Source organism: Pogona vitticeps, chromosome 4, assembly GCF_051106095.1.
Source record: "Pogona vitticeps strain Pit_001003342236 chromosome 4, PviZW2.1, whole genome shotgun sequence".
NCBI classification, from domain to species: Eukaryota; Metazoa; Chordata; class Lepidosauria; order Squamata; family Agamidae; genus Pogona; species Pogona vitticeps.
Window position 1 is genome coordinate 135,125,516 of NC_135786.1, and position 71,645 is coordinate 135,197,160.

Genomic DNA, 71,645 nt, shown 5'->3' on the forward strand with positions numbered 1-71,645 from the left:
ATTTGCTTTTGCCTCAATTTTAATTTTATAATGCAAGAAAGTCCCAATGCAGCCATGCAGACAAATACATATTTGTCTCCCCAATAAAACAGTTTCACGAGCATTAAGCCATTACACAAGAGGACATTTAAAACAATAAAACCGAGTTTCAACAAAGATACAGTGTCTGATCTCAGATTAATATTTCAGATAAATAGATAGCAGCCTGGCTCAATGAAGGCATGGTTCAGACAAAGGTTTGTGTTGAATAGGCAAAGGTAAAAGACAGATGGGTTGTTAAACATTGCCAGCATACTTTACTGGTGCCATTCAGCGGTCATTGCTAATGTTAACAAGGGAGATTGTACACCAGCTAATTTCTGCATCTGAGCCAAAACAAGAGGAGGCATATGACAAACATTTTCTCTCTGGCAGAAAGTGCCTCCCTTAGGGAAGACATGCAGCTGTAAATAGTTTCAATACAGCAACAACTATTCTCTGACTTGAATTTCAGATGTGTTCTTCCCTACAGTGGCTCCTATTCAGAAGACAGCAACATTCCAAAGTGAGTCTCTTCCCCATCCTGCCCACTACTAGCATGGCACTATTTCATTGCTCACATCAGTCTTTTTCCTAGGAAGAGTTGGTGGCATGTTCACATACCCAGTCAGGTTATGTAACTATGTCCACGAGGACACTGTCCTCTGAATTAATTTTGTCACCTTCAGGGATGCCATTAAATAGCTGCATCTGATTGGCTAGATGGCAACCTCATTGTCCTATAAAGATCAGTTTGACATTTTAAAATGGTGCCAGTGAAGAAGCCATTTGATGTTCTCAACAAGCTGTGAGCACAGTAGCGATGTGTATGTGCAGAACTCAATGTTCACCAGCAAACATTATCAAGGTGTGTCTATTTGTTATCGTCACAGAGAAAAAGAGAGAGAGAGAGAGAACAGATGTTCATTTCCAGGAAATAAGAGTACATGTGTTCTCAGGTTAGCCATACAGTAACATAATTAGTCAAAAGTGTTAGGCTGGATTTACATATGGCATGCAACCCTGAGAGCAATGTGTCTACCAAGAGGAGTAACCGGATCTGGCATTCTCCCTCTCTCACCTATAACTCTTAAAAAATTTACCCCCGTTTGTCATATGTATGCAATGTTGTGCATTTCCCCAACTCCACTGGTGGCAGCAAATGATGTAGGGACCAGATGAGAACACAGTATGATGATGGCAACAGGATATTGTTGTGGTAAAGGGAAAATTTAACACATAGATTCCATTTCAAGCAGTGTTTCCATGTTGGGTATTTGATGGCATTCCAGCCTCTAGGCTGGCTAAATGCTGTGTTATCTTTGGCTAGAGATAAGCAGACACTAAGAGTGTTTACAGCTGCTGGAAGAGGCTTTACTTCTCATGATTTACACCCTATGGTGTATTTTGTCCTGCCATTGCCCATAATCACTCATTTGGCCCGTTTTGAAACAATGATGGTAATTTAAAACACCTGCAGCACCTATTTACGTATCAGAGGCAAAAGTGAGATAATTATGTTCTGTACTTCAGAAATAGTTATCCCTGTCTTAGATAGCCCTTCAATATCTATCTAATAGTTGAGGGGCAAGGGTGAGAAAAATAGCCCATATCCATCCTTTGTTTGACTAAGTTGAAATTCATCCTGGATTTTCCTTCTGTGTTGGTTGCTTGAATGGATGGCAATAATATTGAAAGAATAATTCCAGCCAAACAAAACTGAGTGCCAGATTAGTTTAAAAGCCAGTGCCTTTCTGTGCACTCTAAGGCACTGTGCAGACAGACATGAAAACCCGTCATTTTTAGGTTTAGCCAGAGGTTCAAAATTATGCTTGTTCAAACTGCAGCTTCAGCTACCTCCAGCCAGAATGGTCATCAGCTATAATGGCTAGAGGATTTGAGGAGTCCTTGTGAAAAGTTAACTTTACCAGACTCTGGGCTTAGCTTGTTGAGGTGTTTGAATTCCAACAACGTCTGAAGGACATTCTGAAAGACTGCCTTCTCTCTTAATAATAATCATAGAACTGCAGAGCTGGAGAGGATACTGAGGATTATCATGTCCAGCCCCTGTCAAGGAGGCCTAGTGAGGAATCGAACTTCCAACCTCTGACTTCACAGCCAGAGCTATCCAGCAATTCCAGTTATGACTCTGGCCCTAGAAAACCCTTTGTGATCTCCTTGGGAAACACTGTCTTCTTCACTCAGATTCAGTCTCTCGCTTTCTTTGGTCCTTCTAAAGCATACGCTTTCACTTACAGCCTGAGACTGGATGTTCAGCAGGAGGGGAACACAGGGGGGTGCCCTGTCCTTCCACCTTAGGAAAAGGGGAAAGCAGGAGTCAAGCACTTGAAGGGATCTCTAAACTTCAGATGAAGTGGTGCCTCATTTCCCCTAATGGAGCAATCTTCATGGATGGAAAAGGATGGGAGAGAAGGGTGTTTTTTTTTTTTAAGGCTTTGTTAACTCATATCTTTTAAAAGCCTGTTTTGAGTTACACAGAAAGAATGAGAAAGAGACAGAGAGTAATAATAAGAGAACTTTATGTAACATGAGTTTGTGACACCGATAGTGGTGACCTGATTTGAATTTCAACCTCTTACCTGCAATGTCCTACCAGCTTCCAGCGCTATGTCAATGCCAAATGGGATGGGAGTTGTTCCAGATTCATTAAATATGGGATGAAAACTATGACCTAGTTGCAGCGTCCTTCTGACAGCTGCCATGCAGTGATAAGGGGAGTGGTGGACATGAGCAATTAGGTCTAGGATGAAAACTGTCACTCAGTAATGGGTGAAGGTGGCCAGAAGATGGATTATAGCTAACCTTCAGCAATGCTGTCCACTGCTCCCTCTCCCCTCCACATCTTTCAGAAGTGAATCAGAACTCAAGTGTGTATGGAGAAATAAGGAAGGAAAACCTGAAGGAGAAAAAGTGGTGATTCCTCCACCACCAACCCAATAACAGGTCTGTGTACTCTTAGCACAAAGCTGGGGCTCTTCTTTTGTGCAATGATATTTATTTATACATGAGAGGGATGCAAGAGTAGATTTGTTCCATGTTACCTGTGCTGCTCCTGCTTTCCTAATGAACGTCAAAACTACAGGAGCCAGACTCCTGTTTGTGATCAGATAAAGTATGTTTGACTTGCTGTGGCTAATTGATAAGGTGTCAGAATGCATCTTGATGGTGCAATCAGATGAATGACATAAAAATGCATCCCAGGATGTTATCAGGAAACCACAATTAGCCCCAGCAAATTACACAACCATACATGAACACCAGCAGTGTTCTGGCCCATTAAGTATGTCACTTGGAATTAGGGAAATCTTTGTTAAGTCTTTAATTAGCAGCCACTGTGGTCCCAGTGAGAACCAGGATGATGATTTCAAGGAAGGGTTTGATTCTTTGTCATAGTCCAAATAAAAATAAGAATCCCTCCACACTCCCCTGGTGAAGCTGTGAGACGAAAGAAGAGAAATGCCTGTTCAGATCAACAAGATTTGGGGACGATTTCATATTTTAAAAGCATGCTTTACTGATTAGAACAACAGGGGGAAATCTTATATCCTGGCTGAATGATCTGACATATTTCCGATATGAGAAACATATAGGGTTCCCAAAGCAGATTGAGAGAATCCTGTTGGGCATGAGGTATATGTACCCAACTAACCCTCTTTTCCTCATTCATACCAAGGTACAAATGAGGGTTGGGAGGGAAGCGTGCACAAAGTAGTCCTTAGGCAGTCCTATGTACACTTACCTGGGAGTATATCCTACAGTTTTCATTGAGATTTACTTCTGAGTAACCATGTAGGGATTGTGCTGTAAATTACCAAATAACTGTTTCTTTTTGGGTAACAGAGTATCATGGCTATCCTTCTGGCAACTTTTGTGGCAACATATCCTAATTCAAAAACCAAACACAAGCAAGGAAAGGAGTATGTTGAGTGTGCAACCACAGATCAAACCCCACAGAAATATTTTTATTTTATTTTATCTCAGGCATAACAGTTAGCAGTCGAATATGTTTGCAATTTACTAATTTAAACATTAAATAATTAAGGAATGTGGAATCTAATTGGGTTTGCTAGTTATGGTTATGCACATACAGCTGGTGCTGCAGGTATCCTGAAAAGTTAATTTGGAACAATTCTTTTGATGATGCCTGGCCATAACTAGGCGTTCTTCTTGCCCTTTCTTGGGGAGTTGACATTGGGGTACAGGACTGATAATAATGCCCTGTGGCTAGTGATTGAATGACCAGTGGGAAGAAGTGAAACCTTCAACTTAAGTGGAATTTTGGTAGGACGAGGTACCATTGGGTTGTTCCTTAGGTGACAACTCTGCGCACCAATTACATAGTTTTATACACAATGCAATCTAGGTACAGTATGTATATTCAGAAGTAAGTCCTGAGTTCAGCAGTGTTTAATCTGCTGGTTATAAGTGGTTATAAGTTTGTAGTCTTGAATCCTATTAAAATTAATGGACTTAAACATGTCTAACACCATGTGTGCCTTCAGCAGCAGACCTAACAGCAGTAATTACAGTATAATTTTAAATGGACATTCATTAATTTATCTATTAAAAATATGGAGAAATTCAAATTTATTGACTTTTGTAAATGTATTCTGAATTCAGCAGAGAGGAGCTGCCAAAATGAATGAACAGCACATTCAAATGAACAGCACAAACTCTGTTAGAGTATGGAAAAAGATTTATTCCAAACCCTAATCCAATGTGTTTCTGATCATAGGATTTATAATCAACAATAAAGAATCCCTGAGACCTACAGTTGACAGAATCCTGTTACACAAGTTACACTGAGCAACTGTGATAAGATCACCAGACTTGTCCATGCCATTGTCATTTTTTGGGAAATTAAAAGCTTCCTATTCCCTTCCCAGTTCCAAGGATCCTGTTGCACTTGGGAAATCCTTGAGAGCCATGGAAAGGAGAAGAGATGCCTGAAAATCACCACTTCCTGTCCCAGCCCCAAAGGCTTCCCCAGGCTGAAGGGGATCCCTAGGGATTCCCAGAACCTGAGGGGGAATAGGAAGCTTTTAATTCCCCAAAATGGCCATGACATGGCTATGGTTGGTGACGTCATCACAGTTGTGCAGCATACCCAAAACAGGATTCCAGCCATTAAATGCTACAGGTTGTCATATCTCTGATAAAACTGTAATGTCTCTCTCAGTTAATGACCAACAGCAAGGAATTAAATTATTGACAAAGTTTACAAAACACAGAGTTCTTGCTAACTTAACAAAAACTTAGGCGTTTTTGTGCAAGAAGCCAAAAACATATCCCAACAACCACATCACAATAGAGGGAATTGTTTTCTTCATAATGTAATGAAATCTATTGGGTAAATTTTCAAGACTCAAATCTCTTGGGTATTTCAGGACCAAATTACTGATTGGACACCAGAAGAAACCCTGCCCTGAATAAAGCAGTATAATTAAGGTACCGGAACAGCTTCAGGTATGGATCGCCATTGTTAGTGCTTTGGGCTTATGTTGCCCCAGGGAGCTCTATTTGTTCTGGTCATAAACACAAAGCAGGTCACCTTTCATGGGCATTCCAATTTTGTTTCTGAAAAAGCATTCAGTTGCCAGGTCTTTGGTTGAAGTAGGAGTAAGAACAAGGGGGGGGGGGGGAATGCACACCACACTGGGTAATGCAAGGTTCAAGCACTGCCTTGGAAGTCATGGTTTAGACCTATTGTTGTTTTGGAGGCACACTGATTCTGCTTTGAAGTCCTTTAGGCAGATTCTTTACCTACTTTTTTTATTTTTGCAAAGCCAGAAGGTCATGATTTAGGCATGGAACAAATGGTTCAAAATCAATAGAAAGCATTTGGCAGGAGGGCAAGGAAATTAAAATTGCAGAATTTATTGCAAATTGTTCCACCATGGGCACTTTCAGTTGTTTTGATTAACCTGTTTGGACTGAGGAAACATTTCAGAACAAATGGTTGCTGCCTCGGGTACCAACATTTCCTGTCCAATACGGAGTGCTTCAGAAACTTCTGATACCTGATGGATACCTTTCTATGAATTACAATTGGAGACACACTGCAATCCCATTTCTAAAAGTCAGTATGAGTTACCTTAACTCAAAGAAGCCCACGTCCCATCTATTTGTGTAAAAAGGTAAAGTAAAGGTTCCCCTTGACAATTTTTGTCCAGTCGTGTTCGACTCTAGGGGGTGGTGCTCATCCCCATTTCCAAGCCATAGAGCCAGCGTTTTTGTCCGAAGACAATCTTCCGTGGTCACATGGCCAGTGCGACTTAGACACGGAACGCTGTTACCTTCCCACCAAGGTGGTCCCTATTAATCTACTCGCATTTGCATGCTTTCGAACCGCTAGATTGGCGGGAGCTGGGACAAGCGACGGGCGCTCTCTCCGTCACGTGGATTCGATCTTATGACTGCTTGGTCTTCTGACCCTGCAGCACAGGCTTCTGCGGTTTAGCCCACAGCGCCACCACGTCCCTATTTGTGTATAAGTCACTATTTCAGGCAGACCTCCAGCCACACACCATGTGGAGATTTTTAAAAAAGAAAGAATTACCCAGAGTTTGTTCAGCACTTCAGTGGACCTCTGAGGGCAGATTATTTGGTTGAACCTCTGCATCAAAAAAATGAAGGATCCAAATTCACCCTGTGCAGAGATGCAACAGAATTCCTCACCACCAGCAACAACTGTAGCTCCTCAAATAATTTCTGTGGTGACAAGTGTGCACCAAGATGTTGATCGCGATCTGCCAATGAAAACCTGACCCCTGGATGTGGCAAATACACATTCATCATGCTGGATAATGTGCCGTGCAATTGATTATGTAGATTGTACCTGGACCCATCAAGGCAACTGGGAAGGTCTTCTCCCTTCCACTTCCATCTGAGCAGTAGTTCAGACCAGATGGCGTACATCTCTGGCCATCTGTTCTGAACACACCATAGGATGGCACTCAGCTGTAACACGGAGGCTTTTTATCATTCATTAAGTCCTGGGATTTGCCTCCCAAGTGTAACACCTGTGGTGATGTGCTGAATCTCACCTTTTTTTCCCCATTGCACAGGTAACAAATGGCCCTACTTCATGCCCCAGCAGCAGCTATTCAGGATTGCCAGCTGGCTGAGCCCCACTTATAAACCACAGCTTGCTTCAGAGGTGCTCCAAAAAAGCACACCTCACCTTCATATCCGGACTCCTGTGTGTTTTATTGGTGCCTTTAAATCTGCTAGAAATTAAAACATGCCCATAAAAGCTGAGAACATGAACTTCTTTATTTCGGCTGAACTCCCCACCCCGCTTCCTGTACTCCCACCACCCAAGCATCACAAGTTACTTTTTTTTCCTTCATATTTTCACGTCTTCACTTTTGAAGATATTGGCAGGTTTCATCTCCTCTTCACATCACTTTGGTACTTCTAAATAGCAATTTTTAATTAAAGTAACAGCAGAGGTTTTGTTCCTGCACTATGGATGTGTGTGACCACCTGGGGTGAAAGTACAGATCTATTTTCCTGTATTTTCATACTCATACTTCCCCATTCACTGCCCCTTGCTAGCATAATAAATCATCTGTGCACCCCCAAAATCAACAAATTTGGGAATGAACCAAAATCAAACTGTCTGGCTATTGAAGTTCCATCTGGCTAGAATTTCTCGTATCTTGAAGTGGCTTAATAAGTAAGCTACTTCAGGATATTGGCAAAGTGAGCACTTCCTGTGATCTTTGACGGAGCAGCAGGGAAAGTTTTTTCTTAAGACTATGCTGACGTACTGCATCACTTATAAATATATATTAAAATGAAAATCACTTTCCCTGCCCTCCACCAAGGAACAGAGGAAGTGCTCAATTTGCCAATATCCTGAAGTAACTCACTTATTAAGCCACCTCAGGATATCAGAAGAAGCTGAACCAAATAGAGTCACATATGTCATTTAGATGAGATGATTGCGCCAAATGATACATCACACTTCTAACTGATCCCAAACAAGTCTGTTTAGGCCACACCAGCCCACTCCAAAAGGACCTGTCTAGACAAGCCCTTACTTGCAGTTGATGTCAGTTTTGCACATGTTAATTTACACACTTTTCCATCTGTTTCTGTATTAATGCCTCAACTTATACAAATCCAGTTGGAAATCAATTTTTGAGCAGTTTTGATTATATAAACACAGTTTCTTATTGAGTATGCATATCACAACATATTTTGTCTCAAAGTACCTAGATTTAAATGTATTTTACTCTATAATACATATGTTATATGCAAGTTGTTGCACTTCTGAGGCAAACACAGCATCATAAACTTCAGAGAAGTGGGAAATCTGAACAGGCTTCCAGTCCTTACATTAGTCCAGATTATGCAGATCAGGTCACCTCCTAGTAAAATATGTGAGGAACAAATCCTACAAGACTTTTATATGTATGACACTCTCTTGAAAGAAATACTTAGTAGCAGTGGACAAGATCTTATAAAAGAAAGCTTTCCTTTACAGTTCTTTTCAATGGCAAACTTTACTGTAGCTATACTACACTGTAACAGTGGTTTGATACTATTTTAATTACTCTTGCTGTATCCAACAGAATCCTGGGGTCTGTAGTTTTGTTGACATGCCTAAAAATCTATGCTAGAGAGCTCTGTTGCATTTCTCTGAACTACACCAGACAATTCTAAGTACAGTGGTGCCTCGCAAGACAAATGCCTCAAGACTAATGGTTTTGGCTACTGGGTTGATGACTCACAAGACGAATGTTTTCAGGGGTTTTGTTTGTTGTTTTGGTTCAAATCTCAACCGTTAATACCCAGGATGCATTGTGCATTGTGCCAGGAGGTTTAAAAAGCCTCCCCAATGCAGCCTGGGTTCACGTTTCCACATGCAGTTCCAAGGTTGACTTTGAGAGGAGCAACTGTGGTCTGTGTTGTGGGTGTATCCTGTGTTTGGTGTGGTCTGTGTTGTGGAGGCATCCTGTCTTTGGTGAAATTGAAGGTTTTCAGAACTTTTTGGCCAGCAAAAGGTAGGTGTGCATTTGTTCTCCTGTGTTGGTAGTTGGGGTGTGTTATGCCAATTTATTTATTTATTTATTTATTTATTTATTTATTTATTTATTTATTTATTTATTTATTGGTAAGTTGCAGAGGAAAGGTAGGGGGCTTAGCTTGTGCTGGGAGGGTGTTATGCCAAGTTTTATTTTATTTTATTTTATTTTCGTAAGTTGCAGAGGAAAGGTAGGAGGCTTAGCTTGTGCGGGAGGGGGTGTTATGCCACTTGTTTGTCCAGGGCAGTTTTGGCCAGGGGTGGGAAGATGTGTGGGAAGGTGTGTGAAGCGGATGTGAAGCACTGCCTTTTGTTTTTGTGAATGTAGCAGCTGTGCTGACATGGGTCCCAAGAAGGCTGCTTCTGCAGAGGCCGGAAAGATGATGAAGGTGAAGATTACTCTAGAGATGAAGAAGGAGATTATCAGGAAGCACGACAGAGGCATGTGAGTGATAGACATTGCCAGGGAGTACCAGAGGAATCCATCCATCATTGGTGCCATCCTTAAGATGAGGGAGAAGATCATTGCAACAGATGTAGCCAAGGGAGTCCCCAGGATTGTGAAGAACTGGCCAGCTGTTCTGGAGGAGGTGGAGAAGTTGCTGCTCATCTGGATGCAAGAGAAGCAGCGTGCAGGGGACACAGTGACTGAAGATGTCATTTGCAAGAAGGCCAAGGCCTTGTACGCAGACTTCGTGCAGCAAGAGCCAGGAACCTCAGCCGAGCCAGAAGAATTCAAGGCAAGCAGGGGCTGGTTTGAATGCTTCGAAACCAGATCTGGAATCCACAGCATGGTCAGGCACGAAGAGGCTGCCAGTTCCGATGTTCCTGCAGCTGAGGACTTTGCCATGGAGTTCCTGGAGGTTGTCACAACACAGGGATACCTTCAACTGTGACGAGACCAGGCTGTTGGAAGAGGATACCCAAAAGGACCTGCCTCAATCAAGAGGAGAGCAACCTGCCTGGCCAGAAGCCCATGAAGGACTGTCTGACCATCCTCTTCTATGCCAACACCAGTGGGGACCTGAAGATAAAGCCCTTGCTGGTGTACCACTCGGAGAACCCACAGACTTTCAAGAAGCACAAGGTCAACAAAGGCCAGCTGTGCGTATTGTGGCGATCCAACGCTAGGGCTTGGGTCGCACGTGTCCTGTTTGTGGAGTGGGTCAATCTTGCTTTTGGCCCTGCTATCAAGCAGTACCTGCTGGACAACGACCTGCCGCTGAAGGCCCTGCTCCTGATGGACAATGCTCCTGCTCATCCTCCAGGCCTTGAGGAAGACTTGTTGGAGGAGTTCAGGTTCATTAAAATCATGTTCCTGCCGCCTAACACCACCCCGGTGCTCCAGCAAATGGATCAGCAGGTGATTGTCAATTGCAACAAATGGTATACCAAGGAGCTTCTCAGGCACTGCTTCGAGGTGACCAATTGCACCAACCTCACCCTGTATGATTTCTGGAGGGACCACTTTGACATTGTCACTTGCTTGAAGTTGATCAACATAGCCTGGGATGGGATCAGCCGGGGAAAAAGCTTAATTCTGCTTGGCGCAACCTGTGGCCAGACTGTGTGGCAACAAGTGACTCTGATGTTTCTGCGCCTGCACCAGAGTCAACAGTGATGGAGGACATTGTTGCCTTGGGGAGGACAATGGGCCTCGAGGTCACAGAGGAGGACATCTGTGAACTGGTGGAGGGCCACGACTGGGAGCTGTCCACCCAGGAGCTGTTCGAGCTGCAGGCAGAGGCTATGGAGGAGCAGGCCTCTTTGGAAGAGGAAGAAGAGCCAGGCGAGGAACAGCTGCCCACCACTAAACTGAAGGAGCTCTTAGAACAGTGGCAAAACGTGCAGACTCTAGCACAGTGGTACCACCTGGACAAGGCCATGGCACATGACCTTGCTAACATGTTTGACGCAAGGGTCATGTCCCCTTTCAGAGGGATGCTGAAAAGATGGCAGAAGCAGCTGACTATGGACAGGTTCCTCACAAAGAGGCCAAGACAGGAAGAGGAACCTGCTGCTTCTACCAGCGGTGCCCAGTTGCCTTCTTCCTTGTCCTCCTAGAAGACTGCTGCTGTGATGTGGGGACAGGTCTGTCTGCCCCCTGTTTCCTGACTTAAAACACTGGTCCTGGTGGTTTAGAGACTTCAGCCTCACTTGTTCACTTTAAAATGTGAAATGTAAAAATTTCTGTACTGTTGATTTCTGAATGTTTACATGCCTTGAAAATGCAGTTTCTGAAGAGTTTTGCACAATCCAAGGACAGTGACTGTTTCTGTTCAGTTTCAGTGAAGGCAGATTTTCCTGCTTCCTATTTGCTGATTTTAAAATGTTTTTCTATGATATTTAAAAAGTTAAAGTTTATTGACTGAAATTTTTGAAATCACCTGCACAGTATTTATGACTTTAAAGAGCACTTAAACCCTTTGTAAACCAAATTTGACTTTGTTCTGACTTTTTTTTTGCCTATAGGAACTCATTAATTAGATTTCAATGCATTCCTATGGGAAACTGTGTTTCGCAAGACAAATTTTTCGCAAGACAACGATACTCGCGGAACAAATTAAATTCGTCTTGCGAGGCACCACTGTATTTCACAAAACTATGATTCCATTGGGTACATTGGTGGTTGTTATAGGCCATCAAGTCACTTCCAACTCAGGGCGGCCCTACGGAGAAAATCATATTGTGACCAGCCCTGCTCAGCTCCTGCAAAATCAAAGCTGACTTTATGAAGACAATCTATTTCCAGTTTTATCTTCCTCTTTTCTTGTTGCCTTCAATGTTTCCCAGCATTTTTGTCTTTTCCAGTGAGTCTCCTCTTCTCATTATGTGCCCAAAATACAATAGCCTCAGTTTAGCCATTTTTGTTTCTAGAGAAAATTCAGGCTTGGTTTGATCTAAAACCCATTTATTTATCTTTCTGGTAGTTCATGAAGCTCTCCTCTAATGCCACATTTCAAATGAATCTTCTTTTTTACTTCCCTGTCAACTTTCTTCACCACCCACCTTTCACATGCATAAATAGTAGTGAGGAAGACTATGGGTAAAGCATGACAGCTAAAATAGTATCAAAAAAAACTATAACAGTATAGTGTGGATACTCTTTCAGCATTTACAGGAAATCCAGCCATCTCCAGTGCTGTTCTTTAAAATTAAAAAAAGCTGTAAAGAGAAGTACCTTTGCAAATGTATCACAAAGCTCTGTAAAACAAACAGATGGTGGGAAATGAGCAGGAATGTCATTCTGCTAAAGGCATCTTTTTAAAAAGTCAGCAGCATCTGTCAATAAGAACCCTCATGTCTTTCTAGATCACTGAGTCCTACCCAGCTCTCTAAGGCTCATAGATAGGGATACAAAGAGCTGAATTTCTGACCCAAAATGGGCCACACCTCTGAACCCTCAAGGCAGGGCTGCTGCTTGTCAGAGGCAGAATACAGTTGCAGTTGAGGCTATAAATAACTCACCCGAGGGTCATGTAAAGGCTTGCAGGTTGGTATTGAGCTTGCACCTTCCAAGACAATGGAGCCGTTGCGGTTGACTCTGTCTGTGCTGGATCCAGCCCAAAATACTTTGATCACAGGGTAGCTTTGAAGCTTTGTGTTTCTCTGAAGTAGCAGGTGCTTCATCTGAGAGTCACGTCTTTCAAGAGATCTAAATGCATTTATTCTGGTACTTAGGTGTCTGGATGTGTGTGAACACCTGGGAGGAAAGTAGAGATCTATTTTCCTGAAAATACCAACAGTTTCTGGAGGTCAGGTTCCAAAAACAGGACTGTGAACAACCAAAAGTGTCCTTGTGTAATGACAGAAATGGGACAACTGAGAAATACTGTATTACCAAATAGGAGGAAGTAACTTTTAATACTTACGAAATTGTCTTCTCCAGTTCAGCCAAAGTGGATACTTAAGGACTTATCATGAGAAGGCTGTGTTTCTCTTGATCCTTTTCATGATAATGGTGCTTATTTAAAAGCTCTGTATAGAAGGAAGGATATATATAGAGAGAGGGCAAAGTAGAAATAAAAGCATGAACCATGTGACTAGGGTTTCAGCCATATCATTCTTAAAAAATTAGTTAATGATGTGGCAAAACTACTTACTGAGCTATTAACGAGGTCAGTATCTCATTTATACCTTATTTCTATCACCCCACCAAATTCATGCACAAGGCAGAGGTAGGGTTTGAGTCTCCCAGTACACACCTACTCCCATTGATCCACATCTTTCTGTTCCAACAGAGCACTCATTTCAACATCTTTCTGTTCCAAGAGAGCACTCATGCCAAATAATTTCCTGAAATAAATTCCCTAATTAAATAGTCCACTCTGTCCCATCCAAGATGATCATCTACACATATCCAACCCTCTTAATTTCTCATTTTGCCAGGCCCTGATCTCTAATCTTGTCTTTTTCCCTCAGCCACTGCTCCCTTATTTGTATTCCTTTTTCCTTCTCCCTATTCTTCCCCTTTCCCCTTCCTTCTTTAATACCCATGCTCCCATGAAGTTATAAGCCAGGAAAATGTGTCCCTCAAAATGTTTTTCATGCATTGTTAATAGCAGCTATGGATTAGGTGAGCAATTTCAGACAGGGAATTACTCCAGAATTTTCAGTACAGGAAGCACCGCTGTATCAAGCAAATTATGACCATGTGGCCTTCCTGAACACACAAGCCATTTATAAAGTAGGTGGTTGTTGCTGTTTTACATTACTGCAATGTCCAAAGTAATGGATTGCCACCATCCACTTCTATGAATAGTAGTCATAGCTATTTCCCTGGAAGTTAGGAAGTTATCATATCTAAAGAGATGTGTGAGGGGAACCATGTGTCTGTTCCTAGCAAGCCATCCACCTTGGACCTGTGCCCCTTCTGGTAGACCTCTTGGAGACCCCAACAGAAGGGTAGCAATGTGAAATGCAGGAGAAGGGCCATAGGTGGAAGTCCACCCTAGAGGGTGGAACTGGAGCCAGAATGGAATGACAGGAGCCAGGTTTAAAAGGACAGAAGAATTCCTCTCCTTTTAAACCTTGACTCCTTGATGGACTCAGAGTCACACTACTGGGCATAGGCCTCTGAGGAGCCCCTTCCTGTCTTCTCCACCCTTGTTGAATACTGACCACTGTTGCTTCAGGATTCATGGATAAGGAAATGGGTCCGCCTCAGCTTGAGTAATGGTTACAGGGCAGGAGCTCCAGTTTTAGCCCCATGTAGTCTTTATTTTATTTTATTTATTTATTTATTTGATTTTTACCCTGCCCCTCTAGACCATGTCTACTCGGGGCGGCTTACAAAATAAAGCAGAGCAGTATAAAAATATATAAAGTCTTAAAATTACAATTACAATTTCAATTTAAAACAATTAATTTAAAGAGAGGATTACCAAGATGGAATAGCAAAGAAAAGAAAAAAGGAGAAAGACTTAATTGACTGAAGGGAAGGCCTGCTTGAATAACCAAGTTTTTAACTGGCTTTTAAAAACACCCAGAGAGGGTACCAGCCGAATTTCTGTTGGAAGGGTGTTCCACAGCCGAGGAGCCACCGCCGAGAATGCCCGATTTCTTGTTTTTTCCTTCCGGGCCTCTCTCAGCGTCAGACCCATCAGCCGCCCCTGCTGGCTATGTCGGGTGATCCGGGTAGATCTGGGTGGGAGAAGACGGTCTGCCAAATATTGAGGTCCCAAACCATTTAGGGCTTTATAAGTGATCATTAGCACTTTGAAGTCAACGCGGAAACGGATGGGCAACCAGTGCAAAGCAGCCAGGGTGGGGGAGATATGCTGGTGTTTTCTCACCCCACTAAGGAGCCTGGCTGCTGCATTCTGGACCATCTGAAGTTTCCGTGTCAGCCTCAAAGGCAGCCCCACGTAGAGTGCATTACAATGGTCTAATCTCGAGATTACAAGCGCATGGACTAGAGTAGTGAGGGCCCCCCGATCAAGATATAGTTGCAGCTGGGCAATCCGCCATAGATGAAAACAGGCGGAGCGGACCACGGACGCCACCTGGGTTTCCATGGTAAGCGCCGGGTCCAGATGTATTCCCAAGCTGCTGACCTCACTCTTTGCGGCAAGTGTCATCCCTCCAAAGGAGAGGGAGTTACCTATGCCGCTGACGGAAGGGCCGCCCACCCTCAAGACCTCCGTCTTGTCCAGGTTCAGCCTCAATCCATTTGACTGCATCCATTTCAGTACAGTCTCCAGGAAGCGCTGGAGGGACCAGTCGGCATCCACTGAAGTTGGTGTAAAGGAGATGTAGAGCTGTGTGTCATCAGTGTACTGATGACACGATGCCCTACACTCCCTGATGACCCCACCCAGCAGCCTCATATAGATATTAAACACCATTGGGGAGATGATCGACCCCTGTGAAACCCCACAATTGAGATTCCACGGGGCCGAGACCCTCTCCCCAAGCTGTACTCTCTGGGGGCAGTCCTCCAGGAAGGAGCGGAGGCAGGCAAGTGCCAGGCCACTGACTCCCAACTCGGAGAGGCTCCCCAGGAGGATACTGTGGTCAACGGTATCAAAGGCAGCTGAGATGTCGAGGAGGACCAACAAGGACATGTTGGTCTCCCTCACTTAAAGCACCCAGTCAAGCTCCAACCCACCTGGCCCAGATCTAGAAGTGATACTGGTGAAGGGATACATACAACCAGTGGCTACAGCAGATCCTTCAGGAGCAGGATGAGCCACTGAAGCTGAGATCTTCATTAGCCCAGCATTACCAATCCTACCTAATGGGCATTAGCTGGCTGAGGTGTTGCAAATTTGACCCCAACCCAAGACAGGACACTGTGGTGGCCCAGTGAGCAGAACTAGGGCCCAACTGAGGACACAGAGTGACAGGGTCTTAGTAAACTGAGGGTGTGGCTACACTAGCAGTTGGGAAACAAGCTAGTGTGGGCCACTTGGGAATAGTCAGACTTCATTAAAATGATCTAATCAAGCCTGACCTATCACACAACTATCATGAAGTGATTTAATAAGTAAACCACTACAAAATATTGGCAAATTAATCACTTCCTCTGCTCAACAGATGGTGGGGGAAGTGAGATAGATAGATAGATAGATAGATAGATAGATAGATAGATAGATAGATAGATAGATAGATAGATAGATAGATAGATAGATAGATAGATAGATAGATAGATAGATAGATAGATAGATAGATAGATAGATGAGATTTGATTGATTGATTGATTGATTGATTGATTGATTGATTGATTGGTTGGTTGATTGGTTGTTTGGTTGGTTGGTTGGTTGGTTGGTTGGTTGGTTGGTTGGTTGGTTGGTTGGTTGGTTGGTTGTATAGAGACTATTGCTAATACACTGCATCAATTATAAAAAATGGTGCCTGGAACCACCATGGATTTGACTGTGGACAGTGACTTCACCAGCCCTTCAAAACAACGCAAAGAAAAAAAATGTTATTTATTTTTTTATTATTGATACAGCACATCAGTTATAATCTATAGACAAGCAAATATATATGTACTCAGTTTCTCCTACCCCCTCCCAAATGGGGAAGTGATTAATTTGCCATTATCCAGAAGTGGCATTCTTAATAAAGCACTTTGTGATATTGGCAAATTCAAAATGAAAGACATGGAAAGATTGTACACAACATTCCCTCTAATTTTCAGCCCTCCTGGGAGGATCTCTGCCCCTTCTGCACTTGACTCTGCCCCTCATGCACAGGGTTCTGCCATGACTGGAACCAAAGGGACAGGAAACTCTCGCTGTAGGTGCATGGAGGAGGAGTAACACTACATGGAGGGTGGTGGAGTCCTGCGTATTCCCATAGCTGCTCATCTTAGAAGGATCCTTGATTACACATGCTGGAACCAATCTAAACCAGAGCAATCCTACGTGCACCAGAAGAGCAGAAACCCCTTGACAGGGGCTATAAATGCGCAAATTGGAATCTTTTGGAGGCAGGCTGGTGCACTCTAGCAAAGACGTCATGTGATTGCTGTCTAAGAGTGCACCAGCCCATCCCTGCAAGTACTGTACTAGTAGGCTAAATAGCCTGTGTAGTCAGCCTCTAAGCTCTCCTATGAATTGTTGGAATGGGAGATATAAGGCACCAACTGAACATTGTAACCCATTCCCCTACCCTAATAAAGACAAGTTTCAGCACCAAATAAAGTCTGGAGTTCATGGAATCTATGGTTGAGGAGACCCATCTAGCTACCCCCATCCTGGTCAGGGGTGGCCACCATCACAACACGTTATAAACAAAACTCTATAAGCAACTGTGGTGTTTGCCTTTGTGGCACCTGCTTGTTTTGCCCTTACAAAGGCTCATGTCATGTTTTCCTCTCACTGTCACCAGTGAATTACCTCAGTCCACAATATAAATGATGTTTGTCAGAACACTTGTCTTGTGAATACAAACAGAACTTCTTTATTGAAGTGAAGCAGATTTAATAATAACTGAAGTTCTTCAGATAATCATTGTACACAAGCAAATCATTAACAGTTCTCTCAGTGGGGAATGTTATGTGTGTGCATGTGTCTGGTCTCTGGGTGTCTGTGAATTTCGTTGTATGGGTATACTGTGTATATGCTTACAATGACAATAAATTATTATTATTATCACTCTGTATATGTTCTCTCTCTCTCTGACTTATCAAACTCTTATCTGACTTTGACTCTCTCTTACTCTCTCTAACTCTCTGATTCTTCTCCTTTGACTGACTCAGGCTCCGCCTTTTAACATCTCCTCCGGCTCCGCCTCTCAACCACATTAGCATAGAACATAAATAATACATGATTTATTTTGCATAACAAGGGTGAACGCTACAGCAACCAACAAGTACAGGGAACCAGAAGGAATTTGACATCTCTCTCATTCTCACACATTATATTGGCATAAGAGAATTTGTAAATGCAGATGTTTGTCACAAATAATGAGATGAAATAAAATTTGACCCAAAGAGCTGACTTCTCTGCAACGTTTAATGAGGACTGTCTCTGCACAAAGGCTGTAGCTTGGCTGTAAAACATAAGCATGAGATGCTGAAAGTCCCAGGTCCCAATCCTGGAACAGACATTTGTGAACAGATCCTGTCTAGAGTGCGGAAGAGCTGCTGCTAGTCATGTAGACAGTGCTAAGATAGAGGGAGTGATGGTTCACTTTGGAAAAACAGCTTTGTATGTTCCTAAAAAGAAACATATGTTTTTTTTAAAAAAAATCTGTTAAGGCACGTGAGTCTCAGCAATCAGAAAAAGAAAATTCTGTGATATGTTTAAATTTTATAAATTTTTCACATCTGCCTTATTTGTGTTACCTTGCACAACATACTGTCATTGTGATTAATTTGAAACTTTGTTTCTTTTAGTTCTGTAAGCCACTTTGGATCCTTTATGGAAAATACGGCATATAAATACTGTATTTTAAACAAATAAATAAATAGATAATTTTCCCTTTACTGTTTTTATCATTACTGTCATTTGCTTTGAAATATAATTAGTTTAGGTGCAATATAAATTGATTAATCATCCCAATAAAATAAACACAGCATCCTGCACAATTTACTTTGCCTTTACTAATCAAGGGCAAGAATGAGAGTCTATAAAAGGCAGTGATACCATTGCACCCCCCCCCCAACAAAATGTCCGCTGGCCTTTGTGATTTCGGCCACACCATTTTGAGCATATGTTCACTGCCATAATGACAAAGCAGAAAGCTGCTTTAAAAGAACACCCATGGGATCCTATACATATCTACCACAAGTATGCCCCACAGATTTCCATGGGTACAGGCTGGCACCTTCATTGAAATTAAAATGTAGGTCATGTTTCCAGAAAGCTTAATTCTGATGTCAGTACCACCAGTAGCAGGATGGCAATCAACCCAGCATATCAGAGACAAAGTGATTATATCTGTATTGACTTTACATTTTGAGATCATTTATAGCATCAGAAAGAGAAGTGGGTTCTTACAAGCCTATTTATGTTCTTTCTCTCGGAAGAATCTTGTTGTTCATGTTTTAATGCTTATAAGGTGTTTACTCGTTTTCACCATGGAGACTTAGATCATCACCAGATTGAAAGTCCTGATCATGTCCTTCAACCTGCATTTCCAATGTTGGATTTGCTTTAAGCATCACTCTAACTGTGAAGTCCTATCTAACTGTCTTTGTGTCTTTCGATTCATAAAATTCATTCATTGCTTACTTTTTTTGTAAATTATCATGATAGGAAACGACATAATCATTCACCATCCTTAATATTTGGTTTATTCACCCATTTTTCATGAGTGAAACAAAAGATAATTGTGCTCCATCTTCCTCAAGCAGTGGCATCTCTCAGAAGCCTCTGTAAATGTGGTTTATTTTGAATGCATTTGGTAAAAATAGATTACAAGTTTTAAGTCTTGGCTGTTAGACTACAAGTGATTGGTTGTCTGATGTTCTTGTGATAATAAGAGTGGGAGACTACCATTGTAAAAAGTACGTATTGTAAGGCTTTTGTGAGGATGCAACCCTACATCTCCTGGTGTACACTCTGCAAAGAAATCCATTGTATTTTCCTCCATAGGCTCTCACTCAATGCAAGCCAAGCCATGTGTTGGGGACTTCTGCCCATATCACAATCACACCTTGAAGTACAGTGCTGCTTCTTTAATGGGAAATTGTAGTTATTTATATACTGGGAGAAAGAAAAGGAATGCTCTCAGGTGACTAAACATTGCCCCTTCTCCCTCATGCTACTGGGAGGAGTGGGTTTTGATCTTCACTTATAGCAGACCTGGACAAAGTGCAGCTCGTGGGCCACATACAGCCCGAGAGCCTCTCCTGTCCGGCTCGCCCATCGCCACTCCTGTCTGGCCTGCCTGTCACCGCTGAGTGAGCCAGAGATCCGGCTCCAGTCACCCAGCATGACAGTAAGCAAAACTCGTGAGATCCAATGCTGGGATCTCACGAGTTTTGACTGTTACTCTTGAGCCACAGGCTGCTGAGCCTGTGGCTGAAGAGGTTGGAAGCGATCCTTGCGCAGGCGATGTGATGACGCATTACGTCACCTGTGCAGGATAGAAGACAGTCAGAGAGGAAAGCCGCGGGGGAACGGAGGTCATGATCGGTTCTTAAGGATTGGGGAGAAAAAGAAAGAGACCAAACAGATTCTGTCCTTTTTCCATGGCTTGCACTTGCTGAGACATGTGGACTTTCTGACATGAGAAATGCTACTACTCACTGAGAACCACCACTGCAGCCTCCACAGTGGTAAGTTTTCCTGCGGTCTCTTTGGGAAGGGGCTCAACCCTTCTCTCTTTTTCTGTCTGGAGAGGAGGAAGTCAGTGGTAACCACTAGCCTCTCGGTTGCTCCTTCCAGAAGCTTAGGCATGTTCCCTAATAAGATAAAACACAGTAATGATGATAAACAGCAGCCCAAATATTTAAAGACATATTAGGATTCGCACAGGCTAAGTGGTTAGGTGAATTGTTGAAAAATAAAATCTGTTCAAAAATAAATATCATTGGCACCAGGCAAATCCCATGGATGGGTATAATAATTTCAATGAAGTACATAAATACCAGTTGATTGTAGTTAATATCGAAGATATGTGCTGATTGTTCAACCTATGCCTGTTCAACCTACGCTGTTGCTGTTTGTTGCTGATAGAATTAAATTATAAGGGTTCTCAAAACTGTTAATGTTCAATTCTAAATATCTCTACAGCTGTGCCAAGTCCCCTGAATTGGTTTCAAGGACATCAGTTCAGGACTTCAAAATATATTTCAGGTCCATCGGCATCAATTTGTGCCTGAGATATGTAAGTTTGTTGGAAAGCCAAAATGCTTATCACTTCTTTTTTTCTCACACTGATGTAAATAAAATTTGGAGATGTGATAGGCCCTAAAGAGAGGAGTGAACCTGATAGATTGCAGATGGGGATTTATGTTAGGCACGTTCAAAGCCATCTTTCTTTAAAAACATTTTTTTGAAAAACCCAGTTTGTGTTCCATCTGTGTCAGCTTTTGTCCCTGGACCCAAATCAGTTTGTACATTAACTGTACTTTGTCCCAGAACTGAATCTGGCTGTCCCAATTCAACCCTGACATCATAAAATTTAATGGGCACTAGAAATCCAGCTGAATCAAGCTCTACTCCACTCTTCATGATGAAACGTACCCTCGTTCTCAATGTGGCACATGTATGAACACAGAGAATGAAGTATACTTCTGCTAAACCAGAATGGGGAGCCATCAGCATGGACCTGCCAACTTCATGCTATGCCTGTGCCTGCCTTTTAGTAAACTGGGCATAGGGCCCAACTGACAGGTTCCTATGTGGATGCTCTAATGCTGGCTGGGACCCCCAGGCTAAGAGGAGAGCTCTTTGAGTGCCTAGATGGCCATTGGCCATGCCATACACTTTTATGACATCCAGAGCAACCCTTGTCCCTTGGAGTGACATGTAGGGGATGAGCATTACCAGTCATATTGCAAATGATCAATCTGTGCCTTATGGTCTCTGTGTTTTCTTGCACATGATGGAACCTAGATCAAGCCTGATCTGTTTTTCAAAGTGCTGCAAGAGATTGTTTTTCTTTTCTTTCTTTCTCTCTCTCTTTTTTTTTTTTACACTGAGGGAAGACCTCCTCTTTGTGGGGGCAGCTTGGAGCTCACAGAAGCAGAGGATAACTGGAGATAAACAGGTGCTTTCTTCTTTTTTAGAGGCACGTGAGGTCAGCTCTTAAGACCCAGCAGAGACAATAGGAGTCCTTTTGCCTTTCAGCCTTTCCTGCTGACCACCCAGTAGAGGAAAAGCCCCCAATGTTTCGGCAATTTTGCACTGCAAAAAAGCAGTGTGTAAACTTTTTGTTTCCTTGCTTCTTGATTGAGAATTCAAGGCAATCTCAGTAAATCATTCTCTCTTACAACTTTATTTAAAAAAAAAAACATACACAACTCATTCCATTCTAAACTAACCATCTGAAGTATTAACTGTGATATCTCCAGTTTAAAGTTAGAGGAATGGGCCAATATATAAGGAAATGTGAATCATGGTACAGCCGTCTGCTACTTTTAGCTATTGTTCACATTTGCTGGCGTGATATATAACGTTCAAAATAATCATTGAGTTTTGGAAGCATTCGGATGGCTCCTTTCAAGCATCTACAATAATTAGGGCAAATGTTTTTTGTATTATTTACATTGAAAGCAATCTCCCCAGGGGTTGTTTTACATCATGTATAATCACTAGCAGTAGTAATTTCATTACTCCAGAAAGAATTTACGTTATAGCCTTCATATCCCCTGTTATTATTCCCCATAAAAATCTCTGGTGTGTGCAGCTGCGTTTCCTGTAAACAATGTCCATGCCTTCTTCATGTCTATATCGTAGCATGTCACATTTTCTGGTAAAAGAATTTCAGCACTGCAGATAAATCAGACCAGAAATCAGATTTTCAGTGAATCAGAACCAGCATTAAAAGCTACCATAGCAGAAAATAATTTCCACAGGTGTTCAAGCCCAACCACATGATTCTTTTAAACCAGGATCACCCCCCCAAAAAAATTGCCAAATATGCCAGCATATGAATTTATATGGCCAGTTTTCCTCATATGGGTATCAGAGAAAAAAAGACCTTTTCCCGTATTGCTGCTTGTAGGAACATTTTGCCATATCACACTGCTATGATATGAAAAGCTACATATAAATCTTTTTTTGGAAAATCACATAAACAAAAATGTGAGTGCATACGTGTCATTCACAAACCAAAATCATTGTGTGCACAATCATCTTGCAATATAAACATTGTGATTTCTTGTACTTCAAGATTAATGGGATATTACAGCAGACCTGTTCTGTGTGCCAATCTTCCCTTTTGGGGAATGAACCTGGGTTATGAATCAGAAATGAGTATCTGTCATGTTACATACCCATGACCCCTTTGCATATTTGGAAAACATCACGTTCTCATTAAATTCTGTGTGCATGTATCAACAATTCTGTGGGAGTCTTTCATGCACTCAGAGATGGCTGAGAAGGAAGTAGCAACCTCACAGATGTAGATTGCCCTGCCCCATGCTTCAGATTATTCCTTAGGAGCATTTTGTCTTTCATCCTATGAGGTACAAAAAAGTGCTGTTAAAATGGACAGTATTTTTTTTTTGTATATTAATCTAGAGATTGTTGTGTGCATGCATCCTTTTGATCACACCTTGCAAGAATCTGGGAGGCCTAAACCTAAAATATTTGTGCAAAACACTTAGATGTGGGCTTACCAAAGCAACTTGGAATGTGACCAGATCAGCAGAGGATCATACAGAATAGATCGGATCCAGCCCAAGGTGAGCACATTTTACATTTTATCAGACTGCAAATGCAGAGACAGAGTACTACTCGCCCATTCCAAGGGATGGCGCTCCAATGGCTTCGCTTGATGTGACTTTTTCATGTCTCTGAGACAGCACAGAAAATGAAGCCTAAGACAAATATGATGGCAATCGCTGACTAGTTCATAATTTTTTTTAACAGAGTATAGATCTAAGTTTCAGGGCAAAGGAACTGTTTTTTTTTCCAATGAGACACAGAAACGCCTGCAGTAAATAGATACAGTGACCATAAATGGAGACTTCACTGAATAAATCCAGGCCCAAAGTGAACTGCCGTCTCTGCAGCTGTGTTCTTATCTGGCCAGAGGAAGGAGAAGAACAACAAAAGAGGCTAAGAAGCCCCAGTTGATGCATGGGAAAGCCATTGGCCGGCAATTGTGGCCGCCCTTCTGCTGAGCAAATAGTTCAAACTGTTCATTCCCATCTCCTATTCTCTCCGCAGCACATTGTTTGTGTCCTTGCATTTCATTCTGCAAGGAAGATTGCTCTCTGGGCCTATAAGCAAACAGTCCAGAAAAAGAGCCAACTAGCCTCCACTTTTCCCTGGAGAACTAGCATTTTTAGTTCCCGCTCCAAGCTGTCGACAAGCTAGAGAGTTAATGTCAGTATCCTGCATTAATTACCTTAAGCGGGAGCAGCCAAACTGTGCCACCAAATGTCTGGGAGATCTTTTTTCTTAAATTATAAGTAGCATTATGATTAATCTTGTCTGGGTTTTGTTTTCTTTTTTAAAGAAGTGACTGCTGGGTTTTTGTTATTGTTGTTGCCATTCCAAGCTTTTCTGTCACACACAGTGGCCTCCTTTCTCCCTTTGAACAGCTTGCCTGCCTGGATGTCACGCTGGCTAAATGCAAAGCACTTATGGTGAATTACAAAGGGCTAGAAAGGTATCATCCTGTGGGGAGAGAAACACTTACACATTCCAGGCTCATAGGTGTCATTGTCCTCATGTCAGAAATTCAGCACGAGAGCTTTGACTGCAGGCATAAAGTGGTTGGTGCAGGAGTTCGGAATAAGCAAGATCATGTTTGCACATAAATATCTTGGAAAATTAACCCCAAAATGGTGTAGAAATTACAAAGAGGAAGAAGAAAGGATATGAATGGTAAATGGATTTATGTTTAAACATGCTATATTTTAAAGTGCTCCCCAGTGTGAATGGCCCTCTTTAAAAGAATGAAATAATAAACCAATTTATATACCAATAGAGAATGGAGATCCTGAGTGCCGTTGTGTAAATTTTCCCCCTTGACTTTTCATTATCTACCTGTGCAAAATCAATCTATATGTATGGGATCAACATACAATTGGAGAGATAAAAGGCAAAATAAAATGTGCTTTGCATATCCCTGAGATAAGATGTGCTAGTCCTCTGTTCTCCTCTGGTTTCTAGGCAGATGCTTTTTTATATTCTAAAAAAATCAGCTTGTAAAGGTAAAGAGAAAAAAAGGGCAGTGTGGCAAGTGTTTACTTCTTTACCTGCAATATTGATTCTGTTAAATGAACTGTGGTTAATAAGTAACTGAGGAAATAACCAGGTTAATTTTACCCACCATTTATTGTACTGCAACAAGGCAAACAGTATCTCTCTCCTTTTATTTTTATAGGGTATGTTGCATGTGAGAGAAAATTTGTACTGTACCAGATCTGACCAAATAGGCACAAAATGCTATTTAAGAAGCTGCAACAGTTGCGACGGGAAAAGGTGAAGCATCTCTGTAGATCTTGGCCATAGGAATAGATTCAACTTCCATGTGTCAAACTGTGGCTGGATTGTAACCACTGTCATGAGCACACCAGAGGCAAAGCAGAGCTACCAGGAGAGTGGTCGTATAGACCAGATGGGCGGGATATAAATCAAATAAATAAATAAATAAATAAATAAATAAATAAATAAATAAATAAATAAATAAATAAATAAATAAATACATACATACATACATACATACATACATACATACATACATACATACATACATACATACATACATACATACATACATACATACATACATAAAATAAGATTCAAAAGCATCACAGCTTCATTGTGTCCATGCTCTGGATTCCCTTGGGCACTTCTGAAGGACTGCCTAGCAGCAAAAGTGTATTAGAACAGGGTATACTCAGGGTCAGTTTACAGAAGTGCTTTCATCATTCAGTAAGGCTGTTGTGAAACTAAATGGGGAGGATGAGAGCCATTCATGCTGCCTTGAGCTCATCAGAGGAAAGATGTAATAGAAATTATTGCTTCTACTGCAACTACTGCTACTGGGGAGTGCACTGCTTAAACCTTTCCTTAATAGCTCCCATATATTGAAAACCCTATTAGGATCAGCATAAATCTGAAGTGACTTGATATCAGACTGTTACTTCTGTTACTTGTTACTACTTCTGTTACAGCAACAGCAACAAATAGTAAGAGATGGAAGTGCATAACATCCCATGGAACATGCTTTTTATCTGGGTCAGTTCAGCTGCAAAGGTATCAGCTGCCCGATGATTAAAAAGCTTCTTTAAAATTTTCAAGACTTCTGCATGTGTTTATTTGTTTGTTTGTTTGTTTGTTTGTTTGTTTGTTTGTTTGTTTGTTTGTTTGTTTGTTTGTTTGTTTGTTTGTTTGTTTGTTTGATTGATTGATTGATTGATTGATTTATACCCCGGCCATCTGGTATATTCTACCACTCTGGGCGGTTTATGGCCTGTACTGGAGAATATGTCTCCTTCGAAAGAGTGCACATGAAGAAAAGGTACTGTGAATAAACCATCCAATGTTATTCATGGAACTCCTTCCATCTCTTGGAAGACCAAATGGGCCCCATCATTCAAAACTTTTCTCACTGGCAAAGGATTCAATAGACATCATCCAGACAGAATATCTTCCACATGGTGATCTTCCTCACTCCACCACCTCAGAATCTGATAAAGCTCCTGTACTAGAATAGTGTGCTAGAATAGTGGAGAATTTACTGTCCTCTGTAGGAACAGAGTTCCTACTCCTGTCCTCTGAAGATGCCGGCCACAGAGACTGGCGAAACGTTAGGAAGAAGAACAACCTTCAGAATATGGCCAAAGAGCCCAAAAAGACCCACAACAACCGTCAGATCCTGGCCATGAAAGCCTTTGAGAATATATTCTGAAATAAATTGTTTAAGAACAAGACATTGTTCTTAAAGCACTAAACATTCTCCCAGAGCTGTAAGTAGCCATTTTGTCATCCTATTAATTAAAGTCATATGAGATTGGTGCACCTGGAGGAATAAGGAGAGATGCCTGGGTTTGAGTCCACCACAGCCATCTTGGTTGTGCATGGAACTTGATGTTTCCTTTCATCTAAGGAGGAACAGCTGTATATATATTCAGAGTGGCTGCGTTTACAACTTTCTAGCAGGAAATTATAGTGTACGCTAAATCTCAGTAACCTCAGTCAAAACGCCTGATCACCCTACCCTAGTTATGACTCTTACGTTCTTCATCTGGTTTACTGCCTTCTCTCTTGTGAGACAGACTGAGTAAAATGATTTATAAACAAATGTGGGTCTTGAAAGAAGACTGGCAACCTTTACTTCTCCTGTTACAACGGAGAGGTATAGCTGCCAACCAAAGTGTATACACAATGTTGACTTCTGTTGAATTAAGATCTATTGGGCTTTTTGTCTAATACATGTTGCCTTTACTTCTGGGATAGGTTTTACTTATTAATTTAAATTCCTGGAGTATGTCAGTTTACTTACATTTTATTAAATATTGTATTCTTATTTTTATATATGTATCTATTGATGTGATTGGTATTTGCAATTTCTAATGTTTTTGAATTTTTATTATTTGACATGTTGTGAAGTGTGTTAGGTACTCTAAATGGGAAAGTGGGGTACAAATAAATAGATGATGATTAAAATTCAAATGGCAAAGATAAGTTGTCAATCTTGTCTGTGCACAAAAAACATAGGAAAGCGAATAAAATGTTTGGATGCAGACTGAGCTACATTTCAAATATAGTCTAAAATCAACAGAGCAAGTTAATAATGACTGATTTAAGTCCCATGGATTTCAGGGAGTCCATTCTAAGCATGATTAGGTGTGGAAAGAGCCCATGGTTTTATAATACTTTATAAAGGAACCAATGCATTGTGGCTTGAGCTTTCATGACTAGATCCTTCATATGATGAGGTGGTCTCCATCTAAATGCTAATCCTAAATGCTAAACAAGTCTTATATTAGTTTGTACCACAAAAAATGTTGTGCACATTAAGGAGCCTGAAATGTGCATGTGTAGTTCTACCAGCCAGTGGGAAGTTAGGAGAACAAATTCCACAAGCTAATTTATGCAGTTAATGGTTTTCTGCCTGGTGATACATGTCTCAGTATCTGGGTGAAGAGGGACCAGTGAGCTATCTGGAAAGCACATGTACAGTTCTTTGTCTTCCTGCAGAGCACTATCCTACTTCCTCTGGTCTACTTCATGAACTCAAATTTGACCACAGGCTACTTCCTGTGGTCTCTTTTTCTTGTGAATTTGAATTATGATAGAGTCATACTATCCTTTTTCAAAATTCAGAAGGTAGACATTTTGACATTTTCAATGTGAAATTTTGCTTTGAAAACACATTTCGGTTTCTAAACTATTTTTGTGTTTCTTGATTCTTACGCTTTGAGCAAGTATCAAATGTGACATTTCATAAGTTCTTCCCGATTAAATAGTGGCCCTAACCAAAGCATTGCACACATGCTTTCAAGGCTGTTGGAGACATAAACCCAAACTAAACTATTAAAAGTGGCCAAATGAGTATTGCTTAAATGCTAAATATTAAATGCTGGATAATGCCATAGCTCTAAAAAGAAAATATAAAGAAATCCTCCAAACATCATAATATAACCTCTTTATGTAGTCAAAACTCAGCATGTAATAATATTCAAAAAAATTCAGTTATTCTTCAACGTTCACAGAGAAGAATTCTGAACAGAAGCATAGAGAGATGTTTCATTTTCATGGCTAAGTACCTGCGCCAACTGTGTGTACACAGCTTGCATTTTTGGCCAGAAGGCTGTCAAACCCCAACTGTCGAAACAATTCAAGCAACTGACCCTACTTCTGTGTGACCCTTTATGTGGGTGAATGAGGGGTGGTGACAAACTAGGCTTCTCATTTTAATGTGTGGTGGAAGCTATCTCTGCGAAACATTGCCCTAGGTTCATAACAGCTTGCATATTCATAATCATGGCCAGTTAAATGGGTTTATCAACTGATTGATTGATTGATCGCCTGCTTACATGGAAGATGGCGGGGTTATACTCTCATGGGCTTGCTTGTTTGTCCAATCCAGCTATGTGATGCAGTCCTCTTCTTCTGCTAAGCCAGATATAACAGAACAAGTAAACATATCTTATCTGCTGTTAACTCAGGCTGTTTTTTCAGCATTTGGAGCCACAAATCTTGGAAGTGAACAGGTTAATCAAGCTATAACAAGCAAGGTTTGCTGTCCAGAACTGTGAATGAAGACAAATTCTATTGTCACTCATAGAGTACAAGTTGTAGGAAATGCAAGATGTTCTACAGCTTGAGTTGCACATGTGGTCACTGTTTGTGGATCTGTAGCTTATAATAGCTTGTTTGGTTGCTTCACACACATATTAAATTTATTTTCAAGTTGATTTACCCATATACTGGTCCCAAACATGACTTAGTTGTGTGAATTGGGAATTTGTTACAATAACAATCCAGCTTCTTCACAGAGCCACTATTCCTGGAACCTATGTAAAACCATGCCAGGTAAATGGGCCTCTAACAAGTTCAGCTGGCCTCAAAATGAATCTTTTTGTTATAAGAGCTTTGGATGTCTAACCATGCATTCTTCACATCTTCAACAAACTACATTTTCTCTTATTCCAGGAAGGTGAAGAAAAGGAGTCTGTGACAGATAAACTGGTTACATACTAGTATAAATTTGTAGGGTGTCACTTTTAAATCAGTACTACCAAGACACACAATAGTTTGCTGCAGTCAACAGTCTTATCACTCTTTTAAAATGCCGACTCCGTATGGGTCTCATTCATCTGCAGCTTACAGCTTGATCTGCTTGTTGTTTGTTTTCTTGCTTGCTTGCATTCCATATTTGTATTCTACCTTTAAAAATGCAATAGGTTCTGATTTTGCATCATAAGCACATGGCATGGCAGACAGGGCAGGTCTTAGGGACTTCAGGATCTGCAGTTTTTGTAAAATGCAGCCAAATTGGTTCTGCAAGGGCATTTGGCAATGAGGCCAAGAGAAAATAGGATAATTCTGATTGTCAAGGAAACTGAAATGGTTCCTACATGAGTTGTTGCTCTTTGACTTACAAAAATGTGAAAAAGAGGAGACATGACAGAGACGTATAAAATTATGTGTTGTATGGAGAAAGTCAATAGTTGATGTTTCCCTCTCCCCTCACATTATACCTCAGGCTCATCAACTAAAATTAAAAGGTTGTTGATCCAGGATGTATATCAGGGAATAACGTTTTCATGGCAAAATTGTTCAAATATGGCATTCACTCCTCCAGGATGAAGGAATGTACACCAACTTGGATAGCCTAAAAAGTGCTAAGATAAATCAGCAGAGGGCTACCAGTGGCTACTATTCATAATGACTGTGCTTATTTTCAGTCAGCGGTCATCCTAGTCTGAGCAGGGAAGGTATCTCATCCCAGAATCCTGAGGTGATCTCCTCCACTTGGACCATGGGTTGCTGAAGGAGACAGTATGGCCCTGTATATCAGTTGCTGAGCAACACGAGGGGGAGTGTTGTTGCATTTTTATGCTGTTTGTGGAGTTGCAATTGAAGCGTCTAATCCACCATTTCCTATGAAAACAGCATGTTGACCTGGGTGAGATTTTGGTCTGATCCAAGATGCTGGTACTTACATGTTATGGACGTTTGGGCAGGTTAGAAGTAGAACGGCTGATGCCCCAGATCTCAAACATCCTTTTGGGGTTTTGTGATAATATGGCTCAATTCAGCAAGATTTCTTTTGTAGCTTTCTCTCATGTCCCTCCCCCTCCTTTCCACATCAAAAAAGTGAGAAGACAATTTCATGGGAAAGAGAGAAGTAAGGGTGATATTAAATCTTGAATTATAATGTTGGCAGTAGATGGAGTGCTTCATCCTGCTTGATTAGGGGAAACGTTTTCTTATTGTTTGTGAAGCCTGTCTCTTTGGATGGTCCATTTCAGAAGCCCTTAAGATAGCCTTCTAGGCCTGCCTCACTCAAAATAGTTGAAAAGTGGCTGGTACATTACCTCTTTCACAGCCAGACTGGAGAAAGTTCCTTTTCAGACTAAAACAATTTTTAAAAGTGAAGTCTTAAAGCTCTCCTCTTTGGATAGCAGAGGAACATACACGATGCAAACAAAGCCTTGATTTTCCTGAATAAACACGTACGCTCAGCATAATTTGACACTGTATAAGTTACAGTTAAGAATCCCTGAACATCCATGTTTACAGTGCAAATGGGAAAACACCTTTAAGGACAGCGAACACTCTGGTTTAAAAAACAAAACAAAAAACCAACAACAAGAGAACGGGCAGGAAGGCCCCTCTCCTGGCCTAGGGCAGCCCAAGCATCCACGTGGCACGGGTAGTGCAAAGCTCTCTCAGTCTACTCGGAAATAGACCGATTGAGTTGAATGAGGCTCACATCCACAGAGGAGTGTACTCGAGTGCCGCCTTGCAGGATGGCCACCTTTTCCAGTACTGGCTGGAGCTCGGCCTAGGTCAAACCTTAGCCTGTGCGCCGCTCCGGTTTCACTCCTGTCACCCGAGTAGGGTGGGGTGGGGTGGGGGGACTTCGCAGGCGTTGGCGGATCTCAAGTCAGTCACTGAGCAGCTAAACAATGGGCGAGGAGCAATTAGCCTCCCTGTAATTAAAACCGCGTTTATGGGATTAGCTCCCTGCCGCTTGAAAGGAAGCTCGGCGCGGGGGGCCGGGAGGGATGCACGCGCACCCGCAGCAGTGTCTGGATCCGACCGGCTTCTCTTTTCTGCTGTTTGCTTTGAAAGCAGACAAAGGAGGCGAGCGAGCCCGTCGGTCTGCGGGGAGCGCGCGCGCCTTGCCAGGGCTGTGCTCCCGCGAGCAAGGCGGAGCGGGGCCGCCGCCTCGTCCTTCTCTCGCCGATCCCTCGTTTCTGGCGGCTACTTATTGCTTTTCAGGCCCATAACGCTTCCGTTTCCCGCTACTTTCCACTACAGGCTCGCTCGGTAACGAAAGGTCAACAGAGAACTTCCTGGGAAACACGCTAAAAGTGGATTCAAACAGTCAAGGAAGAAAGAAGTTCGGGTGGCTACGAAGCGAAGGTTTCCACTGTGGGCAGACAAGCGTTAAGGGAAGAAGAATTAACCCTTGAGGGTTCGCGGGGGTGGGGGGAACCGGAGGATTTCTCGCTGACTTTGGCCAAAGATCAGCAATATATTAGAAGCAAGGAAAGGAAAGTCTTCTGGATCTCTTAAAAAGCTTATTTGAATGCTGGTGAATTCCTGTCCGCTTGCTCAGACTCACGGCGTACAATAATCCGAGTCAATCTGGAGCCCTTCAAAGCAATCATCTAGGACAGGGTTTTAGAAGAGAGATGCTGGGAGTTGGCTCTCCCATGCTAGTCCCACCTCCCATGCACCCATGGGTGGGAAGCACAAGGGAGCTTTGCGTCACCCAAGAACTCTTAATGCGGATCCATTTCCCATTGACAGCCCCCGTCTTGGTCTGGATTCCTGTCAACGATCACTTACCGTGGTAGGTCAAAGAGACTTCCACAGACTGAGGCGTACCGGACACAGATAACAAGGCGGTGGCCACCAATTGCATGGCCTGCTTGTGGGTGTCCAGGGAAATCTGATTAGCCATTATTTGGACGGTCCAGCAAGGTTACTGTGACCTTCCCATTATGGTAAGGGCCAGTTTTAAATCTCTTTCCCACCAGCACGTTCATTTTACTTGACTATGATCCACCTAAGTAACTAGGAGTAGTAATCAATTCGGGGCAATCACAGCGGAACAAAACGGTTGACAGTACACTTGTGCAAAGATGCCAAATCTCTCTCCTTCTGGAATTATTTTTGCAAGATAATTAATTAACCCGTTTTAATCCCAAAATAGGGGCTCAAGAAGTTTTCATTTCACATATTTGCCTTCATGTTACCCATCGTTTGCCTCCCCCCTCTCTCCCAGTTAACCCATCGATCCTATACCTCAGGTGAGGTTATCGGTTAGGCTGAAGATGCTTAGCTGGCTTTTGAACTCAAATTTAAAAATGGAAAGTTAATGGCCATCTCATGAGAAAAGACGCTGATGTTAGGAAAGTGTGAAGGCAGGAGGAGAAGGGGACGACAGAGGATGAGATGGTTGGACAGTGTTATCGAAGCTACCAACATGAATTTGACCCAACTCCGGGAGGCAGTGGAAGACAGGAGGGCCTGGCGTGCTCTGGTCCATGGGATCACGAAGAGTCGGACATGACTTAACGACTAAACAACAACAGGTTTATAATAGACGCCCAATCCTGATGATAAATATGAAACTCGTCGATTGATCTTGATCCAGTCACTCGGAGCTACCTGACAAGGTGGTTTTGAAAATAAAGTGGCCGAGAGGAGGCCCATGTATGCCGCCTTTAGGTTTCTGACGGAAAAGCGGGATATAAATTTAACTGGTCGTTTCGTTTCTTGACTGAAAGGCAACTGCCCCTTGGCGAGGCATGCGATCTGGCCAGCCACCTTCGAGAGCGCCATCATGGCTTGAGCGGACTTTTGCTTCCCTCCCAGTTCTTGGGAGAATTGAGGGGTCTTCCCGGATCAACGCAAGGTTTCAGGCAACTGGGATGGCAGCGGCCCTCAGTCTCCCAAGCACCGGAGGAGCCACTCCGAGCTGTACCACCTCAGCCTCACATGGCTGAACTTCGCTTGGTAGTCCGATACCCTTTGACATCCCTGCCCAACCAGCATACCCAGGAGAGGCCTAAACTGTTTGGAGAAACCTCCTTGTGTGCAAGGAGCTCTCGGTTATGCAGAGGAGAGTTTAGACAGAGCGGGGCTCTGCATGCCCTCTGAAGTGGTCCAGCCCACGCAGAAGTTGACCGCTTTGCCTCCTGAATATAAGAAGGCGCCATGAAGCTCTCCTCTACGGAAGCCCGCCTAAAAGATTAACAGTGTCTCTCAATCTAATTTGACGGGGAAATTAAATTAAATTCGACTGCGATTCACTTTCGCCAGTTAATATATTTTGGTGGAGGAAGGATTACGAGTCTCCCGAGGGTAGTTAAGAGAAACTGAAACAACGATGCTGTGAGGGGAGGGCAGTATATAAATCATGCTGTAGATTTATTATCTATTGAAGCCCCTCCTCCAGATACAGAAATTGAGAAAGTGAGATGTCCAGAATGGGAGCGTAAACACTCAACACAAGTCAATCCAGAGCTTGGAAAGTTAACCTTTCTAGATCACAGCTCCCCAAACACCCCAGGCAGTGTGACCCACCAGTTCTGGCGGTTGGAGGGTTTCTGGGACTATAGTAGAAGAAAACAAGTTTTCAACTTCTGAGTCCATTTCCCGGATTACGCGAGTCTCAGTGGACAACTGGAAGTGGTTCCATCAACGGAGCCCTTGCGCGCGAGAACTTCCCGTAGTCTTGCCTCCTTTCTCTTCAGAACGGAAGACAAGTGAAATATTTAGAATCTCCAAGGAAGGTAATCAAATCCAATTCGTCAAGTGCTTACCCCCCCCCCCCCAATATTAATTGCCCTGGACTACAATTTCGAAGGCTACTGAGCATAAACGGTCCTTTCTGGGGTGGAGGCCAGTTCAGTATGAACGTAGGTCACATAGCAGTAGACGAATGCTTGAGTTTTCTTTGCCGCATTCAAAATAAAAATGCACAGGGCTGGCATTTTCACGCTTGTGCTCCCTGGGCTGGCGAAAACTGTCCTAACTGATCAGATGGAGAGGTGGAGCTGTAGCTTCTGTGGTAATATGGGTCACATGCAGTAAGTTCCAACTTACTGACATCACCAGCTGAGACTGGGAAAGACTCCTCGTGGGGAGCTCTTGCTCATCGGCGCTGTAGGAAAGGGAGCGCTGAAGGGCCCCAGCGGCCTGACTCCTTAAGACTGGAGTTCTCTCTGGCTCCTCCGCCCAACTTCCATTAGAAAATTACTCCCTTGTTTAATCGCGGAATAAATACGATCCAAGTAGGTCCAGTAACCTGAGACTGGTATCTCAGAAGTGGCGTTCCTCTTTCTCACAGGAACGAAAGTAACGCCTCCCGTGAAAGGACCTCTTTGTGACACCTGAGAGTGCCTTCTCTTGCAACAAAATTAAGATGCTCAATCCTTTAAAAGAAAGAAAGAAAGAAAGAAAGAAAGAAAGAAAGAAAGAAAGAAAGAAAGAAAGAAAGAAAGAAAGAAAGAAAGAAAGAAAGAAAGAAAGAAATCACAAACCATTGCTCTATTCACTTGTAAATGTAGGTGGCATTTCATCCGTTAAAAGGAGTATGCTTGTTTGAGTAAACACATTTATTGTAAGCCGCCCAGAGACCTCTGGGTAGAATGGGCGGCATATAAATAAATAAATAAATAAATAAATAAATAAATAAATAAATAAATAAATAAATAAATAAATAAATAAATTTAAACGGGGCTCGGGAAAATTACGTTTTTGGACCTAGACACCCCCAGCCAGCAAGGCCACTAGTGGTAGGTTCTGGGAATTGTAGATCAAAAAAGTAAGTTTTTCAAATTCTGGGTTTCAACGGCTAACCCTCCAGCCCTCTTTCCTTCTCTGCTCCAGCATTGTCTTATTTCTGCTCCTCTACTTTCTCCAAAGCTGGCCGTGGGAGGAGAGACGCCTCAAAATAGGGGGCGACCAAGACCTGCAATGTGGGCCTGAAATATCTGTTTGTTCGTTCGTTTGAATATTTTTATCCCACCTTTCTTCTTGGAAAGGACCCAAGGCGGCTTACATCATTAAAAGAAACATTTAATGGTAAACGAAGAACAGAGCATCCCTTGCTGTATTGCATACTTTATCACAGTTGCTGCGCTGGCAGGTGGGAGGAGAGATTCACAAAGCGCCTTCACCATCTTGAACGCAAGTTAATGCAAAGAAATCTTGTTAAAATTGATGGGACTTACACACTGCAATCTGGTTCATTGAAATCAGGGCTAGCGTGCTGGCTCGGGCTTACTCTCACGTACCTGGAAAATATGTCGAAGAAAACATCGATGTTGGGGGCAAAAGCTAGGTATGCGCTGGCTGCATTAATTTAAGTGAGGCAGCGAGGGAGAGAGTAGCCCTGGGAGAATGGTTGTTGTGGGTTTTCCGGGGCTGTTTGGCTGTGTTCTTAAGATTTTTCTTCCTAATGTTTCGCCCGTCTCTGTAGTCGGCATCTTCAGAGCACAGGAGTCAGAACTCTGTCTGTGCTCTGGGAGAATGTTCTTCCGTTGAAATCAAAGCTGCGCCCTTGGCTGGACTGGGAACGCCCTTAGGACCCATTTGATCAATGCATGTGCAAGAGAAAGAAAACATGTCCGCACAACTCAAAGGAGCCAAGAAGAAAGGTCACTCTTTGACTGGTATGAAGTAGAATGGACTGTCCTTGTTTAGTAGCAGCAAAACTAAGGGCACCTTTTAAAATAATAACATCCCCACAGGAAGATAGTTTATGCTCCTTAAGCAATTGTATTCTTCCAGAGAATATAGGAAGCCATAGGACCTCATGTCTGTTAGGGCTGCTTGCCGAGTTCCTACAACATATTTCTGAATTAGCTTGAATGGCAATGTCTGAAGTAAGTCTCATATTAACCAGAGGGCAACAGACCCATGTGATCTAGTGTCAGACCAGGACTCGGGAGACCTGGGTTTAAATCTCTTCTGGGCCATAGGAGATGGCAAGAGCAAACCACTCCTTGAACATATCACATACCACAAAATCCCTAACAGAGTCACCAGAAGTTAGAAACAACATGATGCTGCATAACCCCAATAGTGCAAATCCTCAATCCTAGTGCAAAGTTGAGAGATCTGAATGCAATACGTCATCGTGGGCAGCAAGATCCTAAGAGCCTGCTCAAAAGTAAGGCCCACTTGTGCTCCATGTAGTTTACTTCAGTGTAGGGAAAGGACAGCAGCCCTATAAAAATAGGCTGGTGGCAAAGAAGATCATACATTGGTTGTTGTGGGTTTTTCGGGCTCTTTGGCTGTGTTCTGAAGTTTCTGTATACAAAGAGCATTGAGGGCAGGAAGATGAACCTTCAGAACATGGTCAAAGAGCTTGAAAAACCCACAACAACCATCAGATCCCAGCCGTGAAAGCCTTCGAGAATACATTAAGATCATATGTTCTTCTAATAGGGGAAAGCCATCTCCTTGCAACATATGCTAATATACTTAATGTCCAGGCAACACTGTTTTACAGAACTGACCACAAGCCCCAAGCATTTGTTACCTGGCTCAAGCCTAAAATCTCACAAGCTGATATTATTTAAAAGCTGGGGAATAAACTTCAATAAACCCCAATCCTTTTCTGCTGTCCTGACACTGCCACAAGCAGAGCAGGGCCTCATCCTGCCACTTTGGGTGAAAAGCTGCCACTGCCCTATTTCAGGCCCTGGACCATCTGAATGACAATTTATCAATCTGTTAAGTTGTACTCACAGTAGCCTAAATTGGGATAAAGGGTTTACTACAACTGCATGTATTCAATGCCAAAAAGTCTGTGCAATCATCAATGCTAGTTTGTTGTGAGTAATCAACCTGAAACTTCCACATCCTCGCCAGTCTGTAGTTTTTGCATTTCATTCCCTCTTGTTTGCAGCAGTCCAGATGTGGCTATGTATACCTAAAACATACATTGATGCCACATGCATCTGATATAATCTAAAACATGAGCCCTGCTAAGATATAATGAATGTGTCATGTCAAGCTGCCTGCAGAATTTGATTTAATTTAATTGCTTTTGTTTGTGATTGTCCCAAACTGGAAGATATGGGATACAGGGCAGTCCTCTTCTGTCCTATTGATTTCTTTGGGAGAGTTGAACAAAATGTTCAGTGTCCCCAGTAAAGTCAAGGGGGCTTAAATATAGCTCATATGGAATGGACTGAGTCAGGTGTGTGCTTGTGTGCCCTCTTTAATGGCTTGTTTATATCCTAGATCTTCTGGATGTGCTGCCTAGCAAACCTACAGGGTAGCACATTTCCCAAAAGTCTATAAGCAGCTGCTGCCCTCTTACTCAGTCTCTTCGTTTTCAATTGGATTTGCATTTTTTTTCCTCCTGGTTAACATTCAATTTCATGCATGATTTCTACTGTAAATACTAAGACTCATCGCGGCTCCGTCACCGTGCTCACTGGGCCTGAACAAGCCGAAAGAAATGCTTTTGACAAAATCACGTTCAGAGTCTACTGCACCGGGTATCAGCAGCCTCCCCCTGAAAAATAGTTTTGCAAGACGGAGCACATCCCCCGAAGACCTTGCCCTTCTCTCAGGTATAGCCCTTCTGCAAGTCAAGGGAGCATCCCCATGGCCCTTTAACCCTTCTTTAGCTGGGGATGAGCAATCTGAACGTGGAAGGGGTGTGTGTTTGTTTGTTTTTCCAGGAGAGAAGATAATTTCCAGTATCCCACAGGCAGCAAAGGGGTTTCTCCACCTTCTAAGTCCAGAAAGGAAACTTTTCCAGGCTCTGCTCACTATACAGATTGTGAGACTTGATAACTTATTTATTTATTAAATTTAGGAACCAACTGTTGTTGTTGTTTTTTTCAAAAATATTTAAAAAATTAAAATAGTTGTCGCAGCTGGGAACAATAATCTAGTCGAAGGAAGAATCCCACCAAAATGTTATTTTAAAAAGTCAGGGGAGATTTAACAGACAGGAGAAGCTGGTCCATTAGGGCAAAAAGAGCTTATCCACCCCTTGCTGACACTACCCCGCAGCGGGAGCTCACTCCTTCCTTTCCCGAGACTCAGCCTGGAGAACCTATGGAGTGGGTGGGTTAGAGAAAATCGGGGGGGGGGGAATGGGAGTGAATCAGCCAGCTGCCCAGCTTTGAAAAAGGGACAGGGAAGGAAAAAGCAGGAAGCAGAAATTGTAATGTGAGAGCAGGAGGTACCCCTTTGCTCCTCAGCTGAGTTGTGGAAAAGTGTGGAGGTGAAGCAATACTTGGACAAACGCCAGCCTGCCTGCCTCTGCTTATAGATTTGCTTTGCTGCATGTGTCTGTGTGTTTATCCATTTTTGCCCACTGCCACTATCCTTTGTCTAGTCACCTCTGGCCCCACCCATTGGCTTCCACCTCACCAGCCACAAGGGGCTCTACTGGCCACCAGAAAGGGAGAGAAGGAACTGCACAGTTCCAGGAGTGCCTCGGTTGTACTGAACTAGGAGTCAGGAGCAAAGAAAGGGTGGGAGCTTCTGAAAGGAGGGAAGAGGGCGTTGGAGCACAGAGTTCATTTCCAACTTGTGAGCCTGGGAGAGGCATCCCAATCAATACCACCAAAGATGGAATCTGTAATCGACACTCCTGACTGGAGTCTGCAGACCACATTTCGAAACATCAGTTTAACAAAGGAATCTGGCTCGTAGATCCTGCCATTGTTTTTTTTTTTTAAACTTTCATGAGTTTTATTTCTGTACCATCCACAACTCTGTGGTGGCCAGTATGATGAAGAGCTGTACTGAGTCAAAAGCTAGCTTTATGGTCATGATTTTGTAGTGATCCAATAAAAGTCTCACAGAGCTTGTCATTGGATTGTGTTGTGTTTTTTTTAAACCGCAACGTTTCTTTTTCTTTTCATGAGACAGTGGAATGCTACAAAGCTGAAGGAAGTTTGCTGTTCTCTGACAACTCTTGGTCCATGTTTCTGGGAGCAGAATTACATCTCGATTCAGGTCTGTGCCCTGAGGACAGGCAATGAACTTAATGAGCCACCCAGATCAGGCACTCCGGAATCCTAGAGCCTTGGATCAGTGGCTGAACTTTTGGCATGAGTAAATCTGGATCAAATCTATTAAGTTCAGTAGGATCTAACCGTATACCTATTCGTTGAGAACCAATCTACCTGAACTCATTGAAACTTACTATGAGTAGACACATAGAACTGCATTTGCACTATCTCAAAGACGTCTATATTTAGCATTTACAGTAATAATAATAATAATAATAATAATAATAATAATAATAATAATAATAATAATAATAATAATAATAATAATAATAATAATAATAATAATAATACAATGTTGTTCTTGGTAAGGTTAGTACATTGGCTTAAACTCAGCGGATGAGACAAGTACAAATTATCTACTTCATCACCACTCTTAATTACTCTTAAGCCTTCACTGTCGAGTTTATATCAGGCAAAACCCAAAGAAAAATCTAAAAAGGAAAAAGAACGAAAACCTCGTGGCACCTTGAGGACTAACTGTTATATTTTAACGTGAGCTTTCGTGAATAAATCATCTTCTTCAGACTGAACTGAAGTGGACTTCCTTTTTCTCTTTTTAATTTTTCTTCGGGTTGGCTTGCACAAGCCAATACCGCTGCCTCTTCTAAAACCGTCCCGTTAGTTACACATCCGTTTCTCCTGAAGATCCAGGGCGTAAGGATATCCCAGAATTCTGTTTTCTGCCTACTGTGTTTATGCTCGTCCAGGTAACCTTGGGGGCACCACCTGGGTAAGGAAGGCGGGCCCAGTTTTTATGAGCAGGCAGGCAGAAGCAAATTGGGCCGGGGGGATCACACGATGATCAGAGCGAGGCGCTTCCTTCTCCCGAGGGGCATCGAGAGGGCAACGTTCACCGGACCGAGTGGCCACCACAGTCTCTGCAAGTCAACTCGACATCCCCTGAACATAACACCTCCCTGCCCGCCGGTGTCGGGCCACCACCAAACCCCGAAGCCCGCCCACCTGCCTACCTGCTCTGTCCACACACCCACACACCCCTGTTTGTTCCCAGGAATTTGTCCCCCAGCCGTTGAAGGGGCAGCGACCTCCGCGGTCAGACGGTTCGGCGGGACGAAGAGAAGGCACGGGAGGGGAGGGGAGGGGAGGCTGGACAAGGGCAGCTCCTTGGCGTTGTTTACCAAGCGAGGGTGGAATCTAAAGGGCGCTCTCGGCAATCAATGGAGCTTCGGCTCAGGTTACCGAGCTGAGCTTCCTAAATGAGTCTGGCCGGCTGATAACGGCAGGTTAAAGGCACCTGAGATAAACGGCTTCCCTCGGCTTGATGTCAAGAAAGATAAAGGAGAAAAGATCTGTCTTTTATCTTCAGGCTGAGGCTGGAGCCGCTGGCGAGGGGCCGAGCCGCCGTTTAGAAAGAAAGCCGGAGGCTTTGGAGGCGGCCCAGCGCCTCAGGCAGGATCCGACCGGCAAGAGGAGACCTTGCCAACAGCCGAGCGACCGTTCCTTCCCTACACCGGCAGTCCGAGGCGCGTTCCTCTCCCCTACGTGGCTATACTCAATGGCCCTTACTCCCAGGTCACTGGGCACAGACTCCCGCCCTTGAGGCGAGGAAGGCTCTTTCTCTCCTCCTAAAACTAGAAACCATCTCGTGCTTTCTCGGATTAAGGCTTCAGACGTGTTCGCGAACTTCCGGCTGATTTGAGGGTGGCCGTAAGTCAGAATTTTGCAAACCATGACAAAAATTAAAAAAAAAAAACCTCCCAGTGTCCTCGGCATCATCCCAGTCGCTTGCCTATTTATTTGTGGGTGGGTGTGCCGTCAAGTGGATTCCGACTTCTGGCGACCCCCCCCCCCGAGTCTTCTAGGTTCAGAATGCCCAGAAGTGGTTGACCATTCCCTTCTTCTAGGGTCGCCCTGGGACCGTGCAGCTTGTCCAAGGCTCCACAAGCGGGCTCTTCTCCCTGGAGGTACAGTGAAGAATTGAACTCCCAACTTCTGGCTCCGCAGCCCAGATACTTAAACCACTGAGCTATCCAGACATATGCACATCTACTTAGCGGTCCTTTACTCGGTAAACTCCACTGTGTTTGGCCGGGACTTTCTTCCAAGGGCAGAAGCTCAGATTCCCAAACGGATGGTTTATTGCGTAATACACTTTTATTGGGGGCAAAACTAGCTTAAAACTGGTTTAGGGCTGTAGCCCTAATGAATACATGTCTCTCAAAAGGGAAACCCCATTGTTTAATGGGGCATGCTCCATGAAGAGCGCAATCTGATTCCTGCCCCCTCCTCCATACTCCAGTATCAATGCAGGTGTGTAAATGAAGTAGGAAAAACAATCCCTCTCACGGGACAGAAACAGGAGTGGGGCTATCCCCGATTTATAGTGAAGGCCAGGTAAGAGTGTGATGCCCCACGACAGGCTGGTCCAGTCCATTTTTGTTGGACCAACTCCAGGCACCTTCACACACACCGAGCGTGGCCATTGGGAGTCGTTATCCAAGGCATCTGGAGGGCACCGGGTAGATCCCTTGGTGAAAAAGAAGAGGGAATCTCGAGGCTGCACACAGACTCCTATCCTGTTGAAATGTTGGGGGGGGGGAGGGTAAGCCTCTTAATCGGTTCCAATAAAAACAACGGGCTTGTGACACCTTAAAGACTATCAAGTTTTATTTGCCATAAGCTTTTGGAAATGGGCTGCATTCCATCAAAGCCCATGTCAGGTATTAACTGTACACCCCTCCCCGCAGGACTTCATGTGGCTTCTACCCAGTTCATTCCTTTAGAAAAGAAAAGGGAGCTCCAGAAGGGAGAGTTTCGCTCAGGGAGGAGGCAGCCTAGGCTTTATATGCCAGGAGAGAAGGACTGTAATCCTCCATATGCCGGTGTCCCATCGCTTCCATCGGTCCTAGCAAGTGTAGTCAATCGCGAGAGAGGATGGGCACTACACTCCAACAATATCTAGAGGGTTACACCTTTCTGACGCCTCCTGTATGTCATCGCCATCATCCTTGGCAGAGAAGATCTCAGAAAGCTCATACCCATTAGTGAAGACGCGGTGAAGCTGGTTCATGAGACCAGGTGGTTGACCATTCCCTTCTTCACTGGTCTCCAGCTTCATGGGTAGGAAGGGAAGAAGAGGCGACATCTTTCGCCCAACCCCAGCCCACGGCAGAGCATCAAAGGCCACAAAGTGGTAGCTGGCTCTGAATTCACGAAAGAGACTACACTTTCATCCCACTTAGGCGTTCAATGATATTAAAGAGCTGTACTGCAAAGTCCTTGCCAGGCCGAAAGGAAGGAACCCGTGAAGAATTTGGCCCTTCCTAGCCTCGATTTCGGCGGCCCTTCACCGGTAACCCTGCCCTACCAGTCCTGATGAGCACCTGCTGCCATTGTAGCAAGGGTGGAGAATCTGTGACCCTTCAGACCTGGCTGAACGGCCTTTCCCCACAATCCTTCTGGTCTGCGCTGGCCAGGTCAACAAGGTCTCGGAGGCCGCGGCTTCCTCACCCCTGGGAGAGATGCGGTGGAGCCACAGATGCCAGTCACTGTAAGGCAGCTTTCCACCCGCAGGAGCTCGTCCGGGCTTTTCCGAATATGTCCTTGGGGGGCAGCGGTGGGAGGGACCCTCTGGTAATGCTCCCTACACCAAGGGTGCTCAGACCTGCGGGAAGTATCTTAGTAGGAAGCCGATTCCTTCAGCGACCTGCTTGAAACTTTCCGCAGAATCTCGGGCGGGTGCCGTAAGGGCCCTCCCAGGTATTAGTTTAATGACTCTTGTTCACAGAACCTTCCAGTTCCCTAAATACGAAGAGGTCACAAGCATTTCTAAAAAAACGCACAAAATTACAATGGTTTATACCTTCCCCAAAACTTCTCCAGACACATTCCCCTGCCTCAAAGGCTGCCATCCTGTCAGCTCCACCGGTGGCTTGCCCCGATCCTCAGCTAAAACGCCCTTGCTTGTTCTCCGTTTTAAGTAGCCGGAATGAACCTCTGGGAGAAGTTTCCTCTTGCGTTTGGTGTTTCTGTTTCGTGCTACGTCCTTCCCCCTGCGACTTGCACCGCGAGCCTGTCCGAAGCAGCTACATTGGCTCAGCAGCAAACCTGACTTTGATTCTGAGTTCCTAGCCCCTCAACCGCTTGGCGGGTCTCCCTTTAGAATGTTGTCGGAGTGGCGGATCTTAAAAGGACTGAAAAGAAATGGGAGAGAATCGAGCTGTCCCAAACAGGAAGGGAGGGGGAGAGAGAGAGAAACGACTCGAGGAAACAAAGACTTTTTAAAAATGTGCTAAAGGTATTTGCATTTTTGACTCTCAGGAAATAATGTAAATAAAAACAGCACCAAGAGCACCAAACAATAACGGGTGTGACTCGATTAAAGAGAAGCGTTGCAGACTTACTTTGAAGTAAGCCACACTGACCTCTCGCTGGAACTTATTTCTGCATAACTCAATGTCCCAATTATTCCAACAGCCTTGATTAGTATCTGTTTAGCCCACTGTATGCTCAGTTCACGGCCATGATTTTACCTGTATGTAAATTTTAACGTAATGACCCGTTTAGCTTAAAAAGAATGTGTGGCTGTATTTTATTTCCTTCGGACCTCACTGCCTACGTATTCCTCCCTTCTGTATCCTGTACTATCGTCCATGCACGTGTCAGCTCCGAAGGATATTCTGTGCGTCCGATTAAGTGGTCCTGGGCCCACCAAAGGTTTCTGCCGCAGTCATATTGGTTACTCTTTAAGATGGGGAAAGATTCGTGGAATGGAAGGTCCTCGTGGTTATTATTTACCTTGCAACCCTAAGCATACTTTCCAGATAGTAAACTCGATTAAACTCAGTTTGGGCTTACTTCCGAGTAGTCTGTTGGTGACAGATTTATTTACCCTCCCAGGCTTCAGAGCTTTCACACGGGGTCAAGCCCACACGTGTGGACGACTTCCTAGGATTTTGAATTCTGGGGGAAATAAGTTAAATATGAAGCTTTGAGTTCTGCAGGGTCAAGGGTAATCCCATGCAATTTTTTTTATCAAAAGCAAGCCCCGCTAAGATCAGTCAATATTTTCTCCCAAATAAGCGTACCTAGGATTACTGCCCAATATTGTTTGCATATACAAAATATGCGGAAAAAGAGCGACGGAGTACAGCTTCGCAGTGGGGGAATGCAGCCTACTGTTAGAGCGGTACTTGAAAGCAATTCATGGATTTTCAAATACCATTTCTCCAAACTGGGTAGACAAGAAAGCGGGACAAAGGCTGGGAATGGCGGAAAGGCATCCTGAAAGGCTAAGGTGGATCTCTAGATCTAGAACCGCTAGAGGTGAGTGAATTCTTCATTCTCAGTTCGGAATTTGCCCGTATCTTTATATTTCCAAGTAAATATAAACCATGAGACTGGGTTGCTTGTGACAACCCCCTCCACACACATCGGACTGCTGGAGGCAGCCGCGTGATACTCATTTTGAAACAAAGATGAGATCTCCATTGCTCTCCAGCTGTTATAATAAGACGTTGATCGCCAACAGTCAAAAAGGGATAAGTTTACGTCTTCGCCAGCCATGCATATCAGCAGGCTGTTCGGGACACAATTACAAAGAAGGGGGATACACTACACAGCGGTACAAAAAAAAGAGGAGGTGGGGAGATAGACGGGGGGGGGGAGAGCGAGAGAGAGCGAACGCATTTTCTCTGAACAATTAAACAGTCCCTGATAAGTAGGAGCTGTTTGTTGCTGGAAGAGAAAGAAATAATTTTCTACGTTTCCAAACTAAATTTTAAGGTATCAAAAAGTTGGGTTTTAATCAGCATACATCTAAAGAATCGGGGCTGAGAATGTATCAGGCAGATTAACCAAGTTCCTCTCCTGCCTTTACCACTTGCTCCAGAAAGTCTAGGCCTGGAAGTTGACGTTAGTTTATTTCTATATTTTATTACTTCTTCGTTTGCGGACTTAGGTAACCGAACACAAAAGTGCAGCGGTTGTCTGTTCAGTTTTGTACAATATATCTACCTACCTACATATTTTTCTATCTGCATTTTTGTCTCCCCTGAAAACAGACTGTCCATAGGCATAAATAATATATAATTTTTCTTTTATGCTATTGGAGAAGATTTAAACTATTGGAATGAGGATGAAGGGGGGTGGTAATATATCACATTAAGACAGATTTACCAGCCTTTTTATTTTCTAAAATACTTGAACATTTCTGATTAATTCCTAGTTTTGTTAAGCAAAGACGCTAAGAAACTCCGTCTTTAGAAAAAATTACTTAACTTCAACATTAAGTGTAGTCTTAGTAAATACACTTAATGTTGAAACCAGTTGGCCTTACTCCTGAGTAAGCGTCCGTAGAAGCGGACTACATGGCTCACTGACCAGTGACCTCAAAGAGATGAGAAGAAACATAAAGGCTCAACCTGAAATTAAATTTGAAGCGCCATTCTCAATTTATTAGAAATAAAAATTAAGGCCGTTTGGCTACGGGAGGGTTTCCTCCCGGGTAAATGTGCCTGGTTTAACCTAAATCGTTCTTCGATTATTAAAAATAATAATGTAATAACACTTCAAAGTAAATTATGTAGCCTAATTAAAGCAAAATCCCCACGTGCTGGTACCCCACACTAAAACCTGGGGAGGGAGTAGAGGGAGGCCGGTTTTTCTAAATAGTATATGAGGTGCCTTGTTTTGTTTTGTTTTTTCTTTAATTAATTGGTCTCCGATCTTTCAGCGAAATCAGAGAACAAGGCGCCATTAATCATCAAAGGGCATCGCTCCCTGTTTAATATTTACTGGTTTCGAAGGTTAGATGTTGCCGAGGTAGTTAAGCTGGTGCGGGAGCGCTGTGGGTCCCCCCCCCTCCACCCCGTTATCTAGCTTCATTCCATGAGGTTTCTAGGTTAATATTGGTGGGGATGAGGCGAGAGAATTTCCCCGCTTGAACGGTAGGATTAGGAATATTTCTCGAAGAAAGAAGAGGGTGTGAATTGACTTTAGCCTTGCAATCGTCTAAAGCGGAATTACAGCTTGTAAAATAGGTCTCCATCAGTCTCCCGGGAGACGGCCTCAGTTCGACTTGGGTGTTCCACCTCCTTGTTACCCCCCTCACAATAATTAGCCCCATCTCAGTCCCAAGCGTGTGTCTCCGTCTCCCCTGCCCCACACTCCCTGAGCCCCAATAAATGTTGTGGTGGCTTGTTTTGTTGTTGTTCGGGGGCCCCCGAGTTCTACAAACTTTTGGGGGCAGCGGGCGAGCGGAGGGGGCAGCTGTTTGCAAAAGGTCCCTTTAAAAAGTTGGGACGCGGGGAAAAAAACACAGGCACCCACCTCAAAATGCGGCCGCTGGAAGCAACTGGCGGGTCCGCTTTCATGGAAGAAAAGAAAAGGGAAGAAAAGAAAAGAAAGTTAGGAGTGTGACTTTCTTATCAAAGTGCGGGAAATGTCATTTTCTTTGTGCTTTGATGTCTGGTTGTCTTTCAGCCCATGCTTGCATGTCATTACGAGCCTCACAACAGAGAAAGAGGTGTAGGGCGCTTTTTTCCGCCCCCCCCCTTCTTCTTCTTCTTCTTCGTCTTCTTTTTTTAAATGGGAAGTAAAGGAGTGGCGGAGACAATTAGATGATTTCTGCCCTTCTATTACAACCGTGAAAGGCGGAATTCTTAAACAGAAAAGCAAAGCGGCGGCTTTATTTGACACTGGACAAGTTTTACATACACTGGTTAAGAAAGGCGCCTGAGAATCGTCGATTTTCCTTACAATTTCTCTTATTTAGAGGCAGTCTCAATTTCCCTTCATCGACAGAGAGATAGACGGACGGACAGATAGGTGCAAGATCTGTGCGTATGGACGTGAACCCACTTTCAAAATGGAGAATATTTATTAGTTAGCATGCAATATTGAATCTGTAGCGCTCAGATTCATGGGCGGCTTGTGGACAGAGCAGCCCCTGCCATTCGGGGTGAGATCCCAACCTGCGCCGTCCACGAGTTCTTCGCTGCCCTTGTCTAAGCTTTTCCTGTCAGACGCATTGACTGACAGTGCCATCCGCTTCCCTGAGTTTTCCGTCTGGGATGGATTCATCTGTACGCTAAAAACATTTCTATCGTCACGGATTTCAGTAAAACTACGTGCCCTTCAAGTGTGCTAAATTCCTCCCATCCCTGCAGCCTGATGCCTGTTGAGCGAGCCTCAAACCGCTCTTCAGAAGAACACGCCAAGTGTGCTTTGCACGATTGCTGCCGAAGTCTGCAAACTGGGGTGCGTTTACCTGGGATCAAGGGCCAAGGCAGGCGAGTGAGTAAACGTTGATAGGTGTAGGCTACAAAGCTGCAACCCTAGTCGCACTGAATTACGAATAAATCCCATACTGAACGGTACACATGCAAGACAATGCATGTTTACTTCCGAATAACGCTGTATTCCATTTAGTGGGGTTTACTTTCGAGCAAGCATGCACGTGTTTAGGTTGCATGGAAGCCCCGTCTCCTTTTCCAGAACACGTTTGGGCTGCAGTCCTATAGGCACATAGCTGTGAGTAACTCCCATTGAACTTCGTGGGAATTCGGGGAAGAAATCAGCATACGTTTACACCGTTAGTCTTCAAATCTGGGCTCCTAATCCCACTTCCAGAGGATAAATCTACGCTGAAATTCTTCCCGTGAAATATATGTTTTATAGATTTTGTGTTGTGGGATTTTCACACTTTGTGGACGCCCCTTGAAGTCCCCCAGGAAGGCCCTAAGACGTGTGTTGCAATGGAAGCGCACGCTGCCTCGACAAACGTGGTTCAGGAGTTAAAGAGAGTCAAAGGGAGCAGGCATTGTTTCACCTCGAAGGGAGATGAGCAGATGCTACGAATGGGGCGGGGGAGGGAATGAGGGGGGGTGTATCCTGGATGGAATACGCTGGCCGAGGGTGGGAAGGGGGAGAGATGCACTGGATTCCCAGGACAGGGACGACGCTGGACGAGGTTGCCATAGCGCCTAAGGGCAGGGATGCTGTCGCTCGCCGCGAAGAAGAGCTAAAGGGGACGCCGGAAGAAGCGGGGACGAGGGAACCGAGAGTCTCCTGCTTTTCTCCGAGCCCCGGTTGCTGGGCAAGGAAAGGCCAAAGGCGCCTTCTTGGCCTTAATTGATCCTCTTTGGCCTTTGCAGGGAAGCGCGCTGCGACTCCGGAATGCAGGCACTGCCTTGTTCTTCTGCCTGGACAGTCAGTGCTTTCCCTCCTCCCTCCTCCCTCCCCCCTCTACTAAGAAAGGCCTCGGGCGCTGCCTCCTCAGGGTCTCCCGGGTTTGTTTGTTTGTTTTCCCTCCCTGTGGTCGTCCTCTTCTCCAGTAGCCACGCCCCTCCATTTAAGGGCCGGATCCAGTCGAACAAGAAGGACTTGGGAGGCCGACCTGCAAAGGTGAGGGACGATGGAGAGAGAGAGGTGGCCTCTTTATTGCCTTACTATTGAGTAGGCCCCGCGTGTTCTTTGTGTGCCCCCCCCCCGATCAAGCCCTTCCCCTCGCTTCGTTTTAGACAGAGGCAGCTTCAGGTGCGCCCCGACCGCTCGCACCTCCGCCTCAAAGGTTTCTAAAGTGGTCCCTCGAAAGCCTCGGGGCTCACATTCGGTGGGGCTGTAAACTCTGCTGAAGTCCGGCCTGCCCCTTGTAAGCTGCCTGCCTGTCTGCACCCGGGGGTTTCTCTCTTTTGTCTACCCTCCTCAGAAAAGAGGTCTGAATGCAGTGCACCATTCCAACTAAATAGCCTCATGACGCCATCTCCATCGTCTTATTACATCCTGTTAAACGAAGGAGAAGTTCGGGTTACCCCAAAATTTCGTCTAGACTAGAGTTTTGATTTCGAGAAATGAAAGGTGCGGGGGATCCTGCCTTTGTCCTGCTTCTGCCATGGCTGTTCAGTCCCGGAATCGCAGATGGGTTCTAATATTTCGTCGGACTGCCATTAACCCCTGGCCGAGAAATCGCGCTCTGCTTCCGTGAATCTCTGCCTGGTCCAGAGTGGAGCCCTGGCGAGGCACCCGGCAGAGATTCACCTTTGAGTCCAAGGGGGTTGGCAATCCTGCTCGGATGCTTTGGGCAGTGGCTTCGAGGGAGGGGAATTTTGCTGGGGGACATTGAGATGGGCGAGGAAAGGTCTTTTAGATGCCCACAAGGACAGGGAGTAACCAAAAACGCACCGCGGCAAACGAGAGATTCGTTTCTACGCCCACACGCCCACGAAGTGCGTTGTCTGTGTATTGTTTATGTTCGCTTACTTGCTTGCTTGCTTGTTCGTTTGCCCTTCTGAAAGCAAAAACGAACTCCCGCCCGTCCGTGAAGGAAAAGGATAAGCATCGGAAACACAAAATTGCCCATTTGCCAGATTACATCTCTTTAGAAGCGCCCGCTTCCTCGCCTGCTTCGGGGGCTTCCTTCTCGGACCTCCGCCTGCAGCCACCGGCCTGCCGATCACAGTCGCCCGGAGCCTGGCCTGACGATCACTCCTGTATCCCTGGCCGGGAGCCCTCCCCGGCGGAGCTCCGGCGGGCTGGGCGGCCGTGAGAGGAGAGCGGAGTTGGTTTCCTTCCCTCAGCCCTCCTCCATCCAAGGGCCCAAAGCGAAGGACGTAGATAGACACTCATTTAATGACAAGTAATTGACAAATCCGAGAGGCCGCATTACTAGTGGGCGAGGAGAGTATTAATTATTGAAAAACCATTAGCCTCTGTGTGTGTCCTGCAGCGATCCCATCTTGTTCGGGAAATATAAGCTGTCACGTCAGTTTAGATGGAGGGGAAATCAGATGGGGCTCTTCGCCTCCGCCTTCTCTCCCCCCCTTCCGCCCTCCTTTTCCTCTCCGGCCTTGTCCCTGGGAGAAGAGAAGACGCTTTGCACGCTGCCTGCCAGCCAGGCTTCATCGAGGCTGCCCAGAAGAAGAACCCCACACACACACACACACACTCTCTCTCTCTCTTTTCCAAAGTCACGCACGTGGATCCCTTGGAATTTGCTACCTAACCCCGGGCATTGGACACAGGTTGCCAAAAGAGAAAGGGGAGGGAGTTCATTTCGTTAGTGAGGTTGGTTTTAAGACGAAGGAACAGGGCATTTCACAAATCCAAGCAAGCTAAGTCAGATGCCACCCTAAGCCTCGTCTGTGCGAAGGAGACTGTGACCCGGTGTTCTCGCTATTGTTTTCCTAAAACGGTCCTCTCTCCTGCCACCGGAAAACAGCTCCAGACACGGGAAGCAAGACAGTGTCCGGAATAGAGAAGTCTGTTTTTGATTGTTTTTGTTTTTGTTCTTGTTTTGTTTTGTTTTTCGGACAATTTTAAAAAGCAATGAAAGACACGGATCGGAACTGAAACTCTAGGGGAGGCCTTGCTCTCAGTTTTCCCGTCTGTAAAATAGGAACACTCCATAGCCTAAAAGGATGGAATAAATTAGGATTCCTACCAAAGGCGAAATCTAGCCGAAGTTACTCTCTTCTATACAGTCCTGATGCTGGGGTTAGCACGTGGTTGGCTGTGTGGCTGGATCTTGCCCTTATTGTTGCACACAGTGTTCCTCAAAGCCGGCCGCACACACATCTCTGTCAGAATTCAATGAACCTCTTTAAGTGGTGGTGGGCGAAGCAAGAGGAAGGAGCACGTTGCCTACTTAGGACATGTCATTTATGCACAATTCTCCCTCCTTCTCTCTCTTTTTTGAAAATCGTCGACAAGCAAAGAGGAGTGAGAAATCTGGCAGCGACATCTACCTAGAGGGTACAAAGACAGCCCTCCAGATGATGCACGTCGGGGTACCTTAAATAGCGTGATCCCCCCCCCGGGAAGTTCGGTGCAAGGCCCATTGTAATGAATGAATCCCCGCGTTTCCTCCTTGCCTGCCATTCATTCCATTTGGGTTTTCCAGAAGAATGCCTAGACCTCCCAGCCACCCACCCACCCACCTCCGCACGCTTCTTGTAAATCTTAGATTTAAGTTACTTTTGCTAGGAACTGTTAAATGCACTTTGCATTTCCTGACATTTCGGTAACGAAAGAAAATGGATTCCAATGATGGTTTGGGAGGGGCGGGAGGGGAGCTAAGCTTTCTCCCCAATAGTTGAGAGGCATTTCCGGCCCGCGCAATCCGAAATCTGTTTGCTGACCCGGAAGGTTGTTGTTGGGTTTCGTGGGCTTTGCACTTAGGAAAGCGCACGGCGGATCGCGTCCCGCCTGCGTTTTGGACGGAAAGCGCAAGCACGCTGGGAGAAAGCAAGCCGCTGGGCGCGAGGGGGGCGGCAGTAGACGAGGTGGGAGTGGAGCCGGTGCAGTGGGGCTGGGAGGTGTGCTATGTGTGGGGAGGGGGTGGTATCTGGACTTTCTTGCAGGAACAAAGCGAACAGCTGTGGAAAGCCGGCAACCCTCGAACTCCAAGGGCCGTAAACTCGCTTCTTTGCGACAGAAACGGGGGGGGGGGGAATCTCAGAAGGGATCGACCTTACCCTCTCCAAAGGATCCCGGTTGCTCTGAAGAGCCTTCCGAGTTAAAAACAACAACAACAACAACCCTGCGGGGTGAGGCCAAGACACTTGCGGGAAACCCGCAGACACTCACTCCTGAGTAACGCTGGCGAAACTCTAGCCAGACTCCGAGGGAGAGGCGAACCAGCGCTAGGCTGCTTGCACCAGAGGCGGTCTGTACATCCGATCGCTCCCTTCTTTTCCCTTCCTCCGGTCCCAGCAGGGCAGCTTAGCCCCCGATGGCCTGCATTTCTCTGCCTCGGGAGGCAGCTGTGGGGCGCGCCTGTGTGCGCAGGGGGATTCGCACAGCCGTGGAATTCCTAGCAAACCGATGGAAACGGACGGGTGCCTAGCAAAGCAACAGAAAACTCATCTCTACCTGGGAAGTTGTGGATGGGGTGGGGGGTGAGGCCCTTCGCCTGTCTCCCTGGCCCAGATTCTGAACGGAGACCACCAGCGGCAGAAGATGGGAGTTAGACAGGGTTCGCCTCCTCTCCCACCCGCTCCCCAGCGAAGGAATTTCTTTCTTTCTTTCTTTCTTTCTTTAATTAGAAAAGAAAATAGCAAGTCCCTACCTGATGCCCGGGAGCTGCAAGATCGCAGAGACGATGACAAGCTAGACGCCCCACCGACTGCAACTCCTCGGGAAGGCATCGCTGCATTTATTGGAGCGACTGTTGACTTTAGCACAAAGCAAAGATTTCACTGCCCGCTAGTTTAAAAATGAATATTTTACCAAGATATCGATCAGCGTTATAAAATTCAGTTAAGCACAATGGCACAAAAGGAACAGAGGAAACACACACACACACACACGCACACGCACATACATACATACACACACGCCGTGGCAAAGGCATAGCCCTCCCTAATATCTGTGTAAATTTACTGAAGTATGACGTGCTGTGGTAAAGTTTGCCCTCCTGGAATTTAGAGCTAGATTTTATTATTGTTATTATTATTTGTTTACTGATATGTGTTTATTCGCAGATCACGATGACTTTACACCACCAGCGGTTTTTAAAGGGGGGGGAAGGACTGGGGATGAGGTGGAGAGCGTGGTCTTTTATAAACGAATCCCACCCACCCCTAAAGTCCTCCCCCCCCATCCGAAGGAGGTGTTAAGAAGATACGAACAAGGAGGGAAGCCAGAAAAAGAAAGGACCCCCCCGATTCTATAGCAGGCGACTAAATGACATCTCTTCCCCCCCCCGCCAGACAGCCCCCCCACCGGCCACACATGCACACACTTTTTTTAAAAACTGTATTTTGGTAAAAGTATGCATCTTATAGCTGAGGATCAGCGGAGTGAGATACAGCTAAGTAGTTTAAAACGACCGCGGCACAAAGGGGGTAGGCGCGGGGGGGGGCAGGCCAGGTTAGAGCATCACATTCGCGACCCATTGTCCCCGCAATCACTCTCATTCGGGGCCTCCATTCTTCTGCGCAGCGGGAGCCTTTTATGTGATAATGAACACACATTTTCCGCTTTGCTTCACAACGTGTGTGTCCTCGCAGCTACAGAGGCGAACAGAGCCTTCCTTCGGGGGAGGAAAGAGGCAATGGTGTCCCCCTCCCCGCCCCAGCTCCTGTTTTCAGAGGTGCCTTCTTTTTCCGAGAGTGTCCAAAAGATAATATGGGGTTTTAAGGACAGATTCTCAAGGTTATGCCACTTTAAAAAAACGACAACAAATAACATCCATCTATTGATCTTTCCACGTAGGGTGGAGCTTTTGTGTAGAACTGAAAAGTATTTTATTTTATTTTATTGATACAAACTGTTTTAGTGAGGTCAGCTCTATAATTAGGGAAAGGCTGGACAACAAACGAATTTCCTTTCTCTTCCGGCTCGGTATGTGTTGTTGTTTTTACAGATTTTAAAAAGCCACCACTCTGGCTGCTATTGATTGAGAGGAGAGGGTGGCCCAGACAGCCATGGCCACTAACGTGTATTTGACCAATGTTTTGATATGAGAGAGAAAAGAGAGAGATGATAGGGCAAATAACAGAAATTCGGTAAATATTGGCATTCACCAGGATGTCTTCAGATGGAAATAACCCTCTTAAATCTCAGCCAACTCAATGTCTTCCTGACGACTATCCTCCTTCTATTATAGTTAAAAACATTGACTAAGCACTCGGTGTCAAAATATTCCTCAAAAAGGGCTCCATTTTCTCACATTTCACAGTTGGCTTAAGAGGTATGCAGACAGCCAACTACCAATCCAAAAATGCAAAATCTGTATTTCTGAACATCAGGAGGTACTTTGTGTGGCATTTTCCTTCAAACTGTGTTTTGACCCAGCTATCTTTATCCATTTATAAGAAATTCATTTACACAAGTAGACCTTAACTTTGCCAGTTTTTTTTTTTTAAAAAGGGAACTGTATTTTTCCCCTTCCACTTTGCATCCATGGTCTCAAATCACCGGCATCTTATTTCTTTTTCCTTGAAATGCGTGAAACCCACCTATTGGAATTTCAGCAGATCTAACTACTAAGAGAATGGTAAAACAAATTATATTACAACTACAGTACTATCTCACAAGCAGGCGCTTGGGAATTAGTTTCTTAAGGTCATTTGAGGTTTCTCAAACTCTCCTGCCAGCCAAATGATTATCTATGGTTAAGATTGCACTGGTCCACCCCATCTAACTGGTCAGTAAAAAGGTCAATTAATTGGGTGAGGCTCCTTCCTCGGGTACATTCACTAGGATGGGGTCCCATTCCCAAGCACAGTAAAAGCAGACTTTACATATACTTTAGTTACTCTTGCACTTGAATGCCAGTATCTGGCCTCTGTGAAAGGGCCCTACAGAAGAACTGTCTGAGGAGGCTTTCCCACAGCTGACCTGCTTGCTCGAAATATGCTGGGCTACTTTACACAATCTTTAATAAGGCCAGGAACTGGGGATAATGGGAGTTGCAGTCCAACACACATGGAAGATGGCAATATGAGTTTCAGGTACCTCAGTGAATTCTCAATTGCCCTTTCACTCTCTAGTAAACAGTCCTCTTGTGTTGTCCCCATAGGTGTGATCCTGATCCTGCATTTAGAGTTACTGGCATTCATTTTCAGACACCGATCCCATTGAGTACAGCCACAGTGTGGTACAATGGACAGAGTGATGGACTAGAACTCAGAATATCATGAGTCTCAATTCTTGTAAGACTATGGAAACGCAGTTGGAGTAGGTGGCAATGGTAAAACTATTACTTAAATATCTCAGGTGCCATGAGAAGCCTATCAGGGCCTCTGTACACAGGATGAGATTTAACTGCAGGTAATCTATTATATACCATTCATTTGAAATTCATGGCGATTTCCTCCCATGTAATTCTGTAGTCCTGAGTCTCCTAGGGTGCCAGTACTACGTGAAGAGACCAGCAGGGACTGCAACCCATTTCAGACTTTGCTGTCATTCCTACTTGACATAGTCCAGTTATAAACTGGGGAAACGGGGATTAAACACTATGTGGGTTGAAACGTGGTTCACACAAGAACTTGTTTGAATGTATGTGAAGGGACACATTCTTAGGATATGAAAAGAGTACCTGTGGGGTCAGGTGCAGACACATTCGCATGGCCAAATCATCATATGATACAGTAAATGCACATCAGCAAGCCTTCCTTTCTCTTCCAAGTATATGTACAAATGCAGAAGGACTTGGAAGTAAATCTTAAAGCATCCAAAGGACCTTATTCCCTGCTAAGTATGCACAAGGTCTCAAACCATCCCCTTTCTCTCCCTCTCCCGCGCCCCCCCAGCCCCTATGATCTAACTTGGGTGCCTTTAGGGATGTTATTTGGCTATCAAACATCTCTCCCAGTCTGATGTGTGGGAATAAGTCCAACCTACAGTACCTTACATGGTTGTTGTGAGGATTATTATAAAAAGAGAACATAGAAACAGTATTTTGAAGCCTATAGTGTTACAAGTGTTGAGAGTTTGGTACCAAACTCTCAACAACAAGTTCTTGTTAAGTATTTAGCGAATATATAACACATCAAGGGCTCTAATTAGACCTAAGCAAGGCAGATTATGGGGGAAAGCAAAGTACAATAGAACACAATCTCTGTCTTTGTTGTTGTTATCTGCCATCAAGTCACTTGACTCATGGGGACCCTATAAATGAGAAATGTCCAACACGTCCTGTCCTCAACAACTCTGCTCAGCTCTTGCAAACTCAAGCCTGTGGCTTCCTTTAGGGAGTCTCATATTTGATCTCCCAAAGAATTCTAACCTTTCCCATTATTATTGGCTTTTCCGGGGAATCTTACCCTCTCATGATGTACCCAAAGTAGGACAGCCACGGTTTCATCATTTTTTTTTTGTCTCCAGTGATAGCTCAGGCATGATTTGCTCTGTCTTTCTGGCAGTCCAGGGTATTTGCAAAGCTTTCCTCCAGCAGCATATTTCAAATGAATCAATTTTTGTTCCTATCCGTTTTCTTCACTATCCAGCTTTCACACCCATGCATAGTGATAAGGAATAGATCTCTATTTCTGTCTCTAGCCATATGCATAGAGTCCACTGTACTTCACTTTTCGTGATAATCAAACCTGCCTAGGTCTATCTAGAGCCCTTGGTTTGTTAGAGTCTTATTCTGAAGTAGGGCCCATTCTTTTCAACAGGACTCAGTCCAAAGAATACTTCCTGAAAGGTCCCTTCCATTTATTTCAACCAGAATGGTGCCCATCTTTTTTGGGGCTGTCAGAAGTAAGTCCCATTGAGTTCAATGATGTTATGTGTCTACACTTTAACACGTCTTCCACCTAGCCAAGTGCAGTAGTGCAGTCTTAAACCCATTCCAGAATGCAGCCTAAGTTCCCTCTCTCAAGAAGCCCAGCCTCAAAACGCAGTTCCTCCCATGGCTGAAGTCTTGGAACACCTGGGATGGCCTTCCCAGCAAATGCACCTACAAGTTGTAGTCCCTTTGATTACAGGGACAGTGAAGTTGCAAAAGAGGTCGCTGTGGTAGTCTGTGCAAGCATTATATGTAAAGACAAAATGAACATGAAAAGAAGAAATAAAAAGGCAAAAACATGGTGACACCTTAAAGACTCTGTTATATTTTAATGTGAGCTTTCGTAAAAAAAAAAAGTCCATTTCCTCAGACACAAGAGAGAGATATAACATGGCAAATATTTATACCATCAGAGGGGAGTCCCACTGAAACAAGCAATGGACCTTCCTTCTGAATAAGCATGCCTAGAGTTGCACTGCACTCAGAGGGGCTCAGAAGTCACAGGGTGCTATGAGGTAGTGGAGCCTGTTATTTGGTGGGTGGCCCCTCTTGTTTTTCAAGCCTGTATAAATAAAACAAGTCTTGAGGGCTGCAGTCTGCAGAGATACTTGGGAGCAATGGCATTGGGCAGTTGGGGCTGGCAGAGTCCAAGCACCAGCATTTTTGGATCAGGAGGGAGTGCAAATTGGCATCCCATTTCCTCAGATTACTCTCTGAATTCAAACACCATCCTAACAGTAGCTGAAGGCAAAACCAATCAATAGATTGTTGTGTGCCATCCCTGCTGTGATGTATTTTTGGGGTAACTTCTTGGTCTCCATTGGGTAATCAAGACCCATCAGTTTTACAAAAGCCCTGCTCCTGGTAGAGATCAGTATTACTGGAGCCAGTTTATTTACACAAGCTGCCTTGCCTTGCCCCCTTTCCATTCCTTTTGGACTCTTTCTAGAGGTGTGGCTGCTGGGAACTGTCCTGATGAGCCATCTGCCTCTCTTCACCACTACTGGGGAATAAGTCCCACTGCCCTGAATAGAACTGACTTGTGTGAGTAGACACGCAGAAGATTGCATTGTGAAGCAAGAAGGCTGGCAGGACCAGGTTCCAAGGTCAACTGCTTGAGCCAGGATCAGTCTCTCAATGATCTGGGTTTGGTTTCAGCACACTAAAGCAGGTTTCATGTAGACTCGTCTTTTCTCCCTACTCTGTCCCTTAATCTCTGGACAGCGAATGCTACTGAAAAAGGCCTCCCTCTAACTCACAGGGGAAAGGCTACCAACGGGACCAGCAGCAGCTGGTTTCGGCATGAACGGATCGGGACGGCTTGACGTCGCCTCCAGCGCTGCGCTCTCTGCTGTCTCTCGGCGAGAGGCTGCGACCTTCAGAGGGAAGCAGCGGCGAATCCAAAGCAGGCGCAGAACGAAGCCAAGAGAGCGAGAACAGGCAAGCAGACCGATCTCCTCTTGGAAGGACTCCTGGGGAGGCGAGGGCGGCCTGGAGGGTCCAGAAGCGGGCATCAGACTCAGAAACCAGTCCTGCCTTCCCTAACGCCGGGAAAGTCCCTTGCTGAGAGCGAGGGAGCAGACGGACTCCCATTCCCGGGATTCCCTTCTGGGCAGTAAAAACTAATCGTGAACATTTTATTACGCGTGGGCCCGCCTTCGTGGGAGGGCGCGAGGGGAGTTTTATTTCATCCTACGGCTGGGTGGGGGCACCCAAACGCTTCGCAGATGTTTTCCGAGTTAAAAAAAAAACAACACAATTATTCCCACGATTATTCCACAGTAATGCGCCAATCAGTTCCAGCTCCGCTGAAATTAATACAGGCCTCTGCTAGTTTCCTGCCCCAGGTTATTTTTTTAAAGAAAAGAACAGTGCTAATATTTTTTTTTAAATGAAAATGTGACGTTTTTAAATGGATGAGGACCTGTTACTCGGATGCAGTGCTAAGAGCGAACTACAAAGTCTTGGGCTTCATTTTGATCAATGCAAAGGCCATGTGCCCACAAGCAAGACAAAGAGGTGAACCTGTTTGTTAGTCTGTTGCAGCTGAAACTGCGGAGTCTTGCGGCACCTCCGAGGCTGACAAGGGTTTTCGGGCAGAAGCTTTCGAGGACTGCGGTCCAGTTCAGCAGAGGCACCTGAGGAAGCGGATTGCAGTCCACGAAATCTGCTCAGTAGATCTTCCTAGTTTTGAAGGAGCTTCAAGACCTTTTAGTGTTCGGGCAAGCCGCAGCCTCCGTGAGCCCCAGCAAGATCCCCCCACCACGCACGAAATTATCCCAGTTGCAGGCTGGTTGCAGGGATTATTGGAGACGGAAGTGACCATGTGCGGGGACTTTGAACTCTTGGAATGGGCTCTATAAATATTGAATGTTAAGACCGCGAGCCAGAGGCAGTTTCAGGATTTCCAGGCTCAGCATAGATTTGTGCTTAAAGTGGCATCACTTTAATAGTATTGTTTCCTTTGCCATTATTTAAGTTGCAATTCTAGGCAACCTCATCTAGAAATAAGTCCCATTAAAGTCGCTGGGACACTTGTCACTCTCTTCACCGTGCAATCTGGCATGCCTCTAGTCAGAAATCAGCCTCCTTGAGTTCCAACTAAATGGGCGCACGATTGCAGATATGAATAGCTCTAATATCCAGATGGGGATATATAGGCCTTTCCCCTAAAGGTAGGATCCCAGATACTCGCTGAAGTCAATGAAGGTCTCGGTCTACGCAGAAACCAACGGGAAAATAGCAAGAACGTGTGATCCCCACTACATTAAGACTGCAGGAGAAACCAACTTCACTAAACCTCCTAGAACTTACTTTCAGTGCAGAAACGCGCAAGTGAGCGGTTACTGGTTCCATTATCACCCATCGGGTTTTCTGTCAAGAAACGTTAGAATCAACGGGAACATTCATGCAAGCAACACAAGCCATACGTACAACAGGCTCAGCTTTGGCTCTAAGTCTAACCCTCCCATAATTCTATACAGGTTTAACGAGACATCTCACACCAGTGAAGTCGGAATTCTCTACAGATGTACGTACAAAGCTGCGATTCTATGAGTCTTTATTGGGGCGTAAAGTTGCAATCCTGTCCAGGAGTTCTCAGGGAACTTAGCGAAACTCCAACCCACCCCCCAAGTCTGCATTTCAGTCCATGCCGGAAGATCAGCTGAATCCTGTGGACTTGCTTTCCAGTAAGGACACTCGTTTAGGCTGTATGTTTAGAACCTACGTCCCAGTAAGAACTAACAATGTAGAAAATATATTAGAAATATATCTATTGAGCAATGCAATCGCATGTCTAGTCAGAAATAAACCTCGTTTAATTCAGTGGCCACTAACATCCTACTCCTAAGTGGAGTAGACTCATAGACTCAATGGGATTTACATAACTGCCAATTTATCGTTTAGTAACTGAGAGGAGCAATAGGAGACTGGCCAAAGAGGCTTCCTCTGAAATAAGCATCGTATTTCAGGCTCTAAATCAACATTATTCTATGCATGTCAGAGGGGGAAAAAGCAAAGGAAAAGGGAGCATCCTAAATAAAAACCTGATCCTACGCACAAGGACCGCAGTAGAATTGAAATTAGCTCATTATCTTTCCCGAATCCTCTTTCAAAGTTTGAATTTCACTAATAATAATAATGATAATAGTAACAGACTAGATTTGTGTGAGGGGGGGAAGTTAAAATGGGTAAGGGGGAAACAACTCCAACAGATTTTAATGCAAGTGTTTGAGAATTTGGTTGCTTGTTACCAGAATACAGATTTATAAGCCATAAATAAAGCGTACAGAAACGATAAATTAATTCAATCTGAGTCGTTTACTCTCCCGGTAATGTCAAACCACCCTCTGTCAAACGGCAACCTCCAGTCTTTTCTGTTTCTCGTTCGCTCTCTTTCTGCCTTTTCTGACGTCACAATGCTACAGTCTTTTGATCCTCGGTTTTAAAGTCTAACATTGGTTCACACACACTTATTTTGGTGTCTCTTTCACACCCAAAAATAGATATATTTATAACTCCTTGTGACAAACAAACAAACAAACATACATACATAACAAGGAAACGCCTAAAAAGAAAACCTCCCTTTCAAAGAAAATTAAACGGCTGTCTGAAGATAACGGGGGATAATCAGGGGCCCAAAACCCATGACATCCCACACTTCTCAGGGTTGTCGGAGACCCATGCTCCCCTCCTTTTCTTTTTTTTCTTCTTTTTCTTTACATTTCTCTCTCTCCCCCCCCCCCTTTAAGTCGTCCAGAAAAGGGTAAAAGGAAGGAGTTTAAAATCGCTGGACTGCAAACGTCGGCTAAATAGTATTGGGCTCTGTGTTACTAGGCGCAGAGCATGAGTTCGTGGGCCTTGGGCGAAAAGTGGTGCGGATCGTACCCCCGCCTCCCCCCATTGGAAAGTGTTCTTCTTTTCCTCTTCCTTTCTTTCAAAAATAGAGCTAACGAATCCTTAGCGGCGGGTGGACAAAGAGAAGAGGCCTGGATTTAGGGAGTGGGCGTGAGCGCCAGATTCTTCGAGTCTCATGGGGTTGGCATCCGGATTGGAGTGGGACTGGAGCCGGAGGTTAGGTCCGTGGTTGCCGGGGTGCTGGGCCAAAGGATGGCGCTGCGACGTGACTCTGGCCCCCGTTCCCCTCCTTTCCGACCACTCCAGGGGATCGACCCTCTTCTCCAACTCAGCAAAGTCTCCGCTGGAGTGGCTGTGAATAAGAGAAAGGAGCTCCCGGATTGTGGTGGAGAGCAGGCCCCTCTCTCTCTTTTTTTGGGAGGGGAGGGGGGAAGGGATGAAGCGGGGGGGGAGTTGCCCTTTAGGAAGAGTTCATGATGGGTCTCGAGTAGACCCCTTGGTAATAGGAAGGGTCTGCGGCCAAAGTCGAGGCCTCCAGGGCGCTTTTGTTCGTGACGGAGCCCATGGCCAGGCTGCCCGGCACCGGGGAGCTATAGCCGGTGTAGTGCATCACCTGCTCGTAGGCCTTGAGGTCCATTTTGTGATGGGGATGGTGCTGGTGGGGGTGGTGCTGGTGGGGGTGGTGTTGGTGGGGGTGGTGGGGGTGCTGGTGCGGGTGCTGCTGGTGGTGCGGGTGCGGGTGCGGGTGCTGCTGCTGCTGTTCGGTGGAGGACATCAGGTTGGTGATGGAGAAGGGGTGGTTGAAGGCGTAGTGGTGCTCCGCCTTGAGGTGGGCCTCGTGGGAGAGCCCCGCGTGGGCGTGATGCTGGGCCAGCAGTTGCTGCTGCTGCTGCTGCTGCTGGGCCGGCGACGGGGCGGGCTCCGGGTGGCCCTTCAGGTCGGCCAGGGCTCGCTTGTGTTCTTGGCAGGGGGAGGCGCTGGAGTGGGGCGACTCGGGGGCTCCGTTGGGCAGGTCGCGCTCCTGCGCGGGCGCCTTCTTGCCCTGCGAGGAGGATCCCCCCGACGAGGCGGGCGAGGCGCCCTGCTGGGGCTGCTGCTGCGGCGGCGGCTGTTGTTGTTGTTGCTGCTGCTGCTGCTGCTTGGGTCCAGGCGGCTTGTCGCACTTGAAGCGCTTCTGGCGGCGGAGGTAGCAGCCGTTCTCGAACATGTTGCCGGAGTCCGGGTGGAGCGTCCAGAAGGAGCCCTTGCCGGGCTTGTCCGGCGAGCGGGGCACCTTGAGGAAGCAGTCGTTGAAGGAGAGCGAGTGGCGGATGGAGTTCTGCCAGCGCTGCTGGTTCTGCCGGTAGAAGGGGAAGAGGTCCATGATCCACTGGTAGATCTCGCTGAGGGTCAGCATTTTGTTGGGCGACTGCTGGATGGCCATGGTGATGAGCGAGATGTACGAGTAGGGCGGCTTGGCGTGCGTGTAGCTCCGGCGGTAGCTCTTGGCGTCGCGGGAGCGGCCCAGGCCCGCTGCCTGCCCGTAAGCACCGCCGCCGCCGCCGCCCCCGACGGGGCTCAGGGCCGAGTAAGCGCCCAGCGCGCCGCCCATGGAACCAGCCTGGGCGCCCAGCGGGCTGAGGCTGGGGCTCAGGTGGGCCGCCATGCCGGCCATGGCCCCTGCGCCCGGGGAGAGGTTCATGCTCGCCGGGCCGGCCGCGTAAGACATCCCCATGGAGCCGCCAGAGGCCACCGTCGTCATGTTGCCGGCCGTGCCCATGCCCGGCATGCCCATGTAGCTGTTCATGCCCAGCCCGGCCGCGTTCATGGTGGAGTAGCCCTGAGAGAGGGGGGGGGGGGCGACAAAACGGAGGCAGTGCGGCCGTTAGTGGGGGCCCTTTGCCCGTGGGTCGCCCGCCCTGAGCCCTTCCGCTTCCCCACCGCCAGCCTAGCCCCGCACCGCACGGATCCTCGAGAAACTGGCTCCCGAGGAGGACGTGCCAAGCCAATCCCACGGCAATGCTGGGAGGAAATCCCACGGTTGCCTGGACACGATCCATGCCCTTGTGGGTACTTTGGCTTTCCCGGGGAGAGCAGGTGCTTAAGACGTCGGAAGAGGTACCACAGACGTCGCCAGAATTGACACCCTCGGGAAAGCATCGCCCCCCCTTCCCTTTCAGCTATCAAAAGCACCCATAGGGTTCAGGGATTACAACCCTCGCTCCAGCAAAAGTGCTCACTTGCGAAAGAAAAAAGAAAGGAAAGGAAAAAGAAAGGAAAGGAAAGGAAGGGAAGGGAAAAAAGAAAGAAAGAAAGAAAGAAAGAAAGAAAGAAAGAAAGAAAGAAAGAAAGAAAGAAAGAAAGAAAGAAAGAAAGAAAGAAAGAAAGAAAGAAAGAAAGAAAGAAAGAAAGAAAGAAAGAAAGGGTGTCCACTGTTGAATCCCCAGAACTCTGTCGCCAATCGCAGCCTAGTTCTCGGTTCCCCTCGATCCTCCTTCCTCCGTTTTTTAATGGGACTTTGCCTATCTTAAAAAATATATTATTGTGATGGGGGTGGGGGGAATCAGGTGAAATTTAAAATCTCATTCCTCGCTAACGGCGAGATCATTTTAAAAATCTGCATTCGTGTACAATGGATGCTTCTCACCCAAAGAGATTTATGGCGAAGCAAGTCCGATCGCTACAGCGCGCCCTTTCCAGGACAGTGTACCCCAAATTTCTATATTCTTCCTTGGAAGCGGGGGCCGCGGAGCTCAATCGGACTTCCTCTCTAGCAACTGTGCTTAAGCTTGCTGCCGAAGCGACGCAAACCACATCCAACGATTCCTGTCGGTTTCCAACCGAATCTCAGCTCAACTCCTCCCAAGTAACCGGTGTGTATTATATAGTTGCTAACCCACGAGCTGTCCGATCCTTAAACGTCAACAAGAAGTTTTCTATTGATTTGACACACACAATTTTGAGGATTTGATTTTTTAAATCGGATTCCTGTCCGTTTCTTTGGGATGAGCCACGCCGGTTTGTGTGCGACTGTGTTTCTCAGCACGGTAAAGAAATTACTGAGAGCCGGCGCCTCGGTAGACGTGGGGCTCTTTGCCAGGGAATGGGTTTAAATGTAGTCGTAAAAAGGGGTGGCATTTACGGGGGTTCCAGGAGGCAACTTAAACCCAGTTGGTTCCAGGAGAAAAGTGTCCCAGTTTTACACAGTTTCCTCGGGCACACGACAACCCTGGAAACTTCTTCGGTTCTGGACAAAGTTTTGCTCAAGGTACACTAGAGTTTCTCCAGGAAGAATCGTTGCTCAGAACTGGGTTTCCTTTTCTTTCTACGGGGAGCCTTCTCCGCATGAGATTTGGAGCAATATATGTCCCCCCCTTCCTCTGGTTCCTTATACCTCCCAACACACACACACACACAACGCCCTTTCTCTCCCCCCCCCAACCTCTCTCTGCCAAACACAACTTTGTTAGGATAGCGCGGCTAGGCATGGCAAAAGGATTTGGAGGCTTCGCAAGTCAATATTTGATCACAAAGTTAATATTATCTCAAGGCTAACACAGTGTTGTATAAAAAGAGGGAGAGAGAGAGAGAAGAGGGAGAGGGAGTTCTGTTTTTTAGTAGGAGGAGGAGGCTTGGGGATTGGGTGGGGGACCCACACACAAACAGAGAGAGAGAGAGAGAGAGAGAAAGACACCCACACGCACACACATACACGCGCGCGCGCAAACAGGCAGAAGTTGCCATTTACCTCCGGCTCGCCGTAGTAGTTGCTCCACTCCGTGTGCTCGTGTCCTTCCATTTTCACGACTCCCAGCATACTGGAAGCGGAGTGCATGGCAGTTTAAAATTTAACAGCCACAACAAGCGACGACAGAGGGAGAGCGAGCGAGCGAGCGAGAGAGCGCGGGAGCAACCCAAAAAAAAAAAAAAAAAAAGAGCGAGCCAGCGAGGAAGAGAGAGAGAGAGAGAGAGAGGAAAACACCCCCCCTCCGTTGCCCTCCCTCCTTGCTTGCTTGCTTGCCTGCTTGCCTGTCTCCCTCCCTCCTCCCTCCTTCTTTCCCTCCCTCTATATGTGTGATGGGGGAGGGGGCTCGCTCTGCTTTGGGGCTTGTCCCTGCCGGCGATTGCTGCTGCCGCCGCGGCTACTACTACTGCTTGGGTGGGTTTCGCAGTGAAGAGTCGCCCGGAGGCAAAGGCAAAGGCGGCGGCGGCGGCGGCGGGAGGGAGGAAGGGAGGGAGAGAGGGAGGGAGAGGGAGGAGGAGGAAGCAAAGTGGTGCAGTGACGTGGGCGCTGGAGTGATTATAGCAGCCGGCGGCCGAGCGAGCCTCCAATCCCCAGATCCTCGTCAAGCGATTTAAATAATCAGCTCCCTCCTCGGGATCTCCTCGCCCAGACACCGGCTAGCCCTGCGCTTGGCCTTAGGCACCCGTCCTTCGACGCCTCCTGCACTGAGACTCCCTCCCCATGGCCACCTCCACGCTCTGCGAATCTGGACCTCCTAGTTCCCTGCTGACCTGGTTTAGCAATCCCACCGTTCATCCCAACCAAAAAAAAGGGATTGGATTGCGGTTTTTACACTTGTTCCAGTTGTTGTCTGATGAGTGGGGGAAGATGGTCCGTCCTCTTGACGATGATCCTCGTGCCATGCATTTCTCTCCCACCAGGTGAGGGACAGGGTTTAAGCCACAACACATAAAAGTGCAAACCGGTCAAAAAGAAAACGAGAGAGAGAGAGAGAGAGAGAGAAAGCAAAGCAGTCAAATCGGCAAAAAGTCGCAATCCTGTACGGACATAGCCGAATTAAGCCCCACCGAAGCTCTTAGGATCTTACTGCGCAAGCGTCTCGTTAAAATCAATGGAACGTTCCATTGATTTTAACGAGACCACTATACAGTGAGATCCTAAGCGTTTTGAGGCTTGGGCGGAATGGTCGGGCGGGTGGGGAGAAATCTTGCTTTATTGCTGGCGTCTCCCTTTAGAAATGAAACAGAAGCACTCACGGCCTCAACCGCCAGGTTTGGCTCTGATGAAAGAGAACTTTAGCAAGTGGCATCTAATACTAATCCCACCGAAAACAGAGGAGCTTATGGCAGTTTAGAGACTAACACATTATTATTACGCGATGGCTCCTGGTCAGAGCAGGCGCGGCACTTCATCCAGAAATTTGGGGGTGGGGTTTTGAGGCGCCCCTCTCCGCTCAGACCAGGGGCCACCTGTTGCTACACCTGCTTGGGGATTGCTCGTCGCCAGGGTGCCTCATTGTTGCAGCAGAGGAACAGGGCGCGACACTGCCCCGCCCATAACCACAACCATTTTTCCAAAAAAAAAAAAAAAAAAAAAAAAGACTTTGGAAAAGCAGCTTAAATTAACGGAACTTGAGCGCGTTTCAGACATGATAATGAAATTGTTCAGCGCTCTTTCCCCTGATGATTTTAATGGCACGCAATGTTTCTTCGGTTCTGCATTTGAACGGGAATTTCTAGTGACATCTGCAGGGAACCTCCACTTCGGGAAGAGCATATCTTTGATCACCGAGAAGGATGGGTCGCCAGTAGGCCACAGGGAGTTGGAGACAGAAGGAGTTGGGAACAGGTAGCCACATCCTTTGCTCTGATTCAGCAAACGAAGGTCGTTCGTTCGTTCGTTCGTTTTAAATCATTATTTGTTCCATTTTGGTGTCCTGTCTTTCCTCCCAGGAACTCAAGGCGGCGCCTGGGGCTTTCCGCGTCCCGACTTGACCCCCCACATCAGGCCAACACTGTAAAACTGGTCAGGCTGAGAGAACCTATGAGTGGCCCAGGGTCACCGGGGAGAGTTTTCATAGCCGGGACGAAATCTGAACTCTGGTTTCCTTCGTCCCCACTCGAACCAGTCCCCACTTCGGCCCTCATTCTTCGGTACGTTCAACTCAACGGCAGGTCGACAGGCCCCGACTTTTTAAGACTTCGGCCAAGGCTCAGCTTTTCCTCTCCAGCCCAGCCTGGACCGCCGGAACAGCTCCGAGAGAGCGAGCAGGCAAGCGAGCGAGCAAGCAAGCACAGTTCACCCGGCTGCCTTTCGTAACTAAAACAAACAGCCTCAAAGTCACCCGCTGCCGGCGGCGGGGCCTCTTTCTTGCCAACCGCCCTCCACGCACACGCCCTGGCACCGAAGGCGAGGGCAGGCGGAAAGAAAGCCAGGCCGAGACCGGCGGGGACCAAGGAGGGAAAAGGCCCGGGAAGAAACCGCAAGCCAACGGCTGCGGCAGGTGATGGAGGGCCGGGCGGGCCCACCGGCCTGACTCGGCGTCACCCGCAAGGCACCCGCCAGGGCTCCCTCCGCCTTCCCCCCCCCCGGTCCCGCAGCAGCGGCCGGGTTGGCTCCCAAAAGTCCGCTCACAACGAGCGGGGTTCCACGGCAGGGCGCCGCGGCTTCCAAAGCCTGCCCGGCCCCCTCCTCCAACCTGTTGGACTCCGCGGGACTCCAGAGCGAGCTGGAGACTCGGGCGCCCTGCGGAGTTCAAAGGCAGGGGCGGCCCTCCCGCTCACGTCCGGGGCCGTGCACGGGCTAGGCCCTGAATTAGGTGTTACATTTCCCGGCATGGGGTGGGGAGACGGGCCTGTGAAACCCGCGGCCATATAGTATACCAAATTCGCTTGCCCTGCTTCGGAGTGAATATGGGGCAGGGGACACCATATGCCTCAGGCAGCCAAGTGACTTGAGTCGGCCCTATTTCAAGAGGAGCTTGAACAGCACCTCTGAGGAGAGAAGGCAAGCAGAACCAGCAGCCTCGGGCTAGGCGCTTAACACCCCCTCTGGAGAAAGCACGCGGTGAAATTAGGCTGCAATCGAAGGGCACAACCTTTGGCCAGATCTTGCATTAGAGCTGCAGGGGCTGAAGAGTTTCAGGCAGGCCTGGGAGTCACAGGCACACAAAGACAGGCTCAGAAAAAACTCTCTCACACACACCGAGAGAGGCATTGCTTGGCTTTGAAATCCAGCTCTCTGCTCGCAGAACGAAAAGCAGGATTCGGTCGCGGAAAAACCCAACACCGAGCAAGCGCTCTGGAGTCCCTGAGCTGGAGGGTCTGGCTTCGCCTCGGGCCAGATGCGCTCTCTAAGGGAGACTCCTTCGGCGAGTGTGTCGAGGGGGCGCCGCTGAAAGGAGCGAGAGATCCCGGCGCCGGCCGAGTGGGAGGGAGGCGCTTCTTTCGCTCCGCCGTTACAAAGCCGCTTCGAGCTGGCTTGTACGAGGAAGCCGCGGAGACGCCCCCAGCCCCCCTCCCTGCCGAGTTTCCCTGGGGTGGCCTGCGATCCTTTCAGCCCTGAAGAGCCCTTCCCAGAAACAAGACGTCTCTGTGATCCTTACAACAATCCTGCAAGGCAGGCTGATGTTAGCACAGGCGGCTCAGGTGGTGGGGAGGAAGAACCGGCCCTTCCTCACCCAGTGAGTGAGCTCACGGTGGAACCGGGAACCTCTGTGCGTGTGTGCGTGTGTGTGTGTGTGTGTGTGTTTTAGGATCCGGGGCAGGTGGGAAGATTTCCTATTTAGCCACAGACGGGAGAAATTCAGGAACCCCAAACACCCCGCTCTTGCTTGCAGTTACAATTAAACTGATCCTCCATCGCTTCTAAGCAATACCTAAAGAGTGATTGTTCACAATACTCCCTATCTGTATACATCTCTCGAGTATAGACTTTGGCAGAATTGACCACAAAGTTTTATCGTGTTGTTCCCATTGAATATAGGGAGAAAAATAGGATGCGGGGGGGGGGGGGAGAGAAGGCGGTTCCCGGCTATTTGGGGTGGAGCACCTTTGCGCACAAAACGCCGGGAAAGGAGCGACTGCTCCCTCCCTTCGCCCGGAACAAAAGCATCCTCCAGAGGGCAGGAAAGGGAGAGCGGGCGCAGCCCCCAGCTGCTCTTGCCCCCGGAGCGGCAAGAAAGAGTGGGATTCTTCGGGCCGGAAGGCCCCTTGTCTCTCTTACTGCTCTTCCCCCCCCCCCCGCGGCGGGAATTCAAGGCAAAGCGCCTTTCCGTTGAAAGGGACCGGCGGGGCTCTCCGTGGCCACCCAGGCTCGCCCTGAAGAGGCTTTGCAATGTTGGCCGAGAAGCCAACGGAGTCCTGTCTGGTTTCCTCCCATAATGTGAGCGCTATGGGACGAGGCAAGCCGAGATAGCTCGCTGGAGATGATGAACGAAAGTCGCAGGTCATCCTCACCTTTTTCTGGTGATCAGTTTCACACATATATTCTCTGTGGCGCCAGGAAGCGCTTCTTTCCGTCAGTCTAGACTACCCTCCCAATCAACTTCAATGAGTGATACCCCAGTTCCGGGGGCGGAGAGGGGGAATCATCATCATCACCAGCAAGGTATTTAGTTGTATGCTGCTTCTCCAGTACTAAAACAGTCCTCAAAGTGGCCTACAGCAACATCTGAACAGTCAGATAATGGAAAACAATAATACATCAATATAATTCAGCGATTACAGCTCAGGCTGAACCTATGGAAAAAGATTAAATAATCTGCTAATAACCCACAGGGAGTCTAACAATAAAGAAATGCCCAAGGGAAAGAGGAGAACAACTCCAGATAGCAGTGAAATGTAATGTTTTCTTTTTCTCACTCCCAAATTAAGAAGATCCTGTTCTCATAATCACTGAGTACTTGGAGAAACCTCCTTTAGAGCAGGAGCAGTTCAGGACCCTACCCTCTCAGTATCACTAGAGGTGGACTAAGAAGAGAAAAAGGGAGTAGGTCCCTAAACCAGGCATCCTCAACCTACAAGTGCATTGAGCTATACTTTGTTAATTCCCCAATCAAGTGGCTATGCTGGCTGAGGGTAACAGATAATAGGGTTGGCCCAACAACATTCTGCTCCCTGAGCACACCTGGCGCTCTTCTAAACTCATGCTGCACTGCATAAAGCCAACAAAATCAATAAGTCACAAAGTAGAATATCTCACACACTGTCCTAAATTGATTTGTACTTATTTTGTTTATATTTTCAGCATATATTTTCTATCACAATTCCAGAAGCTCTGTTTGCAACCCCTCTCAAAAAAAAAACCCAGTATAAAGTCTTCTTTCAACTAATTAGTTGAAAATCCACTATGTAATGGTTTAAGATAAGGGTGGCTTTGGCAGTGAAGGACAGGCCCATTAATATTCTGAAGGATATTACAGTACACTTTTTCTTAAAGGGATGTGAAAGTTTTGTTTTTTGAGTGAAACTTTTCAGTCAAGACAGATCCTTAGCAAGTGTGAGAAACAAAACAACTGTCCCCGGAAATTTCAAACCAAGCCCTCTTTTCCTTGTTCAGGAAGTGCCATCTTTCCAATTCCCCAGGGATTCCCGGAGGTGTTAAGTCATTGTTTTCTTTCCAGCAGCTCCACACAAGGCCTTAGACATCCACATCCACAGAGCCGTGGGGCTGTGCCAAGGGGAGCCTGTTTTGCAAAGTGTTAAGCATCCATAATGGCTTTTCTGTAAATGGCACCCTGGGACTGATTAATCCTGTTAGAGCTTTATATCCTTGTTCTGTTCCCAATAAACACTTGCAGGGGAAAAGGGGAGGCCTCAGTTCTCTCTTTCAAAAAGCTGGGACATCATAGGACTGGGTGGAAATTGCATGCTGATAGGCAAACCTTGAGCTTGTCCTCAACCTCTGGAGAAGAAAAGAATAGGAAACTGTGGGATTAATATGTAGAAACCACTGATTACCCTGGTTTGTGGATTAGCCTGAATGAGCAAATTGGGCTTGCATCTATTAGCATTCATCTCCTAATGTCTTGTCAGGCAGCTTTTTTCCCTTTCTTTCATTCTTTCATTTTCCGAAAGCCTGCAACCAAAGACTACTTTTGGAGTCCCTGAATATCTCCACAAATGCTAGAGAAGTCTCAGGCCTAACCCAGATCAGCTTTGTTTATACTCTTTTTCCAAGGTGTTAACCGAGTTCTTAAATAGGTTGAGATGAACACACATGTGCTTCTGTTCACGTTTTTAATGTTTGTAAGAAAGGGTAGATAGCACTGCATTTATTTATTTTATTTCTTTATTAGATTTCTATCCCACCCATCTAGACCCAAGGTCTACTTTGGGTGGTTTATAAATTTAAAAACAATAAAACCAAAAACATATAGGTCCAAGATGGCGAAGTATAAGAAATTAAGATATGGCAGGAGGGAAATCCTGCCCAAATAGCTAGGTTTTAAGTTTATTCCTGAAAACACCCAGAGAGGGAGCAAAGCGGACCTCCAGTGGCAAGTTGTTCCAAAGGCGAGGAGCCACTGCCGAGAAGGCCTGGTTCCTCGTTCTCTCCTTCTGGGCCTCCCCCAGTGTTAGGCCCCTCAGCCACCCGGCCTGGCTGGAATGAGTGACTCTGGCAGAACTGGGTGGGAGAAGGCATGCATCCCAGTCTTAAACAGCATACTAGTAGAAGGGGAGCTGGAAATCAATACCTTCCTTCACAATGAACCCTTCCTAATAAAATTTGGCCCAGGACCTTGTCTGAGGCTGACTTCATGTTTATACTTAGCAGTCATATAGAGGAGGTGGGGAGGACTGAACTGACATTTAATACGTACCTTTGGTAAATCTTTCAAACTGGACTCATAACCTGAAAAGACAAAACTAATTACTATGATAGCTGAGAAGCCTAGTTCCTCTGAGAAATGTACATTTGTGTCCCATCTACATGTGATAAATGATCATGACACAATCCTTATTTTTTA

General features: G+C 45.7%; 1 protein-coding gene and 2 long non-coding RNA genes across 3 annotated transcripts; all 3 read right to left on the reverse strand.

Moving 5' to 3' along the window:
• Positions 1-17,001: 17,001 nt before the first annotated feature.
• Positions 17,002-52,493, reverse strand: LOC140706362 (uncharacterized). Its single transcript, XR_012086002.2, has 3 exons — positions 52,420-52,493; positions 20,278-20,432; positions 17,002-18,239 (listed from the first exon to the last, which is right to left on the reverse strand). It is a non-coding gene; the product is annotated as an uncharacterized LOC140706362 (long non-coding RNA).
• Positions 22,576-30,983, reverse strand: LOC144588950 (uncharacterized). Its single transcript, XR_013544728.1, has 2 exons — positions 30,702-30,983; positions 22,576-30,664 (listed from the first exon to the last, which is right to left on the reverse strand). It is a non-coding gene; the product is annotated as an uncharacterized LOC144588950 (long non-coding RNA).
• A 7,902-nt stretch (positions 52,494-60,395) lies between the features above and the next one.
• FOXA2 (forkhead box A2) lies at positions 60,396-66,982 on the reverse strand. The gene is made up of 3 exons (XM_072998441.2): positions 65,508-66,982; positions 64,679-64,748; positions 60,396-62,770 (listed from the first exon to the last, which is right to left on the reverse strand). The coding sequence occupies exons 1-3, from the start codon at positions 65,579-65,581 to the stop codon at positions 61,412-61,414; spliced, it is 1,503 nt and encodes a 500-aa protein (XP_072854542.2). The 5' UTR covers positions 65,582-66,982; the 3' UTR covers positions 60,396-61,411.
• Positions 66,983-71,645: the final 4,663 nt, after the last annotated feature.

Coding starts and splice junctions, on each gene's coding strand:
- FOXA2 (XM_072998441.2), bottom strand. CDS start 65,581: ATGCATGGCACGAGGATCATCGTCAAGAGGACGGACCATCTTCCCCCA. Junction 64,749..65,507: donor AGACAACAACTGGAACAAGT/GTAAAAACCGCA, acceptor CTCCGCTTCCAG/TATGCTGGGAGTCGTGAAAA. Junction 62,771..64,678: donor ACTACTACGGCGAGCCGGAG/GTAAATGGCAAC, acceptor CCCCTCTCTCAG/GGCTACTCCACCATGAACGC.